Below are 72,089 nucleotides of genomic sequence, written 5' to 3'. Positions count from 1 at the left end.
GGCTGAGATCCTGGGTATACCGCCAGCTTGTGGCACATTAATTTGGGATCTATTCCTGGCATGTCTGTAGCCTTCCATTTAAAGAGGTCGGTGTTCTCTTTTAGGAACTGTACCAGAGACTCCTTCAGGTCTCTTTTCAAGGTTCCCCCAACATTTGTCATTTTATCCTGAGTATCGCCGATTTGTTCCTCTTCAATTTAGCCGTCAGGTTGTGGGCGGGATTCTTCGCGAGCTCAAACTCTCCCGAGTTCAATGGTGTTGACTTCCTCTCTTTTAGGGTGGCCTTTAAGGTTCAGACTTTCATTGTAACAGCGTCGCGTAATTTTTTGGTCTCCTTTTATCGTGGCAATCCCTTCCAGAGTTAGGAACTTCATACATAGATGTAAAGTTAAAACTACTGCTGCGAGCTGGTTCAATGTTGTCCGACCTATTAGGGCATTGTAGACTGAGCTCACGTCGACTACTATGTAGTCTATGTTGAGTGTCCTTTTCCGAAGGTTGTATGTATCGAGATATATCCAAGTGGTTGGATTGGAGTATCTCCCAGCCCGAATAAGCTATTTGGATATGCTCTGAGCTCTTTTTCTTGTAGGCCGAGTTTGTCGAAGACGAATTCGAACAAGATGTCCATGGAGCTTCCTTGATCTACTAGTGTCCTGTGAAGATTAGCGTTGGCCAATATGATAGTAATGACCATCGGATCATCATGTCCTGGGATGACACCTATTGCATCTTCTTTAGTAAAGGTAATTGTGGGGAGGTCGGTTGACCTCTCTCCTTCCCTGACATGATATACTTCTTTAAGGTGTCTTTCGCGAGATGATTTAGAGATTCCTCCTCCTGCGAATCCTCCATTTATCATGTGGACATGTCTCTCGAGAGTGTGAGGTGGTCTTTCAGTTCGTCCAACCTCTTCATCCCTTCTTCTTTTTCTTGGTTCCTCCGTCTTGTTAGCTAAGTACCGATCTAGTCGACCTTCTCTTGCTAATTTCTCTATGACATTCTTCAGGTCGAAGCATTCATTGGTTGGATGTCTGCAAATTCGGTGGTACTCACAGTACTCTGTCCGATTTCCCCCTCCTTTTTTGCTTTTGATTGGGCGAGGTGGAGGGATCTTTTCAGTGTTTTATATTTCTGGTAAACATCTACAAGGGACACCCGAAGTGGGGTGTAGTTGTGGTATTTTCTTGGCTTCCCACTGGGTTGATCTTCTTTCTTCTTGGACTCTTTGTCCTTGTCCCTAGATGGGTAGGAGAATCTAGATTTTGAGGTCTCTCCTAGTCGCGAGTTTTCCTCCATGTTAATGTACTTTTCTGCTCGCTCTTGTACCTCATTCAAGGACGTCAGATGCTTTCTTGATATGGAGGGGCTAAAGGGTCCTTCTCTTAGGCCATTGATGAGACCCATGATAGCTGCTTCTGTTCGCAAACTTTGTCTATCCAGACACACTTTGCTGAATCTTTCCATGTAGTTGCGGAGACTTTCCCATTCTCCTTGCTTGATCCCTAACAGGCTCGGGGCATGTTTGGCTTTGTCCTTCTAAATGGAGAATCTGGCAAGGAATTTTTTGGCTAAGTCGTCAAAACTTGTGATAGACCTGGGAGGTAAACTGTCGAACCACTTTATTATTGTTTTTGTCAGGGTTGTCGGGAAGGCTTTGCATCAAACGGCATCTGAGGCGTCGGTGAGATACATTCTACTCTTGAATTGCTGAGATGATGGCTGGGGTCCGAGGTACCTTCATATGACGCCATGTCGGGAGCTTTAAAATCTTTCGGAACTTTAGTTTTCATGATCTCTTTACTGAAGGGATCTTGGTCCTTATGGGAGTTATCCTTATGGTCAGAATGAGTAGTTCTGGTTTTGAGGTCGGCTTTGAGCTTTAGCAGCTTATCCTCTAAATTCCGTCGTCGCCTAGTTTCTCGGCGGAGGTCTCTTTCAGCTTCTCGCTGATGTTCAGCCTCTTGTCTGAGCTGTTTGAGGCGATCTTGTTGTTCTCGGATGGCTTACAAGATTTCTGTGTTTGTGTTGGAGGGTTGTTTGTCCCCCTTATTTTGAGGCACATCTTTTGATGTGGCATCCGTATTTTTAAGAGGAGTTCTTTCCTCCAAACCATAGTTGTGGTCGTTGTCATGGTCGTCCGCCATGGTGATGGGATGACTTCTAAGTTCCCCAGCAACGGCGCCAATGTTTCGACGGTTACCTGAAACTGTAGGTCGATCTCGGTCGAAATCTGCGGTGGTGGCTGAAGCTGTCATGTCCAACCTGCTGGACTTGATGGTGCTGCTGATCCTTCGTCACTGGAGGGTGGTAGTACTTGCAAGAGACTCCGATGCTTAAGTTATCATCGGCTTTGAGCAGGTTTATTGTGTAAAATCAGAGTATGAGTTATACCTAGGTACTCCAGTGTATTTATAGTAGTGTAGGTTGACCTCTCTAGATAAGATAAGTTAGATTGGGCTGTGTCCCTTTATTTGGGCCCGTTCGGGCCTCTCTTGTCGATTTGGCCGAACTCTTTTAAAGAAGAGGTCGGGGGTCCTGACCTGAAGAGGTCAGTTGTTTTGTCTTCGATCTCCCTAGGTCGGATAGCTCGAACCAAGGTATGAACACCTTCTCTACCCCAGCTTCATCACACAGCCTTTGGATGATGCTTGGGAAGGCTAATTGATGAATCCATATTTTATGGTGTTTATTTGCTCTATTTGGGTGGATTTCATTGACCTTTCTTGCACTTATCCATTGATATAGCATGCTTTTGTGTTTTCTCCCTAGATTGTTCCTAAATGTGAAAACATGCATTTTTGCGCTTAAATTAGTTATTTTAAGCCCACTTTTATGCCACTCGATGCCATGACATGTTTGATGAGTGATTTTAGGTCCTAAGGGCAAGTTTAGCAAGGCAAAAGTGGAAGGAAGCATGTACAAAGGGAGAAAACATGAACAAAACAAAGGAGAAGCACACATTAGATTGTGCGTGCGCACGACCTAGTGTGCGTACGCACAAAAGCCGCAAAACCATGTATGCGTACTAGTACACAAAATCGTGATCGCACACTTTTCACACAACTCCGTGCAGCTGACTAGCAAGTGCACTGGGTCGTCCAAGTAATAACTTACGTGAGTAAGGGTCGATCCCACGGAGATTGTCGGCTTGAAGCAAGCTATGGTCATCCTTGTAAATCTCAGTCAGGTGGATTCAAATGGTTTGGGATTTTGATAATTAAAACAAAAAATAAGATAGAAGTACTTATGTAATTCATTGGTGGGATTTCAGATAAGCATATGAAGATGCTTTGTTCCTTCTGAACCTCTGCTTTCCTATTGCCTTCATCCAATCATTCATACTCCTTTCCATGACAAGCTGTATGTTGGGGGATCACCGTTGTCAATGGCTACCGTCCGTCCTCTCAGTGAAAATGGTCCAAATGCGCTGTCACCGCACGGCTAATCATCTGTCGGTTCTCACTCATATTGGAATAGGATCCATTGATCCTTTTGCGTCTGTTACTACACCCAACACTCGCGAGTTTGAAGCTCGTCACAGTCATCCCATCCCAGATCCTACTCGGAATACCACAGACAAGGTTTAGACTTTTCGGATCTCAAGAATGTTGCCAATTGATTCTAGCTTATACCACGAAGACTCTGATCTCACGGAATGGAAGGCTCTGTTGTCAGGAGAGGCAACCATGCGTCATGAACCGGGAGGCTAAGAGATATGCATTCAAGCTCGTTTTCAGGTAGAACAGAAATGGTTGTCAGGCACCCGTTTATAAGTGAGAATGGTGATGAGTGTCACTTGATCATCACATTCATCATGTTGAAGTGTGAATGGATATCATAGAATAAAAATAAGCTTGAATTGAATGGAAAATAGTAGTAATTGCATTAATTCATGAAGAACAGCAGAGCTCCACACCTTAATTTATGAGGTGTAGAAATTCCACCGTTGAAAATACATAAGAACAAGGTCCAGGCATGGCCGAATGGCCAGCCCCCTAAACGTGATCAAGAGATCAAAAGTGATACAAAGATAGTCTCAAAAATGATCTAAAGATGAAAATACAATAGCAAGAGGTCCTATTTATAATGAACTAGTGACCTAGGGTTTACAAAAATAAGTAAATGATGCAGAAATCCATTTCCGGGGCCCACTTGGTGTGTGCTTGGGCTGAGCATTGAAGCTTTCATGTGCATAGGCTGTTCCTGGAGTTAAACGCCAGCTTTAGTGCTAGTTTGGGCATTTAACTCCAGCTTTTATGCCAGTTCTGGCGTTTTACGCCAGAAATTTTAGGCTGACTTTGAACGCCAGTTTGGGCCATCAAATCTCGGGCAAAGTATGAACTATTAAATATTTTTGGAGAGCTCAGGATGTCTACTTTCTAACGAAATTGAGAGCGCGCCAATTAGGCTTCTGTAGCTCCAAAAAATCCACTTCGAGTGCAGGGAGTTAAGAATCCAATAGCATCTGCAGTCCTTTTTCAGCCTCTGAATCAGATTTTTGCTCAGGTCCCTTAATTTTAGCTAGAAAATACCTGAAATCACAGAAAAACACACAAACTCATAGTAAAGTCCAGAAATGTGATTTTTGAATAAAAACTAATAAAATTATACTAAAAACTAACTAAATTATACTAAAAACTACCTAAAAACAATGCTAAAAAGCGTATAAATTTTCTGCTCATCACAACACCAAACTTAAATTGTTGCTTGTCCCCAAGCAACTGAAAACAAAATAGGATAAAAAGAAGAGAATATACAATTAATTCCAAACTTATCAATGAACTTAGTTCCAATTAGATGAGCGAGACTTGTAGCTTTTTTGCTTCTGAACAGTTTTGGCATCTCACTTTATCCTTTGAAGTTTAGAATGATTGGCATCTATAGGAACTCAGAATTCAGATAGTATTATTGATTCTCCTAGTTCAGTATGTTGATTCTTGAACACAGTTACTTTATGAGTCTTGGCCGTGACCCTAAGCATTTTGTTTTCCAGTATTACCACCGGATACATAAATGCCACAGACACATAACTGGGTGAACCATTTCAGATTGTGACTCAGCTTTGCTAGAGTCCCCAGTTAGAGGTGTCCAGAGCTCTTAAGCACACTCTTTTTGCTTTAGACCACGACTTTAACCGCTCAGTCTCAAACTTTTCACTTGACACCTTCACGCCACAAGCACATGGTTAGGGACAGCTTGGTTTAGCCACTTAGGCCAGGATTTTATTCCTGTGGGCCCTCCTATCCATTAATGCTTAAAGCGTTGGATCATTTTTATTTTACCCTTGCCTTTTGGTTTAAAGGGTTATTGGCTTTTTTTGCTTGCTTTTTCTTTTTTTTTTTTCATTTTTTTCGCCACTTTTTTCTTTCTACAAGCTTTTCACTGCTTTTTCTTGCTTCAAGAATCAATTTTTTTTTTTACTTTTCAGATTATCAATAATATTTCTCCTTTTTCTTTATTCTTTCAAGAGCCAACAATTTAACATTCATAAATAACAAATTAAAAAATATGCACTGTTCAAGCATTCATTCAGAAAACAAAAAGTATTGCCACCACATCAAAATATTTAAACTAATTTCAAGATAGAATTCAAAATCATGTACTTCTTGTTCTTTTGTAATTAAAAACATCTTTCATTTAAGAAAGGTGATAAATTCATAGGACATTCATAGCTTTAAGACATAGATACTAGACACTAATGATCATGTAATAAAGACACAAATATAAATAAAACATAAGACATAAGAAACGAAAAACAGAAAATAAAGAACTAGGAAATTAAAGAACGGGTCCACCTTCGTGATGGCGGCTAGTTCTTCCTCTTGAAGATCTGATGGAGTGCTTTAGCTCCTCAATGTCTCTTCCTTGCCTTTGTTGCTCTTCCCTCATGGCTATTTGATCTTTTCTAATTTCATGGAGAATAATGGAGTGCTCTTGGTGCTCCATTTTTAGTTGCTCCATATTGGAACTCAAATCTCCTAAGAAGGTGTTGATTTGCTCCCAATAGTTGTGTGGAGGAAAATGCATCCCTTTTGAGCATGAAAGGGACCTCAGGGATCACCTTCTTCATGGCCACAACTTCATAGAAGTGGTCTTGATGGACCTTTGAGATGAATCTCTCCATCTCCCATGACTCGGAGGTGGAAGCAATTGCCTTCCTTTTCCTATTTCTAGAGGTTTCTACGGCCTTAGGTGGCATAAATGGTTATGGAAAAACAAAAAGCGACGCTTTTACCACACCAAACTTAAAATGGTTGCTCGTCCTCGAGCAAAGGAAGAAAGAAGGGAGTGGAAGAAGAAGAAAATGGAGGAGATGGAGAGGTATGAGTGGTTCGGCCAAAAGGAGGAAAGAAGTGTTTATGATGTGTGAAAATGAAGGAAGGATGAGGTGTGTATATAGGAGTGGAGAGAGGGGTAGGGTTCGTGTATTAGGGTTTTGGTTTGGGAGGGAAAGGTTTTTGAATTGGAATTGTGAGCAGGTGATTGGTGAGGGGTATTTTAGGAGGGGTGTTATGGGAAGGTGTGAAGAAGAGAGAGAGAGAGAATTGAGGTAGGTGGGGATCCTGTGAGGTCCACAGATCCTGAGGTGTCAAGGATTTCTCATCCCTGCACCATTTTAGCGTGTAAACGCCCCTTGGAGTGCCAATCCTGGCGTTAAACGCCAGGTTGCTGCCCATTTCTGGTGTTTAACGCCAGCTTTTCTTCCCTTTCTGGCGTTAAAATGCCAGCTTTGTGCCCTTTTCTGGCGTTGAACGCCAGTCTGGTGCCCTTTTCTGGCGTTTAAACGCCAGTAAGATCATCCTCCAGGGTGTGCTATTTTCAATGCTGTTTTCCATTCTGTTTTTGAATTTTCAGTTGTTTTTTTGACTTCACATGATCATCAACCTAAAGAAAACATAAAATAATAGTAGAAAATAGAAATTTATCATAGATAAGTAAAGATTGGGTTGCCTCCCAACAAGCTCTTCTTTAATGTCAATAGCTTGACAGTGGGCTCTCATGGAGCCTCACAGATACTCAGAGCATGATGATGGCCTCCCAACACCAAACTTAGAGTTTGAATGTGGGGGCTCTGTTTGACCCTGCATTGAGCGAAGCTTTTCATGCTTCCTCTCCATGGTGACAGAGGGAGATCTTTGAGCTTTAAACACAAGGTAGTCCTCATTCACTTGAAGGATCAACTCTCCTCTGTCAACATGAATCATAGCTTTTGCTGTGGCTAGGAAGGGTCTGCTAAGGATGATGGATTCATCCATATTCTACCCAGTGTCCAGGATTATGAAGTCAGCAGGGATGTAAAGGCCTTCAACCTTTACCAAGACATCCTCTACAAGTCTATAAGCCTGTTTCCTTGAATTGTCTGCCATTTCTAGTGAGATTTTTACAGCTTGGAACTCAAAGATCCATAGTTTCTCCATTACAGAGAGTGGCATGAGGTTTATATTTGATCCCAGGTCACACAGAGCCTTCTCAAAGGTCATGGTGCCTATGGTACACGGTATTGAGAACTTTCCAGGATCCTGTCTCTTCTGAGGTAATTTCAGTTGAACCGGATCATTTAGTTCATTGATGAGCAATGGAGGTTCATCCTCCCAAGTCTCATTACCAAATAACTTGGCATTTAGCTTCATGATTGCTCCAAGGTACTTAGCAACTTGCTCTTCAGCAATATCTTCATCCTCTTCAGAGGAAGAATACTTATCAGAGCTCATGAATGGCAGAAGGAAGCTCAGTGGAATCTCTATGGTCTCTATACGAGCCTCAGATTTCTTTGGTTCCTCATTAGGAAACTCCTTGGAGGCCAGTGGACGTCCATTGAGGTCTTCCTCACAGGAAATCACTGTCTTTTCTTCCTCTCCAGGTTCGGCCGTGTGGGATATATTGATGGCCTTGCACTCTCTTTTTGGATTCTCTTCTGTATTGCTTGGGAGAGTACTAGGAGGGAGTTCAGTAATTTTCTTACTCAGCTGACCCACTTGTGCCTCAAAATTTCTAATAGAGGACCTTGCTTCAGTCATGAAACTAAGAGTGGTCTTAGATAGATCAGAGACTACAGTTGCTAAGTTAGAGTGGCTCTGCTTAGAATTCTCTATCTGTTGCTGAGAAGATGATGGAAAAGGTTTGCTATTGCCAAACCTGTTTCTTCCACCATTATTATTATTGAAGCCTTGATTAGGCTTCTGTTGATCCTTCCATGAGAGATTACAATGATTCCTCCATGAAGGATTGTAAGTGTTTCCATAAGAATCTCCCATGTAATTCACTTCTTCCATTCCAGGATTCTCAGGATCATAAGCTTCTCCTTCAGGGGAAGCTTCCTTAGTATTGCCTGATGTAGCTTGCATTCCAGACAGACTCTGAGAAATCATATTGACTTGCTGAGTCAATATTTTGTTCTGAGCCAGTATGGCATTCAGAGTATCAATCTCCAGAACTCCTTTCTTCTGTGTTGTCCCATTATTCACAGGATTTCTTTCAGAAGTGTACATAAACTAGTTATTTGTAACCATTTCAATGAGTTCCTGGGCTTCTTTAGGCGTCTTCTTTAGATAAAGAGATCCATCAGCAGAGTTGTCCAATGACATCTTGGACAGTTCAGACAGACCATCATAGAATATGCATATGATGCTCCATTCTGAAAGCATGCCAGAAGGACACCTTCTGATCAATTGCTTGTATCTTTCCCAAGCTTCATAGAGGGATTTGCCTTCCTTCTGTCTGAAGGTCTGGACTTCTACTCTAAGCTTACTCAATTTTTAAGGTGGAAAGAACTTTGCCAAGAAGGCATTGACCAGCTTTTCCCAAGAGTTCAGGCTTTCTTTAGGCTGTGAATCCAACCATGTTCTAGCTCTGTCTCTTACAACAAAAGGGGAAAAGCATATGTCTATAGACCTCAGGGTCAACCCCATGGGTCTTAACAGTGTCACAGATTTGCAAGAATTCAGCTAAAAACTGATGAGGATCTTCCAATGGATGTCCAAGATACTTGCAATTCTGTTGCATTAGAGAAACTAATTGAGGCTTAAGCTCAAAATTGTTTGCTCCAATTGCAGGAATTGAGATGCTCCTTCCACAGAAGTCAAAAGAGGGTGCAATAAAGTCACCAAGCATCTTCCTTGCATTGTTGGCATTGTTGTTATTCTCAGCTGCCATGTCTTCTTCTTTTTCGAAAATTTATGTCAGGTCCTCTCCAGAGAGTTGTGCTTTAGCTTCTCTTAGCTTCCTCTTCAAGGTCCTTTCAGGTTCAGGATTAGCTTCAACAAGAATGCCTTTGTCCTTGTTCCTGCTCATAAGAAAGAAAAGAGAACAAGAAAGTATGGAATTCTCTATGTCACAGTATAGAGATTCCTTGAGGTGTCAGAGGAAAACAAGAATAGAGAAATGAGGTAGGTAGATAAGAATTCAAACATATGAAGAAGGAGGGAGACTCCGAATTGCTAATTGAGAAGGAGTGTTAGTCCTTAAATAGAAGAAGGTGAGGAGGGGGGAAAATTTTTGAAAATTGGAGAGAGAAAAGTAGTAAGGTGGTTTTGAAAAAGATATGATTAAAATAGAAAACTTTTAAAATCAAACAAAAAGTTAAGTAGTTAATTGAAAAAGATTTGAAAATCAAATTTTAAAAAGATAAGAACTTAGAAAAAGATTTTGAAATTAAAATTTTAAAAAGATATGATTGAAATTTACTTTGAAAAAGATTTGAAAAGGAAATTAAAAAGATTTGATTTTGAAATTAAAGTTGATTACTTGACTAACAAGAAACTAAAAGATATGATTTTAGACTTTAAAGTTTGATCCTTTCTTAATAGGCAAGTAACAACTTGAAAAATTTTTTGAATCAAAATATTATATGCTAGCATTAATTTTGAAAATTATGAAATAAAAATAAGAAAAAGATTTTTAAAATCAAATTTTTAAAATTTTAGAAAAACAGGAAAGAAGAATGAAAAAGGTTTGATTTTTGAAAAAGATTTGAAAAATATTTGAATTAAAAACTAACTTACCTCCCTTGTGTTGTCCTGGCGTTAAACGCCCAGAATGGTATCCATTCTGGCGTTTAACGCCCAAAATACTACCCTTTTGGGCGTTTAACGCCCAGCCAGGTACCCTGGCTGGCGTTTAAACGCCAGATTGCCTTCCTCACTGGGTGTTTTGAACGTTCTGTAATTCCTCTGCTGAATGTTCTGAATCTTCAATTCTCTGTATTGTTGACTTGAAAAAGATATATTTTTGAATTTTTTTTTGAAATTTTAATGATGAGAGAGAACAACAACAAAATGAAACTAATCATGAAAAACTAAGATCAAATAAACAATGCATGCAAGACACCAAACTTAGAAATTTTCATATTAGAGACACTAATAAATTGAGAATGTACATGAGAAACAACAAAAGACACAAAACAAGAGAATTTAAAGATCAGACCCAAGAAAATCATCAAGAACAACTTGAAGATCAATGAAGAACAAAACTCTAATGCATGGATTTTCAAAAATTTAAAGAAAAAAATCAAAATATTCAATTGACACCAAACTTAAAATTTGACACTAGACTCAAACAGGAAACACAAAATTTTTGGTTTTTATGATTTTATTAATTTTTTTGGTTTTTTTCGAAAATTATTTTGGGAAGAACAAAAAAGAAGAATTTTTTTTTGTATTTTTCGAAAATAAGAAATAAAAAGCTTAAAATTAAAATAAAATTACCTAATCTGAGCAACAAGATGAACCGTCAGTTGTCCAAACTCGAACAATCCCCGGCAACGGCGCCAAAAACTTGGTACACGAAATCGTGATCGCACACTTTTCACACAAGTCCGTGCAGCTGACCAGCAAGTGCACTGGGTCGTCCAAGTAATTCCTTACGTGAGTAAGAGTCGATCCCATGGAGATTGTCGGCTTGAAGCAAGCTATGGTCATCCTTGTAAATCTCAGTCAGGCGAATTCAAATGGTTATGGGATTTTGATAATTAAAATAGAAAATAAGATAGAAGTACTTATGTAATTCATTGGTGGGATTTCAGATAAGCATATGAAGATGCTTTGTTCCTTCTGAACCTCTGCTTTCCTATTGTCTTCATCCAATCATTCATACTCCTTTCCATGGTAAGCTGTATGTTGGGGGATCACCGTTGTCAACGGCTACCATCCGTCTTCTCAGTGAAAATGGTCCAAATGCGCTGTCACCGCACGGCTAATCATCTGTCGGTTCTCACTCATGTTGGAATAGGATCTATTGATCCTTTTGCGTCTGTCACTACACCCGACACTCGCGAGTTTGAAGCTCGTCATAGTCATCCTATCTCAGATCCTACTCGGAATACCACAGACAAGGTTCAGACTTTCGGGATCTCAAGAATGCTGCCAATTGATTCTAGCTTATACCATAAAGATTCTGATCTCACGGAATGGAAGGCTCTGTTGTCAGGAGAGGCAACCTTGCGTCGTGAACCTGGAGGCTAAGAGATATGCATTCAAGCTCGTTTTCAGGTAGAACGGAAGTGGTTGTCAGGCACGCGTTCATAAGTGAGAATGGTGATGAGTGTCACTTGATCATGACATTCATCATGTTGAAGTGCGAATGGATATCTTAGAATAAGAATAAGCTTGAATTGAATGGAAAACAGTAGGAATTGCATTAATTCATGAAGAACAGTAGAGCTCCACACCTTAATATATGGGGTGTAGAAATTCCACCGTTGAAAATACATAAGAACAAGGTCCAGGCATGGCCGATTGGCCAGCCCCCTAGACGTGATCAAGAGATCAAAAGTGATACAAAGATAGTCTCAAAAATGATCTAAAGATGAAAATACAATAGCAAGAAGTCCTATTTATAATGAACTAGTGACCTAGGGTTTACAGAAATAAGTAAATGATGCAGAAATCCACTTTCGGGGCCCACTTGGTGTGTGCTTGGGCTGAGCATTGAAGCTTTCATGTGCATAGGCTGTTTCTGGAGTTAAACGCCAACTTTGGTGCCAGTTTGGGCGTTTAACTCCAGCTTTTATGCCAGTTCTGGCGTTTTACGCCAGAAATTTTAGGCTGACTTTGAACGCCGGTTTGGGCCACCAAATCTCAGGAAAAGTATAGACTATTATACATTGCTGGAAATCCCAGGACGTCTACTTTCCAATGCAATTGAGAGCGCGTCAATTGGGTTTCTTTAGCTCTAAAAAATCTACTTCGAGTGTAGGGAGGTCAGAATCCAACAGCATCTGCAGTCCTTTTTCAGCCTCTGAATCAGATTTTTGCTCAGGTCTCTCAATTTCAGCCAGAAAATACCTGAAATCACAGAAAAACACACAAACTCATAGTAAAGTCCAGAAATGTGAGTTTTGAATAAAAACTAGTAAAATTATACTAAAAACTAACTAAATCATACTAAAAACTACCTAAAAACAATGCTAAAAAGCGTATAAATTATCCACTCATCACGTACGCACGACCACCTGTGCGTATGCACAAGCGGAAAATCAGCATGTGTGTGGACGCAAACACCTGTGCGACCGCACACGTCCCAGTGTGTGATTCATTTAATGGAAATCGCTGGGGGTAATTTCTGGGCCTCCAAAGCCGAGTTTTTGGACTTTTTGATGCTGATTCTTCCTATATTAAGCAAGGCCTCACTCCATTTGAGGGGGGAGCAATTAGGGTATATTTTTATCACGTAGTTCATTTTCTAGAGAGAGAAGCTCCCCCTTCTCTCTAAAAATTAGTGTTCTTAGTTTACTTTCCTTGTAATTTGCCTTTTTAATTCTTGTTTTACTTTAGTTTCTTCTACCTTTCCTTGTTCTGTTGTCTTAATTTCATTATTTTATCCTGTCACTTTCTCCATTTTTGCCATTTTTATATATTTGCACTCTTGTTACTTTAATTTACATTTAATGCAATTTTATGTTTCATGCCTCTTTATTGCTTTCTTGAGTTGCTATCTTTATTTTCCTTGCAATTGGTAGTTGTAGCATTTATTATTTCTTGTCATTTACCATGCTTTCTTTTCATGTCCACCAAGTGTTTGATAAAATGCTTGGTTGGGTTTTTGCATAGTTCTTCTCACTCTTGGTTGAGAATTGGATACCTAGGTGACCTTGAGTCATAGATGTCCATTCGATATTGTGATTAAGATTGTTAGTTGGTTTGGTTTCTACTAATGCTAGTCTTTCACTAAGTTAATTAGTAAGTTGATTAGTATTTGTGGATTGAGATCAGTTATGCCCTTCTGACTTATCCTCGATGTTAGGATTGACTAATTGGGATTAATCCTTAGCAATTATCATGCTTGTGGTCTATGATTATGATAGGAACCCTTAATCCCCAATCCTTGCCAAGAGTCATTTTTGCCATTTGATTTCCCTTTTTGCTTTATTCTCTTTGAGCTTTAATTCCTTGCATGCTTCTTTACTTTCTTGCCCTCTAATTTTCTTGCTTCTTGCTATCACAAACCCCAATTCCCTCATAGCCAATAATATGACACTTAATTGCAATTCCTAGGAAGAATGACCCGGGAGTTTAAATACTCTTGGTTATTTGTTTTGTATTAACTTTATTATTTGATCTTGAGAATTCATTGTTGGTTTGGACTATGCTACTAACGAATTGATGCTTGTCTTGATCGATTCCGAACCGACATAAAATTCTCTTTATCACCAATCTTGTGCTGTCTTTGGTACTTTTTAGCACCCTATGAATGTTGTTGGCAATCATCTCCCCCACGTTGACATTTTCCCCTTTCATGATGCTGTATATGAGCACAGCTCTCTCCAAAGTGACCTCCGAAGTGTTGGAGGTGGGGTTGAGAGATCTCCTCACAAAGTCCAACCATCCTCTAGCTTGAGGGCATAAATCTCTTCTCCTCAATCGATTGGGCCTCCCATCCTTGTCATTAATCCATTGCACATTGAGAACACAGATTTCATTCAAAATTTCTTCAAATCCAGGGTCAACTTACTTCACCCTTTCTTCATAACTCTGGGTGGAGTTTGTGCTCTTCACCATCAGCATTTTGTCTATATTGGAGGGGCTGTAGTCAATGCTCTTCCCCCTCACATAGCTCTGATAATCATAAGGTTTCCCAGGCTGAGGCATTGCGTTGGCATAAAATTCTCTTACTAAGCTCTTCACCACCTTCTTTAGTGGATTGCACAAAAGTGCCCAGCCTCTGTTGTTAATATCTATGTTGATCTCTCTGTGCTCATTCCTTCCAAGTTTGAAGCCCACCTCCGGAATGATTTACCTCTCACTCATCCACCCATAAAACTGGTTTTGGTGGAAGAGTGAGAGGAACTTGAACTCATTGAAGCTTGATGAACCAGAGCCACTTTCCTTAGTTTTTCTTTTCTTTGATGAAGTAGCTTTTGGTGGTGCCATTTGGATGAGGAGAGAGGGTTGGACGGGTGATGAAGGAATAGAGAAAGAAGAAAAGAAAGAAAGCAAATCAAAGGTTTGCTTCAACACCAAACTTAAGACTTGATTGTCCCAATCAAGAATGGAAGAGTAAAGAAAGAAAGAAAGTAACGAAAACAAGAAAGTAGAGAGAGGGATAGTAGAGGTTTCAGAGTAGAGGAGTTTGAAGTGTGAATAAGAGGGTTGAGTGAGTACATTATATAGAGAAGGAGGGAAAAATCTAGAAGGTGTGAATTAAAGTTAGAAATTGAATGTTTCTGATGAGCGGATATTTTATACGCTTTTTGGGGGTAATTTCATGTAGTTTTTAGCATGTTTTAGTTATTTTTTAGTATATTTTTATTAGTTTCTAGGAAAAATTCATATTTCTGGACTTTACTATGAGTTTGTGTGATTTTCTGTGATTTCAGGTATTTTCTAGCTGAAATTGAGGGAGCTGAGCAAAAATCTAATTCAGGCTGAAAAAGGACTGCAGATGTTGTTGGATTCTAACCTCCTTGCACTCGAAATGGATTTTCTGAAGCTACAGGAGTCTAAATGGCGCGCTCTTAATTGCGTTGGAAAGTAGACATTCAGGGCTTTTCAGAAATATATAATAGTTCATACTTTGCTCAAGGATAAATGACGTAAACTGGCGTTCAACGCCAGTTCCATGTTGTATTCTGGCGTTAAACGCCAGAAACAGGTTACAAGTTGGAGTTAAATGCCAGAAATAGGTTACAACCTGGCGTTTGACTCTGGAAATAGCCTAAGCATGTGTAAAGCTCAAGTCTCAGCCCCAGCACACACCAAGTGGGCCTCAGAAGTGGATTTCTGCACTATCTATCTTAGTTTACTCAGTTTCTGTAAACCTAGGTTACTAGTTTAATATTTAAACAACTTTTAGAGATTTATTTTGCACCTCATGACATTTTTAGATCTGAACTTTGTACTCTCTGACGACATGAGTCTCTAAACTCCATTGTTGGGGGTGAGGAGCTCTGTTGTGTCTCGATGAATTAATGCAATTATTTCTGTTTTCTATTCAAAGACGCTTGTTTCTATATAAGATGTTCATTCGCACTTCAATATGATGAATGTGATGATCCGTGACACTCATCACCATTCTCAATCTATGAACGCGTGCCTGACAACCACTTCCATTCTACCTTCGATTGAATGAGTATCTCTTGGATTCCTTAATCAGAATCTTCGTGGTATAAGCTAGAATCCATTGGCAACATTCTTGAGAATCCGGAAAGTTGAAACCTTGTCTGTGGTATTCCGAGTAGGATTCAGGGATTGAATGACTGTGACGAGCTTTAAACTCACAAGGGTTGGGCGTAGTGACAGACGCAAAAGGATCAATGGATCCTATTCCAGCATGAGTGAGAACCGACAGATGATTAGCCGTGCGGTGACAGTGCACCTGGACCATTTTCACTAAGAGGACAGATGGTAGCCATTGACAACGGTGATCCACCAACACACAGCTTGCCATAGGAGGAACCTTGCGTGTGTGAAGAAGAAGACAGGGGGAAAGCAGAGATTCAGAAGACAAAGCATCTCCAAAACTCCAACATATTCTCCATTACTGCATAACAAGTATTTATTTCATGCTCTTTTATTTTTCGAAATTCAAACTGATAATCATAATTAATCTCCTGACTAAGATTTATAAGGTAACCATAGATTGCCTCAAGCCAACAATCTCTGTGGGATCGACCCTTACCCACGTAAGGTATTACTTGGACGACCCAGTGCACTTGCTGGTTAGTTGTGCGGAGTTGTGAAAAGTGTGAATCACAATTTTGTGCACCAAGTTTTTGGTACCGTTGCCAGGGATTGTTTGAGTTTGGACAACTGACGGTTTATTTTGTTGCTTAGATTAGGAAAAATTTTTCTTTTTTTGGTTTAGAGTCTTCTATCATTGTTTTTGGTTGAATTTTTTTTAAATTCTTATTTTATCTTTTTAAATTTTTCGAAAATTTTTACAAACTAATAATTGAGTTTTTCTGTTTGAGTTTAGTTTCATATTTTAAGTTTGGTGTCAATTGCATGTTTTTATTTTCTTTTAAATTTTCGAATTTATATTCATTGTTCTTTCTTAATCTTCAAGTTGTTCTTGTTTATTTTCCTTGTTTGATCTTTAGTTTTTCTTGTTTTGTGATTTTTCTTGTTTTTCTTGTGCTTTTTCAAAATATCAGTTTTTAAAAAAATTTTATACATTAAATACCTTATTAAAACACTTTAAATTTATAACTCAATTGGCTAGAGCGTTGTGTTTATGTTCCTGGTAATTAGGAATTTTCCTTTTAAAACTTTTTCAAAAATAATTTTTCTTTGATTAAATCTGGTGCCAAACTTTTAAGTTTGGTGTTCTCTTTTTATTTTTCTTTAATTTTCGAAAAGTTATTCTTAGTTTTCTAAAATTTTTAAGTTTGGTGTTCCCTTTTATGTTCTTGAATCTTTGAATCTTGTTCTTGTTGTTCTTATGAGTCTTCAAGGTGTTCTTGAGTCTTCTTTGTATTTTGATCTTAAAATTTTTAAGTTTGGTGTTCATTGGTGTTTTCCCTCCAAAATTTTCGAAAATAAGGAGCATTGGATCTAAAAATTTCAAGTTTTGTGTCTTTTTATTGTTTTTCTCTTTCCTCATTGAATTCAAAAATATCTTTTCCCTTTATTTTAATTGATTTTTCGAAATTTACCTTTAAAAATTCAGATTTTTATTTTAAAAATCAAATCTTTTCAAAATTCAAAATCTTATTCAAAAATCATATTCAAAAATTTTCAAATCTTTTCAAATAATTAGCCAATTCAACATTCAAATTTCTTTTTATTTTCTTTTTATTTTAATTTTTGAAATCTATATTTTATTTTCTAATTATTTTACTTTATATTATTTCATTTTTTTCGATTATTTTTAATTAAACAAAACAAAAAAACAAAAAAAAATAAAAATATATTTTACTTGCAATTCACATCATCTCCCTTTCTCCGTCATGGATCTAAGTGGAAATGAGCAGTCCAGAAGGACTCTGGAGTCATATGCTAACCCCACTACTACTGCATATGGGAGTAGTATCTGTATACCCTTCATCAAAGTAGGCAGTTTTGAGCTAAATCCTCAGCTCATTGTCATGGTGCAGCAAAACTGCTAGTATTTTGGTCTTTCACAGGAAGAACCTACTGAGTTTCTGGCACAATTCTTACAAATTGCTGACACAGTATGTGACAAGGAGGTAGATTAGGATGTATACAGATTGTTACTGTTTCCGTTTTCTATAAAAGATCAAGCTAAAAGGTGGTTAAATAACCAACCCACAGCAAGCATAAGGACATGGAAACAGTTATCAGACAAATTCCTGAATCAATATTTCCCTCCAAAAAGGATGACACAGCTAAGGCTGGATATCCAAGGCTTTAAACAAGAGGATGATGAATCCCTTTATAATGCCTGAGAAAGGTACAGAGGGATGCTAAGGAAATGCCCCTCTGAAATGTTTTTAGAGTGGGTGCAGTTAGACATCTTCTACTATGGGCTTACAGAAGGAGCTTAGATGTCCCTAGACCACTCAGCTGGTGGATCTATACACATAAGGAAAACTATTGAAGAGGCTCAAGAGCTTATTCATATAGTTGCCAGAAACCAGCATCTGTACATAAGTAATGTGTCCTCCAGAACAAGTTGCTGAACTCAATCAACAATTATGCTTTCTAACAAAATAACTAGCAGAATTCAAGGAGATGCTACAAGACACTAAAAATGCTAATAAAAATATGCAGGCAAAATTGAATCAGACAAAACAGCAGTTATCAAAGCAGATAACAGAAGAGTGCCAGGCAGTTCAATTAAAAAGTGGAAAAATATTAAATACCTCACTTCAGAGCAGCAGAAAGCCAAGAAAAGAACAACTGACAGAGGATGAGCAAAATATCATCCAAAATCCCTCTGAGGACAGTAAGAGCCCAGAGAGGAATGATTCTGGCGCTCAAACGCCAGAAAAGGATGGAGATCTGGTGTTAAACGCCCAACCCATGCTAAGTTCTGGCATTCAAACGCCACAAACAAGCAAGGACTTGGCGTTAAACACCCAAAGGAAGTTCAGTTCTAGCGTTCAAACGCCAGGAATAGGTAAGGAGTTGGCGTCCAACGCCAATCCAGCTTTCACCCCTAGCATTCAAACGCCAGTGAGGGATCAGACACACACAAGTGCTGATAACAAGCCCTCTAAAAAGGCTTCTCCAACCACCTCTGTAGGAAATAAACCTGTAGCAACCAAGGTTGAAGAATACAAAGCCAAAATGCCTTATCCTAAAAAACTCCGCCAAGAGGAGCAGGATAGGCAATTTTCTCGCTTTGCAGACTATCTTAGGACTCTTGAAATAAAGATTCTGTTTGCAGAGGCACTTGAGCAAATACCTTTTTATGCCAAGTTCATGAAAGAGATCTTGAGTCATAAGAAGGATTGGAGAGAAACTGAAAGAGTTCTCCTCACTGAAGAATGCAGTGCAGTCATTCTAAAAAGCTTCCCAAAAAAGCTTAAAGATCCCGGGAGCTTCATGATACCATACACATTAGAGGGTAATTGCACCAAGACAGCTTTATGTGATCTTGGGACAAGTATCAATCTAATACCTGCATCCACTATCAGAAAGCTTGGTTTAACTGAAGAAGTCAAACCAACCCAGATATGTCTCCAACTTGCTGATGGCTCCATTAAATACCCATCAGGCGTGATTGAAGACATGATTGTCAGGGTTGGGCCATTCGCCTTCCCCACTGACTTTGTAGTGCTGGAAATGGAGGAGCACAAGAGTGCTACTCTTATTCTAGGAAGACCTTTCCTAGCAACTGGACGAACTCTCATTGATGTCCAAAAGGGGGAAGTAACCTTGAGAGTCAATGAGGATGAGTTTAAGTTGAATGCTGTCAAAGCCATGTAGCATCCAGACACACCAAAAGACTGCATGAAAGTTGATCTTATTGACCCTTTAGTAGAGGAGATCAACATGGCTGCGAGTCTCGAATCAGAGCTGGAAGACATCTTTAAGGATGTTCAACCTGATCTGGAGGATTCAGAGGAATTGAAAGAGCCTCTGAAAATTCCTCAGGAAGAGGAAAAACCTCCTAAACCCGAGCTCAAACCATTACCTCCATCCCTGAAATATGCATTTCTGGGAGAAGGTGACACTTTTCCAGTGATCATAAGCTCTGCTTTGAATTCACAGGAAGAGGAAGCACTACTTCAAGTGCTAAGGACACACAAGACAGCTCTTGGGTGGTCTATAAGTGACCTTAAGGGCATAAGCCCAACTAGATGCATGCACAAGATCCTATTGGAGGATGATGCTAAGCCAGTGGTTCAACCACATAGGTGGTTAAATCCAGCCATGAAGGAAGTAGTGCAGAAAGAGGTCACCAAGTTACTGGAGGCTGGGATTATTTATCCTATTTCTGATAGCCCCTGGGTGAGCCCTGTTCAAGTTGTCCCCAAAAAAAGAAGCACGACAGTGGTTCATAATGAAAAAAATGAACTAGTTCCTACAAGAACAGTTACAGGGTGGCGCATGTGTATTGACTACAGAAGGCTCAATACAGCCACCAGAAAGGATCATTTTCCTTTACCATTCATAGACCAGATGCTAGAGAGACTAGCAGGTCATTATTTTTACTGCTTTTTGGATGGCTATTCAGGTTATAACCAAATTGCAGTAGATCCCCAGGATCAAGAGAAAACTGCATTTACATGTCCATCTGGAGTATTTACCTACAGAAGGATGCCATTTGGGCTGTGTAATGCACCTGCAACCTTTCAGAGATGCATGCTCTCGATCTTCTCTGATATGGTGGAAAATTTTCTGGAAGTCTTCATGGATGACTTCTCAGTATATAGAGACTCATTCAGCTCTTGTCTTGATCACCTAACACTAGTTCTGAAAAGATGCCAAGAGACTAACCTGGTTTTGAACTGGGAAAAATGTCACTTTATAGTGACTGAAGGGATTGTCCTTGGGCATAAAATTTCAAAAAAAGGAATAGAGGTAGATCAAGCTAAAGTGGAAGTAATTGAAAAATTACCACCACCTGCCAATGTTAAGGCAATCAGAAGCTTTTTGGGGCATGCAGGATTCTATAGGAGGTTTATAAAGAATTTTTCAAAAATCGCAAAACCTCTGAGCAATCTGCTAGCTGCTGACACGCCATTTGTGTTTGACACAGAGTGTTTGCAGGCGTTTGAAACCCTGAAAGCTAAGCTGGTCACAGCACCTGTTATTTCCGCACCAGACTGGACATTATCATTCGAATTAATGTGTGATGCCAGTGACCAAGCCATTGGTGCAGTATTGGGGCAGAGGCACGACAAGCTCCTGCATGTCATTTATTATGCTAGCCGTGTTTTAAATGATGCCCAGAAAAATTACACAACCACGGAAAAGGAATTGCTTGCAGTGGTTTATGCCATTGACAAGTTTAGATCATACTTAGTAGGATCAAAAGTGATTGTGTACACTGACCATGCTGCTCTTAAATATCTACTTACAAAGCAGGATTCAAAACCCAGGCTCATAAGATGGGTGTTTGACGTTAAGATTTTTGCCAGTAAAGAATTTCATAAAAACAGTTGCGTTGTAGATATAGTCTCTAAACCAACCAAAATCCCTTCGTACAAACGTTTTGGTTGTCACAAGTAACAAATCCCTTAAAAATTGTTAACCGAGTATTCAAACCTCGGGTCGTCTTCTCAAGGAACTGCAAGGAAGTATGTTCTTATTATTGGCTATAAAGGTTGTAATCGGGGTTTAGAAGGTGAGAAGCTAGTGATTTAAATGACAAGTAAAGTAAATGGCAATTAAAATAAATAAAACTATAAAGCAAACTTTTGGCAAGGTAAGAGAAATTGGAAGTCCAACTTAATTATCTCTCTCAACAATAATGAAAGTTGAATCTAAATTCCACTTAGTTAACCTTTACTAAAGTAAAGGAAAGTCAAGGGACTAATTAGTTTGACCTTCGAATCCTATTTATTTCCTAAGAAAAAGTTGGGATTATTGAAGTTCAGTTCAATTAGCAAGATAACGATTATCAATTATGCTGAGTTTAATAATGTTGAGTTACTTATTTCTTAACCAAGACCAAAAAGGGAAAAAGTAAAATTGTTGGAATAAAAATGTCCTTAGATGGGATGCAATAATAACTTAAATTAAAGAGAACAATAATAAACTGAAATACCTCAAATAATCATTAATTCAAATAATAATCTGTAACATAGAATAATTCATAAGCCAATTGGGCAACATCTGTAGATACGAATAAAAGCATTAAAGTAAAAGTAGCATAGAAACATAAATTAAAGTAAATATTAAACTTGGATCGAGAGTCACTCTTAAAAACTAAGAGAAGTCCTAAATCCTAATCCTAAGAGAGAGAGGAGAGAACCTCTCTCAAACTAAATCTAAATCATGGAAAGTAATAAAAATGCGAGCTCTCCCTGAATGGATGCATTCCCTCACTTTATAGCCTCTAATCTGTGTTTTTTGGGCCAAAAACTGGGTCAAAAATAGTCCAGAAATCGCCCCCTGCGTATTCTGGTACGTTCAGGTCGCGGACAAGTGACGCGGAGGCATCGTCCATGCGGCCGCACGGATTGAAGTTCGCAGATGCGACGCGTTCGCGTAGATCACGCGTTTGCGTCGCCTAGCCTCAGGGAAACTATGACATATTATATATCAAATAGAAGCCCCGAACGTTAGGTTTCCAATGCAACTGGAACCGCATCATTTGGACCTCTGTAGCTAAAGTTATGGCCGTTTGAGTGCGAAGAGGTCAGGCTGGACAGCTTAGCAATTTCTCCAACTTATTGTATTCCTTCCACTTTTGCATGCTTCCTTTCCATCCTCTGAGCCATTCCTACCCTGTAATCTCTGAAAACACTTAACACACATATCAAGGCATCTAATGGTAATAAGATAGGATTAATATTAGCAAAGATAAGTCCAAAGAAACATGTTTTCAGTTATAGCACATAATTAGGAAGGCAAATGTAAAACCATGCAAATAGTATGAATAAGTGGGTAAAGAGTAGATAAAACCCACTCAATTGAGCACAAGATAAACCATAAAATAGTGGTTTATCAGTGTTGCTTCTGCAAGAGTTTGATATAGAAATAAGAGACAGAAAAGGGATAGAAAACCAAGTGGCTGATCATCTGTCCCGGATAGAGCCAGTAGAAGGGGCGTCCTTTCCCTCTGTTGAAATCTCTAAAACCTTTCCGGATGAGTATTTATTTGCCATTCAGGAAACACCATGGTTTGGAGACATTGCAAACTATAAAGCTGCAAGGTTCATACCCAAGGAGTACAGCAGACAATAAAAGAAAAAATTAATTACTGTTGCAAAGTATTACTTGTGGGATGAACCCTATCTCTTTAAGAGGTGTGCAGACGGAATAATCAGAAGGTGTGTTCCTATAGAAGAAGCACAAAAGTTCTTATGGCATTGCCATGGGTCACAATATGGAGGACATTTCAGAAGTGAGTGAACAGCCACCAAGGTCCTCCAATGTGGCTTCTACTGGCCTACCCTCTATAGAGATTCTCGAGAGTTTGTACGTAATTGTGACAGTTACCAGAGAGCTGGTAATCTGCCTCATGGTTATGCCATGCCTCAACAAGAAATCTTGGAGATAGAGTTATTTGATGTATGGGGTATTGACTTCATGGGGCCTTTCCCACCATCATACTCAAACACTTATATTCTGGTTGCAGTCAATTATGTATCTAAATGGGTAGAGGCCATTACCACACCCACTAATGATACTAAGACAGTGCTGAAGTTCCTCCAAAAACATATCTTCAGCAGGTTTGGTTTCCCTAGAGTACTAATCAGTGATGGGGGCACTCACTTCTGCAACAAACAGCTTTACTCTGCATGGTCCGATATGGAATTAGCCACAAAGTGGCAACTCCATATCATCCACAGACAAATGGGCAAGCTGAAGTCTCTAACAGAGAACTAAAAAGAATCCTAGAACGGACTGTAAGTACCCGTAGAAAGGCTTGGGCAAGAAGCTTGGATGATGCTCTGTGAGCTTACAGAACAGCATTCAAGACTCCTATAGGGACCTCTCCATACCAGCTTGTGTATGGTAAGGCCTGTCATCTGCCCGTGGAACTGGAATACAAAGCCTACTGGGCAACCAGATTCCTAAACTTTGATGCCAAATTAGCTGGAGAAAAAAGATTGCTCCAGCTGAATGAGCTAGAGGAATTCAGACTCACTGCTTTCGAAAATGCCAAGCTTTACAAAGAGAAAACAAAAAGGTGGCATGACAGAAAGCTGTCATCTAGAGTCTTTGAACCAGGATAGAAGGTTCTGCTGTTTAACTCTAGGCTCAGGCTATTCCCCGGGAAACTAAAATCCCGGTGGAAGGGACCATATGTGATTACAAGTGTGTCACCATATGGCTATGTGGAGCTTCAAGACATTGATTCTAATAAGAAGTTCATTGTTAATGGACAGAAAATCAAACATTATCTTGAAGGTAATGTTGAGCAAGAATGCTCAAGGCTGAGGCTAGATTAAAAAGCTCAGCAAGGTCCAGCTAAAGACAATAAAGAAGCGCTTGCTGGGAGGCAACCCAGCCATTAGCAAAACTCTTTCTGTTATTTTATTTTATTCTATTCTTTATTTTATTTATTTTTAAAGCATATAAGTTCAATATTAACAAGGTAAAGAATCAATTGCATAAGTTCACAGGGCTACAGAAGGATTCAGAGCACAAAACAGGAAAAAAGAGCTCACTGGCAAGAAAGCGCCAGTAAGAGGCACAATTGGGCGTTAAACACCCAAAAGGAGCATCTACTGGGCGTTTAACGCCGGTAGAGATAGCCATTTGGGCGTTAAACGCTAGAAAGAAGCAGCTTCTGGGCGTTTAACGCCAGATTTACAGCATCCTGGGCATTCAGAAAAACGCCCAGTGACAAAGGAGTTTCTGGCGTTTAACGCCAGCTAGAAGCAACAGCTGGGCGTTAAACGCCCAGACCAAGCACCAGTTGTGCGTTAAACACCCAAAACATGCAGCAGTTGGGTGTTTAATGCCAGGATTGTGGGGAGTAGGCAATTTCATTTTCAATTCAAATTTTTTTCCATTTTTTATGTTTCAATGCATGATTTCTTGCACAAACATGTTACAAATCCTAATTTTTCAAATCCTTTTTCAAAAGATATCAAATGTATCTTAATTCATAAACCCCTTTTTTTATCCTCTTCAAATTATTTTCAAACCCTTTTCAAAACAAATCTATCTCTTTTCCTTCTACAATCTTTTCAACTCATCAATATCTTTTTCAAATCTTCACAACATCTTTTTCAAAACAAAGCTATCTTTTTCAAATATCTTCCATATTATTCATATCTTTTAAATTTTAAAGTGCATCCTTTTCCTATCATAGTTATCTTTTACAAATCATATCTTTTATCATATCTTCTTCAAAATTTTTGAAAAACCAACCCCCTTCCCTTTAAATCCTAGTTCGGCCTCCCTCCCCACCTCCACAATTCGGACTTAGCTCTCCTCATATCCCTCTCCTTTCTTTTCTTTTTCTTGAGGACAAGCAAACCTCTATGTTTGGTGTGTTTATCCGTGATCACTAAGCCAATACCCACCAAGATCATGACTCCTAAGGGAAAACAAACCAACTCAAGAGGCAAGAAAGAGAATATTCCAAAACCACTTTGGAATCAAGGGAAGTTCTTAACCAAAGAACATTCAGACCATTACTACAAAATAATGGGTCTAAGTTCAGTGATCCCGGAAGTTAAATTCGATCTGAAAGAAGACGAATATCCGGAGATCCAAGAGCAAATTCAAAACAGGAGCTGGAAAGTCCTAGCTAATCCTGAAACAAAGGTGAGAAGAAACATGGTTCAGGAATTCTACGCAAATCTGTGGCAGACGGACAGGCAGAGAATAGCGGGAACCGCATTCTATAACTGTAGAACTCTGGTTAGAGGGAAGATTGTTCACACGCACCCTGATAAAATAAGGGAGATCTTCAAGCTGCCTCAACTGCAAGATGACCCAGACTCCTTTAATAGGAGAATGATGAGATCAAACCTGAACTTGGACAAGATCCTAGAGGACATATGTCTCCCTGGAGCTAAATGGACAACCAACACAAAGGGTGCCCCAAACCAAATCAAAAGAGGAGATCTCAAACCAGTCGCCAGAGGCATGCTGGACTTCATTGGGCGCTCTATATTGCCCACTAGCAACCACTCTGAGGTCACCATCAGAAGAGCCATGATGATTCATTGCATTATGCTGGAAAAAGAAGTGGAAGTTCATCAGCTGATTGCTTGTGAGCTTTACAAGATTGCAAACAAGAACTCCAAAGATGCCAGATTGGCTTATCCAAGCTTGGTCTCTCTGTTATGTAAAGATGCTGGGATAAAAATGGGAGTAGATGAGTACATCCTAGTTGAGCCACCAATCACCAAAAAGTCTATGGAAGGACAACAAGTGCAGGACGAACCCATCAAGAGGAGAGCACAGGAGATCCTCCCGGAAATCCCTCAAATTGAATACTGGGAGCACCTAGAAGCATCTATCACCAACTTGCAAGAAGCTGTGGATCAATTGAAGGAAGAACAGCGAAATCAAAACAGCGTGCTCTATAAACTGCTTAGAGAACAAGAAGAGCAAGGGCGTGAACTGAAGGAACTGAAGCGCCAGAAGCTATCTCTTGAAGGGCCAAGCACTCCACAGACTAAAGAGGCATCCACCTCCCAAATTCAAGGTTGTTAAGTTCTAATCTTAGCCTTAACTCTGTGATAATTGTTCTTATTAGAAATTCACCTTAGAAGTTATATATGAGTAGTAGTAATTAGTATCTCTATTTTGATTTTATCTCCAATTAAGCTATAATTTATTTTTCTCATCATCATCAAACATGAATAAAATAGCAGATTTTTAGAATAAGGAGGCAATATTTTTTCGAGTTCTTAATAAGGAAAATTCTAATTATCTATATGTGGTGGCAATACTTTTTGTCTTCTGAATGAATGCCTGAATAGTGCATGTTTTTTATATTGAATTTTATGAATGTTAAAATTGTTGGCTCCTGAAAGAATGATGAACAAGAGAAACGTTATTGATGATCTGAAAAATCATGAAATTGATTCTTGAAGCAAGAAAAAGCAGCAAAAAAAAAAGAAAGAGAAAGAAGAAGAAGGAGCACTAGAAAAAGCCAGTAGCCCTTAAAACCAAAAGGCAAGGGTAAAAAGGATCCAAGGCTTTGAGCATTAATGGATAGGAGGGTCTAAAAGGAATAAAATCCTAGCCTAAGCGGCTAAACTAAGCTATCCCTAACCACGTGCTTGTGGCGTGAAGGTGTTCAGAAGCAAAAAGTGAGATGCCAAAACTGTTCAGAAGCAAAAAGCTACTAGTCCCACTCATCTAATTAAAATCTGAGCTTTACTTAAAACTCTGAGATATTATTGCTTTTCGATTTATCCTATTTTATTTGTCTAGTTTCTTGGGGACAAGCAACAGTTTAAGTTTGGTGTTGTGATGAGCGGATATTTTATACGCTTTTTGGGGGTAATTTCAGGTAGTTTTTAGCATGTTTTAGTTAGTTTTTAGTATATTTTTATTAGTTTCTAGGCAAAATTCATATTTCTAGACTTTACTATGAGTTTGTGTGTTTTTCTGTGATTTCAGGTATTTTTTGGCTGAAATTGAGGGAGCTGAGCAAAAATCTGATTCAGGTTGAAAAAGGACTGTAGATGTTGTTGGATTCTGACCTACTTGCACTCGAATCAGATTTTCTAGAGCTACAAGAGTTCAAATGGCGCGCTCTCAATTCCGTTGGAAATTAGACATCCAGGGCTTTCCAGCAATATATAATAGTTCATACTTTGCTCAAGGATAAATGACGTAAACGGGCGTTCAACGCCAGTTTCATGTTGCATTCTGGCGTTAAACGCCAGAAACAGGTTACAAGTTGGAGTTAAACGCCAGAAACACGTTACAAACTGGCGTTTGACTCTAGAAACAGCCTAAGCACGTGTAAAGCTCAAGTCTCAACCCCAGCACACACCAAGTGGGCCCCAGAAGTGGATTTCTGCACTATCTATCTTAGTTTACTCATTTTCTGTAAACCTAGGTTACTAGTTTAATATTTAAACAACTTTTAGAGATTTATTTTGCACCTCATGATGTTTTTAGATCTGAACTTTGTACTCTTTGACGGCATGAGTCTCTAAACTCCATTTTTGGGGGTGAAGAGCTCTGCTGTGTCTCGATGAATTATTGCAATTATTTCTGTTTTCTATTCAAACACGCTTGTTTCTATCTAAGATGTTCCTTCGCACTTCAATATGATGAATGTGATGATCCATGACACTCATCACCATTCTCAATCTATGAACGCGTGCCAGACAACCACTTCTATTCTACCTTCGATTGAATGAGTATCTCTTGGATTCCTTAATCAGAATCTTCGTGGTATAAGCTAGAATCCATTGGCAGCATTCTTGAGAATCCGGAAAGTCTAAACCTTGTCTGTGGTATTCCGAGTAGGATTCAGGAATTGAATGACTGTGACGAGCTTCAAACTCACAAGGGTTGGGCGTAGTGACAGACGCAAAAGGATCAATGGATCCTATTCCAGCATGAATGAGAACCGACAGATGATTAGCCGTGCGGTGACAGCGCACCTGGACCATTTTCACTGAGAGGACGGATGGTAGCCATTGACAACGGTGATCCACCAACACACAGCTTTCCATAGGAGGAACCTTGCGTGCGTGAAAAAGAAGACAGGGGGAAAGCAGAGATTCAGAAGACAAAGCATCTCCAAAACTCCAACATATTCTCCATTACTGCATAACAAGTATTTATTTCATGCTCTTTTATTTTTCGCAATTCAAACTAATAATCATAATTAATCTCCTGACTAAGATTTACAAGGTAACCATAGATTGCTTCAAGCCAACAATCTCCGTGGGATCGACCCTTACTCACAATTTCATGCACCAGTTTCCCACTTGGGAGTGGCGCCTAGCGTGTGGTGAGGTGCCAACCCCTATCTCTTCAGCTTCTTCTGAATTTTGAGTTCCAAAGTGTAAGTACACTTTGACTCCCTGATAATCCCCAATTTTGTGGTTTATATTGTGTAGAATTTGAGGGGTTTTGTCAATATTTCTCACACTTATTCACAAGAATTGCATGATTTTGTGTTTTCTTCCTAATATTACTTTATGATGGAAAACATGCTTCTTTTGCCCTAGAATTGCTACATTTCGATCCTCTTTTATTACCATTCGATGCTGTAACGTGTTTGTTGAGTGATTTCAGAATTTATAGGGCAAGAATGGCCTAGAAAAGAGAAAGAAAGCATGCACAAGTGGGTGCGGACAGCTGGAAGCGGTGTGCAAAGATCGGCGCATCCGCGCGGATTATAGAAATTAACACCGACGCACGTGCGCACATGGCACGCACGCGTCGATCGCAAAATCAATAAGCGCGCACGCGTGCATGGCGCGTACGCGCGACAAGCTGCACGTGAACTCATTAAAGGAAATCGTGCCTGGCGATTTCTGAGGCTCAAGAGGCCCAAATTCAAGCTGGTTCTGCATGGAAAGGACCCAAGGATGCTAGGGGAAAGGGGAGGATCATTCCTTCACACTGAGACATAATTTTTAGCTAGTTTTTTGTTTTTGTTCTTCTAGAGAAAGAAACCCTTGTTCTTCTCTAGATCTAGTTTGATTTGATCTTTCCTTATTGAATTCTGAATTGGATCTTGTTAATTACTAGTTTTAATTGCTTAATTTGAATTCCTTAGTATAATTTTGTTTAGATCTTGTGTTAGATTTATGTTTTCTTGTTACTTGTCATTTTCTACCCATTTTGTGAATCCTATGGATCTTGAATTGTTAATGTTACATTGATGATTTTCATGATTAATTGTGTTATTTGAGTGAATTTACATTGATAATTGTTAGTGGGTACTTGTTAATTTCAATTTAATTGCAATTTGAATATGTCTTTTAGTAATGCTTATCATGTGTTTGATGAAATGTTTCCTTTGATTATGGAGTAGTTCTCTTTACTCTTGGCCTAGGCTAAGGGAATTGGGTAAACTTGAGTCATTGGGTCTAATGGATTTGATGATTTGGGAACCCTTAGTGGTCAATTTGATAACCATTGACACTAGCCTACTATTAAGTCAATTAGTGGCTAGGTTGGACCTTATGGGTTGATGTTGACCAAACCATTTAATATACTTCAAGTATAGAAGTAAACTTAATGAGTTTGATTCCTTATAATTGTCAAGATACGGTTATTAGACAAGGATGGTGACCCCAATTCCCATGCTTAGCCAAGAGTTGCTTTTATTATTCTTATTTGAAAATCTAAAAATCCTAATTGCTTTGTGATAAACCCCAATTTTGTGGTCTATCTTGTGCTTAATTTGGGGGATTTTATCACCTTTTCCCACATTTATTCAATGAAATAGCATGGTTTTGCAATTCTCCCTTGATTTGTGCTTACATGTGAAAACATGTTTTTTAGCCCTTAAAATAGCTAAATTTAATTCACTTTAATTCCATTCGATGCCTTGATGTATTTGTTGAGTGATTTCAGGTTCATAGGGCAAGTATTGGATGGAAGAAGTGAGGAGAAAAGCATACAAAGTGGGAGAACTCAGGAAGAAATGAAGGAACCGTAAAGCTGTCAAGTCCGACCTCTTTGCACTCAATTGACCATAACTTGAGCTACAGAGGTCCAAATGAGGTGGTTCTAGTTGCGTTGGAAAGATAACATCCGGGGCTTCGAAATGATATAAAATTTTTCATATGTTACTTCGCCCTCAGGGGCGCTCACGCGCCATGTACACGTGCGCACCGATGTTGTCCGTGGCCCACTAAAGTGAAATCGCCCCCATCGATTTCTGAAACACTTTAGGCCCAACCCAACTCATTTCTAATGCTATTTCATGCAGAATTCAAGCTTGGGCAAAGGGGGAGCAATTGTTTGTAGCATTAGCATCATGTAGCTTAGTTTCTAGAGAGAGAAGCTCCCTCTTCTCTCTAGAATTAGGATTAGAATTTCTTAGATCTAGGTTTAATTCATGCTTTGATTTACTTTCCCTTTACAATTCCTTGTTCCTCTACTCTTCTTCTCTCTAATTTTGTATTTCATTCTTATGATTCTCTACTTTTATGCTCATGCACTTTTGTTTCTTCTATTTTCATTTCAATGCAATTTATGTTTTCATGTTCCTTTATTGTTCATTTGATTTGTTGTTGTTTAATTTCTTGCAATTGAATACTGTAGATTTAATTTCCTTGCACTTTTTACTATGCTTTGCTTTTATTCCTTCTAAGTGTTTGATAAAATTCTTAGTTGGATTTTAGAGTAGAATTTTGTGCTCTTGGCTTGGGAAGGTAACTTAGGAACTCTTGAGTTACTAATGTCCAAGTGATTGACAATTGGGAGCCATTAACGCTAGATCTCACCAATTGATTAGGTGTAGAACTAGGACTTATGGACTTGGATTGACATAGCTCATTTGACTTTCTTTTATTAGTTAGAGGATGACTTAATGGGGTTGATCCTTGCCAAGACATTTGTAGCTATTAGTTTACTTCCTTGTCATTTATCTTTCATGTCTCTTATCAAAAATCCCAAAACATACCTCATAACCAATAACAAGACACTTTATTGTAATTCCTAGGGAGAATGACCTGAGGTTTAAATACTTCGGTTTACAAATTTAGTGGTTTGTACTAGTGACAAACACAATTTTTGTATGAAAGGACTATTGTTGGTTTAGAAACTATACTTTACAACGAGAAGTCATTAGTGGAATTCTAGACCACACAAAAGTTCGTTCATCACTTTGTCTTAGTTATAGTTATTTGTTTAGTTTTAGAGTAGAACTATATTTGATGTTATCTTATTAGTTTGGAATTGCTCACATCTTGCTTTAGTCACTTGAATTAGTTCCTTGCATTTTAGGATTACTTGCTTCTTAGGATTCTTAGTTTAATTTCTTGCTCATGACTTGCAACCCTGGAATTCTAACCAATGTTGATGCATATGTTTGCCCATTTCTTGTCAGACGACCTGAGGTTTGAATACTTCGATTATTTTTATTGGGGTTGAACTTGTGACAACCAATTCCATTGAAATTTGATCGAGAGTTATTAGTTGGTTTGGAACTATACTTACAACGAAGTTCTATTTCTATTAAGAGAGATTCTAGACCGCCAATAACCATCGCCATCACTCCCTGACTTGATGAGTGATGAGTCCATATTTTTCGATGTATTTTGGCTTGATTTGAATGGATTCTAGCACATGAACTCACACTTAATCACCAAAATAGCATACTTTTGTGTTTGGTCCCTAATTTGATTCTAAATGTGAAATCATGCATTTTAATGCTTAGATTAGTGATTTTTAATTCCACTTTTAAGTCATTTGATGTCGTGATATGGTTTATGAGTGATTTCAGGCCTTAGAGACAAGAATGGATGGCTAAAAATGGAAGAAAGCATGTACAAGGGAAAAAACATGAAGAAAATAAGGAAAAACACACACGGTGAAGTGTGCGTTCGCATAGCCCTACGTGCGTGCGCACAAGCGAATATTTCTATGTGTGCGTGCGTATAAGTACCTGTGTGTACGCACAGGTCAACTTTCAGCCGAGTGTGCGTATGCACACGGCACACGTCTGTGCATCCGCACAGGTCCCTGCACGTGATTGCATTAATGAAACACATGCTGCACGAATTTAGAGGCCTTTGGCTCATTTTTGGAAAGCTGAAATGCTGAATGGCAGTGCTATATAAAGGGGAATTCAACACTTATGACGGGAGCTCACTTTTAAGTAGGTTTTTGTTAAGTTTTTCATAGTATTAGGAGTAGGAGTACTGTAGAGTAGAAAGCTCTCCTAGGGTTTAATTTCCATCTCCATTGTAGCATTTTATAGCAAGCTTTTCTTTTGGATTTTGCTTCTTCAATTGTAAGTACTCTTGATCTTGTCTTTAATTACATTACTTTTGTCTTTATTTTCTTATGGTTCAAGTTACTTTGTTCATACTTGCAATTTTATGTTTTTTTGAAATTTTGATCAATGAATTTAATGTTTCATGCTTTCTTTATACTTGATTACTTGTTCATATTTGGTTTTGTTGATAGTTGGTTATAGATCTCTATTTTTCCTTGCAATTTCCATGTTTTATTTTTATGCACGCAAGGTGTTTGTGAAAATGCCAACTTTAGATTTTGAGTAGATTTTCACACCTTGACTTGAGATTTGAGTTCCTAGGATACTAGAGCGTAATATCCGACATTTAGTGGTAACTCTAGGGTAGTTAGTTGACTCTTGTTTCTATTGACGCTAGCCTTTTATCAACTAGTTTGGTAAGTTGGTTAGGACTTATGGATTGAGGTCAATTATGCTTGCTTGACTTACTCCTCGATGGTTGGGGTTAACTAGGTGAGATTGACTCATCATACTTATCATAGTTGTGGTTATGGCAATGATAGAATTCCTTGGACCCTCAATTCCCAAATCAAGGCTTCTTTTATGCATTTTCACTAGTTTTGATCTTACCTCCTCTTTATTTGCATTAATTATAATTTTGAGCATCTCTTAGTTCTTTTATTACTTAGTTTCTTTAATCCTTCATTCTTTAATTCAAAACCCCTTTTGTCCTCTTAACAACCGAAGGAGAAACATTTCGATTGTGTCCAAGGGAGAACGACCCGAGGTTGAAGTACTCTTGATCTCAGTTATTTGATTTGAATTTAAACATTAGATTGATGGTCAATTGTTGGGTTTGGACTATACTTACAATGGACAAATTCTACTTTTAGTGTGAAAATTCAAACCCGTACCATTGGCCTTCGTCAATGAGCTATCAATGTCATGTGGGCCCCTCTTTTTTCTGAAAACCCAAATTGAAACCCCCATCAGTAATCAGAATGAAATTGCTTCATATTCTTCTAGCTAAATGGCATTTAGTAGGTGTCCTTTGGACACCAAACTTAGATTCACGGCATGTGGTAATTGGTTTCATAATTAGACTTTATTGTGTGCATTATGAATGGAATAATTTTAATTCATATTCTTCCACTTCCAATTCATACGTACACAATAAAGTACTCATTTATGCACCCACCAATTGCCTTCGAACATGAATGAATTGGGCTATATGTAAGAAGTTATTATGATGGTGGCCACACCAAACTTAATTTTTGGCTTACTCCCAAGGTTAATCCAATTAGTTTGATGTAAGCTCAAATTAAGTGGGTTAGTGGCCACATCAAACTTAGCTCTTTAGCTAGTTTTTCAACCCAATAAACCAACCTCAAATAGTGTAACATGAAACTTTACAATCCTAGTTAACTAGAAAACTATGAGCAAAAACAAATCAAAGGACTATCAACTAATTAACAACTGAAATTGAAAATCAAACAATCCAAGTGGCTAAACATGTACTAGAAGGCATGAAATCGAAAGGATATGAGTGTTGGGGTGCCTCCCAACTAGCACTTCTTTAATATCATTAGCATGACGATTCTCCCTCTTCAGCTGAGGGTGTAGTTCACTCTTTGTTCATCCAATTAGTCTCCCAAATAGTGCTTAAGCCTGTGGCCATTGACAGTGAAGGTTCTTTGTGTCTTCTCCTCCATAAGATCTACATGACCATCGGAAGAGGCTTTGAGGATTGTGAAGGGTCTAGACCATCTTGACTTTAGCTTCCTTGGGAAGAACCTGAGCCTTGAGTTGTATAATAACACCTTTTGGCCTTCTACAAACTCTCTTCTTGCTAGCTTTTGATCATGCCATTTCTTTGTATTCTCCTTGTAAATTTTGGCATTTTTATAAGTTTGAGATCTGAATTCTTCTAGCTCATTGAATTGTAGTAATCTTCTTTTTCCAGCAGTTTGATTATCAAAGTTTAACATCTTTAGAGCCCAAAATGCTCTATGTTCAAGCTCCACTGGTAGATAACAAGCTTTTCCAAACACCAATTAGTATGGAGACATACCAATAGGTGTCTCGAAAGCTATTCTATAGGCCCATAATGCATCATCTAGCTTCTTGGACCAATCTTTTCTTGAGTTTCCAACAGTCTTCTCAAGGATTCTCTTGAGCTCTCTATTTGAAATTTCAGCTTGATCATTGGTTTGTGGATGGCATGGAGTTGCTACCTTGTGCTTGACACCATATTTTAGGAGGAGTGTCTCAAGTTGCTTGTTGCAAAAGTGAGTTCTCCCATCACTTATAAGAGCTCTAGGAACTCCAAACCGGCTGAATATATTCCTCCTCAATAAGTTGATCACCACTTTGTTGTCATTTGTTGATGTAGCTATGGCCTCTACCCACTTTGACACATAATCTACAGCCACTAGTATGTAATTGTTTGAGTATGAAGGTGGGAATGGTCCCATGAAATCAATTCCCCAAATATCAAACAACTCCAACTCCATAATGAATCTCTGTGGTATTTCATTCTTTTTGGGTAGGTTCTGAGCTCTTTGACACTCATTACACCTTATCACAAACTCTTTAGCATCCTTGAATATTGTAGGCCAAAAGAATCCATATTGCAACACCTTGGCGGCAGTCCTTTCTCCACTAAAATGTCCTCCATAACTAGATCCATGGCAATGCCAAAGGACCTCTTATCCTTCCTCATGGGAGGTGCATCTTTTTAGAATACCGTCAGCACTTTTCTTGAATAAGTAAGGATCATCAGAAATGTAGTGCTTGGCATCATTGATGAGCTTTCTTCTCATGTGCTTGTTGATGTTAGATGGTAGCTACCCAATAGCCTTGAAATTGGCTATATCCGCAAACTAGGGAGCTTCTTGGATCATCATCAACTGTTCACCCGAAAAGCTCTCATTCATTGCAAGGTTGTGTGCTCTATCTTCCTCATTTAGGATTCTTGATAAGTGATCAGCCACTTTGTTCTCTTCCCACTTCTATCCTTAATCTCAATATTGAATTCTTGAAGTAGCAAGACCCATCTTATCAGTCTAGGCTTAGATTCTTGCTTGGTTAACATGTACTTAAGAGCTGCATAATCAGTAAACACAATGACTTTAGAACCAATAAGATATGATCTAAACTTATCAAATGCAAAAACAGTGACAAGAAGTTCTTTCTCTGTGGTGGTGTAGTTCATTTGATTCTCATTAAGAACCTTGCTAGCATAATAGATGACATGCACTAGTTTATCTCTCCTTTGTCCTAAAACAGCACCAATAGCAAAATCTGATGCATCACACATCAACTCAAAAGATAAATCCCAGCTAGGTGGTGCTATAATAGGTGCAAAAGAAAGCCTACTTTTTAACTCCTTAAAGGCTAGCATACATTCTCTATAAAAAACAAAAGGTACATTAGAGACAAGTAAGTTACTTAAAGGTTTGGCAATCTTTGAAAAGTCTCTAATGAACCTTCTATAAAACCCAGCATATCCTAAGAAACTTCTAATTGCTTTGACATTACAAGGTGGGGGTAATTTCTCAATCACTTCCACCTTAGCCTTGTCCACCTCTATGCCTTTCTTAGAGATTTTGTGACCAAAGACCACCCTTCGGTGACCATAAAATGATACTTTTCCCAGTTTAAGACTAGGTTGGTCTCTTGGCATCTCTTTAGCACCACGGTAAGATGGTGTAAGCACTTAGAAAATGAATCACCAAACACAGAGAAATCATCCATGAAAACCTTAATAAACCTTTCAATCATGTCAGAGAATATAGAGAGCATGCACCTTTGAAATGTGGTAGGTGCATTGTACAATCCAAAGGGTATTCTCCTATATGTAAAGACACCATAAGGACAAGTAAAGGAAGTCTTCTCTTGGTCTTTGGAGTCTACTACAATCTGATTATAGCCTGAGTATCCATCTAAGAAATAGTAATATTCATGTCCAGCTAGCCTTTCCAACATTTGATCCATGAAAGGTAGGGGAAAATGATCCTTTCTTGTGGCTTCATTGAGCTTCCTATAATCTATGCACATGCGCCATCCAGTCACTGTTCTTGTTGGTATTAATTCATTTCTTTCATTTGGCACAATAGTGACTCCTCCCTTCTTAGGAACTACTTGCACTGGGCTCACCCAAGGGTTATCTGAGATTGGGTATATCACCTCTACTTGCCACAACTTCAGCACTTCATTTTGCACCACTTCATTCATTGTTGGATTTAGTCTTCTTTGTGGTTGTCTTGAAGGCATAGCACCTTCCTCAAGAAGGATTTTATGCATGCACATTGAAGGACTAATCCCCTTTAGATCTGAAAGTGTCCATCCTATGGCATCCTTGTGTTGTCTCAACACATTGATAAGCTCCTCTTCTTGCTCTTTACTCAAGCTTGAGTTGATGATAACTGGATATGTGTTGTTGTCACCCAAGTAGGCATACTTCAAGCTTGAAGGCAAGGTCTTCAACTCCAATTTTGGTGCTTCCACTTCCTTATTGCTTGCCTTGTCTAACATGATTGAACCTTCTATGATTTCCTGTGGTATTTCACCACATGATGCTTGTTGATCTTGCTCCATTGATTCCCCACATTGTTCTTCTTCTAGAACTCCTTGAACTAGCTTCTCCATTGTGTCCACCATCATGCATTCACCAATGGACTCTGATAAACCCATATTTCATGAGTTCTTTTGTGCTTAATTAGAGTGATTTATTCAACTCTTCACCTACTTATTCACATTAATTGCATGGTTTTACTTTCCCTTCCTTATTATGTCATATTGTGAAAAACATGTTTCCTAAGCTTTAAAATCAATTAATTTAATTACCTTTATTTCCATTCGATACCATGATTAGTGTGTTGAGTAGTTTCAGATTTTCTAAGGCAGAATGACTTAAAGGATGAAAAAGGAAACATACTAAAATGGAAGGAGGAAGCAAAACGGAGCTTTAAGGAAACTGGTATCGACGCGATCGCATGGATGACGCGATCGCGTGCCAAGCATGAATCAGAAGCGACGCGGCCGCATGACTGACGCGACCGCATGCCTTAAGCAGAACACATATGACGCGGTCGCATGACTGACGCGACCGCGTGGCAGGGAAAGGCTCCAAATGACGCGACTGCGTGACCCACGCGGACGCGTGACAGGCCCACATATCAGAATTTACAGAATGCGCCCCCAGCGAATTCTGAAGCCCTTTTTGGCCCAAATCCAAGTACAGACAGCATAGACCAGAGGTTATAAAGTGTGGGAATGCATCCATTCAAAGGGAGCTCGCATATTTTACCTTTCAATGATTTAGATTTAGTTGAGAGGGAGATCTTCTCTCTCTCTCTTTTAGGATTTAGGATTTCTTCTTGTTTTAAGAGTAACTCTGGATCCCAGGTTTAATGTTCTTTTATTTTAGTTTTACTTTTATCTATTTATTCCAACATTTGAATTGATTATTATAATTTGATCTAAGAATTCTTCCATGTTACAGACAGTTATTTGAATTAATGATATTTGAGGTATTTTCAGTTTATGATTGCTCCCTTTGATTTAAGTTACCATTAATTCCCATCTAAGGATATTTTTATTATTCCAGCAATTTTACTTTTTCCCCTTTTGGTTCTGGTTAAGAATTTAGTAACTCAACAGTTATTAAACTCAACATAATTGATAATCGTTATCTTGCTAATTGAGCTGAACCTAAGTAATCCTAACCTTTTCTTAGGAAATAAATAGGATTCAAAGGTCAATTCAATTAGTCCCTTGACTTTCCTTGCCCTGGTACAGGTTGACCAAGTGGAATTAAGATACAACTTTCATTATTGTTGAGAGGGATAGCTAAGTTGGACTTCTAATTTCCCTTATCTTGCCAAAAGTTGTTTTACAGTTATTATTTATTTTTAATCGCCATTTAATTCACTCGTCAGTTAAATTACTTGCTTCTCACCTTCTAAACCCCGATTATAACCTTTATAACCAATAATAAGAACATACTTCCTCGCAGCTCCTTGAGAAGACGACCCGAGGTTTGAATACTCGGTTAACAATTTCTAAGGGGTTTGTTACTTGTGACACCCAAAACGTTTGTTCGAAGGGATTTTTGTCGGTTTAGAGACTATATCTACAACGCGACTATTTTTATGACATTCTTTACCAGCAGAAATCCTAACGTCAAAATGGCGCCGTTGCCGGGGAACTGCTAACGTGTGCCTTATTATTGGTTATTGTAAATATTTTTCTTTTGCTTGTTTATTTATTTTTGTTTTTCCTTTTTATCTTTATTTGCTACTATGAACTCTCACCCCTCTCGCTTTGAGTTTGGTTCTAATATTGTTAAAGGAAATAGAAGTTACAGCAGGAATGTGCATCAAGGTCAGACCAATCAAGGATGGATGGAACCAAGAGGATCTAATCAACCCTTTTGGCAGCAACACCCTCCGAGTTATCCTGGACAAAGACCATTCTACCGTGCATACCCAGCTGAAAGACATGGTGGACAACCTTGTAACTACCAACAAGCCCCACCCCGTGCATATGAACCATCCTTTTAACATAACCTCGAACCACCACACTCACAAGCTTCTCTTCACCATTCGCCATCATATGATCCTTCCTTACCCCAATACCAATCCAATTGTTCCCAATCATCACCACTTTCCTTTGTATCATGTCCAAGTCTGGCAAACCGCGAAGTAAAGGATCGCCTAAAAGAAACAGTAATTAAATTTAAAACAACCATTCAACAACTGGAGCAAACACTAATTCAATGGGTCACTAGACGCTCAAATATACAAGGATCGACCACAGCTCCATGTGGACAGCCCGATGAAGAGCGTAGCATGAAAGAAATACTAGAGACTCCAGTGGACAAGACAGAGAATGAATTCGTACTAGAACAAGTGGAAGAAGCTGTCATTGTTCAAGAAGAAGAGTTGGTTGATGATCTAGGAGATGCTGAACTTCCTTGGGAATCCAGAATTGAGGAAAACTCCGTCCAAGATGCTACAGTTGATGCTAAGGAGGAATACCGTACAATCTCCAAGGCAAGTCGTTTACGAAGAATCAGACGGAATAATCCAAGAAGCAAATTTCCTTGATGATGATAGTCACAAGTCTAGTTCTCCTAGTGATGAACTTGCGTCCGCAAGTGAATTCTCTGAGATCGAAAGATTTTTCCCAAGTGAATATGAAGATGATGCGGAGGTAGATTTCTCTCAACCTCCAATCTATGACTCGAGTGATGAGGAAGACATAGAAGACTTTGACCAGGATACAGATACAATTGAAGATCTTTGCAAGGAAGTGGAAGAATTCATAGAAGAGCACAAGGAAATGGAACTTGCAGAACCACCAAAAACACCTATCCCAAGGCCATTACCACCTAATACAAGCTTCAAGTGGGTACAATCCTTAACTTATAATTTTACTTATTCACTTGAATATGGTTTGCTTGAAACAGATGGCCAACTTAGAGCTCTCTGCGGCTTTAAGAGTAAGAGGGAATTGGCTCGTACTCAGAGCTGGTGCACCAGGTTCAATAAGGTTCCACGCTTCACCTCGAAGTACACGGATTGGTATCATGCTCAATTGCATGGATCACGGAGAACGTTTGGTCACCACGGTGAGATTCTACTTTTTAACCCGCCCGAATGGAAACTTACAATTCAAAACGGAGGCGGATCTAAAAATACAGCTTGGGATCATGGATTATATTCTGACATTCGTCATCCCGGGAGGCTGAATATCTGTTTGAAGCTGCTCAGAAGCTTTAGATGCCTAGTTTGGGACCCCGGAGGCTATTGACATTCCAAGCACTGGTGGAAATTTTTGGACGAATTTAAACATAAGCCACCATAACAGGATACTCTTCCAATGTCCAACTTAAGGACTTTAACTAAAAGTGCTAGGTGGGAGACAACCCACCATGGTATGGTCGTTTCTTTCTTAATCTATTTCTTGTTTATTGTTTTCAATTTACCTTTTTTTATTTTATTTTAACATTAACCTGGAATCATGCATAGCATTCATGTTAATCACTGCATCCTGCATTTTTCAGTTTAAAAAAAAAAAAAGAGGTTGCACAACGCGACCGCATACCTCATGCGATCGCGTCATATCGCGGAAAACACCACCCATGCGACCGCGTGACCCACGCGGCCGCGTGATATATATATCGGCGTAAGGATCCAATGAACAGAAAGTTAGGCTGGAATCGTGCGGCCCCTGTGCGTTTCGCACAAATTGGCCCACGCGATCGCATGCCCCATGCGACCGCGTCACTTGCACAATTACCAATCCCACGCGACCGCGTGAGCGATGCGATCGCGTCGCATGGATTGCACATCACCCCAAAAGGAGACAGAGAGTTGCGCTAAAACGGCGCTGGAGTCGTGCGTTCAGCACAAATTCCAGCGACGCGATCGCGCGACCCACGCGATCGCGTCACCCTTCTTCCCCCCTCTCATGCGATCGCGCACCCCACGCAATCGCGTCCCCCCCATTTTCACCCCAACCACGCGGCCGCGTGGATTCGAAAATATAACCCCCCAGCCCGCGAACCCTATCAGTCGCGAGCCCCCATATTTCATGAGTTCTTTTGTGCTTAATTAGAGTGATTTATTCAACTCTTCACCTACTTATTCACATTAATTGCATGGTTTTACTTTCCCTTCCTTATTATGTCATATTGTGAAAAACATGTTTTCTAAGCTTTAAAATCAATTAATTTAATTACCTTTATTTCCATTCGATGCCGTGATTAGTGTGTTGAGTAGTTTCAGATTTTCTAAGCCAGAATGACTTAAAGGATGAAAAAGGAAACATACTAAAATGGAAGGAGGAAGCAAAACGGAGCTTTAAGGAAACTGATATCGACGCGATCGCATGGATGACGCGATCGCGTGCCAAGCACGAATCAGCAGCGACGCGGCCACATGACTGACGCGACCGCGCGCCTTAAGCAGAACGCATATGACGCGGTCGCATGACTGACGCGACCGCGTGGCAAGGAAAGGCTCCAAATGATGCGACCGCGTGACCCATGCGGACGCGTGACAGGGGCTGATGTGCATAAACTTGATATGCTACGATTTAGGAAATTGCACGATCGGCAAAATTCCTTCCGGCAAGTGCACCGGTTATCGTCAAGTAAAAACTCACAATAGAGTGAGGTCGAATCCCACAAGGATTGGTTGAGTGAGCAATTCGGATTAGAAGTATGTTCTAGTTGAGCGGAATCAAGATTTAGATGAGAATTACGGAATGTAAAATTGCATGAATTAAAGAGCGAGAAGCTAAATTGCTGAAATTAAAAGGGATGGGGGTGATTGCATGAATTTAATTGCAGAATGTAAAGAGAAAGTGGTAAATCAGAAATGGGGAGTTCATTGGGTGTTAGGAGATATTGAGATCTCCGAATCAAAACAACTTTTATCCCTTCCTCAACCAATGCATTCATTGAATTTTGCTTGGCAATCTTATATGATTGGATCCCAATCCCTTGGCTCACCAATTCTCTCTAAAAACAAACAAATTCCCAATCCCTTGGTTTAAATGTTCATAAGAAGAGATGATGCTCGATCACTGATTATACCACACAGTTTCATGAACCACAATTTGGTAGGATTACATGTCACAATATCCATCCAAACCCCAATCCAATTCACTGTGGGAAAGCTTTTCTAGCATGAATCCTCCATTCCTTTCCCAAGGTTCCGAAGGATTCCAATTATGGGTAGTTTCTTTCCCAAGACAACTACCCAATGGAATTAGATCGAGAAGCTTTCTAACAAAATTCAAGAGAAAAGATTGAAGAAGAAGATAAAACTATTATTGATTCATTGAATTACAATAGAGCTCCCTAACCCAATGAAAGGGGTTTAGTGAGTCATAGCTCTGAATTCAATTACAAAACTAAAAAAAAATGATCCAAAGTTCCCCGTGTCCCAAAAAGTCCCCAATTAACTTAAATTCTATCCTATTTATACACTTTCTAAATTGAGCTTCTGTTGTGTTTCTTGGGCTTTGAGGCCTTTCCCTGATTTCCTTTTGCTTTGGGTTTATGGTCCATAATCCTGATGAGGCTGTGATCCAATTCTGTGACATTCATTGAGCAAACTTAGTGATAAACAAGTAATGACACAAGACTCAACAAATTGAAGCTCCAGACTCATCAATTCTTCAGGCCCAATCCCATAAACCATGATATTCAATTGGGTTTCATATCATAATACGTTTAAGTTAATGTTTGTGCTCAAATGCTAACTTAAACTTCAATATATTTGGCCTAGAAATCCTTTCAAAAAGTGGCGTTTAAGTTGAAGTTTAAGTTTTAGTTTAAGGTTAAACTGAAACTTAAACGTGGAAATGGAAGAAAGCAACCCAGGAGTGTGAAATGTCGAACACGTTTAAGCTTCAGTTTAACCTTAAACGTGGAAATGAAGAAAGCAACCCTGGAGGAGCAATTGGGTCGAACACGTTTAAGCTTCAGTTTAAGGTTAAACTGAAGCTTAAACGTGGAAATGAGAAAGCAACCCTGGAGGAGAGAAATAGTCGAACACGTTTAAGCTCCAGTTTAACCTTAAACTGGAGCTTAAACGTGGAAATGCTCCTGGTGCCTTTCTTACTTCTGGCGTTTAACTTCCAGTTTAAGGTTAAACTGAAGGTTAAACGCCAGTTCCAGCATTTCTTAGCCTTCATGATTCTGGCGTTTAAGCTCCAGTTTAGGCTTAAACTGGAACTTAAACGCCATTTCCAGCATTATATGGTTTGGTAGTTTAAGTTCCAGTTTAAGCTTAAACTGGAACTTAAACTCCACATGTGATATTCAAGCTTCCTTTATTGATTTTGTTGCTTCCTTGCCTAGCCTCTTCTTCCCTGAAATCATCCAAACAATTGCATCAAAGTCTTGCAAAATTTCATGAGAAATCTTCCATTCATAGCATTCAAGTAATATAACTAAAAACTCATGGAATTTGCATCAAAATCATACTGTTTGGATGGTTCATTGCTTTGTTATTCATTTAACCATTCTTGGTTACTTTAAGCTCAAGAAAATGCATAAAACAACTAAAACTAACAGAAAAATGCTAGTGAAACTAGCCTAAGATGCCTTGGCATCACAACACCAAACTTAATACTTGCTTGTCCCTAAGCAAGTCCTGAGTTATTTGAGGAGAAAGTATGAAACAGAAAGCAATTACATTGGCTATATTAGCAAGCATTTGAAGTTCATCAAAAGGGTTTTATGCAGAAAGTTGCAGCATCACTTTTTCATTCTTATCAGGTGAGATTATCACTTTTTCATTGCATCCATCAAACACTGCTATGGCCTCTTGTTATTCTTATGTCCTTGGCACTTTTCTCTTCTTTGTTTTTCTTTTCTTTTCTTAGAGCTCCTTTGCTCCTTGTTTGCTTAGTGTCATGTGTTGCACAAGCCTTTGGCATTTTCTTTTTCTTATCAGTGCACTACACATATCCACTCCAGGCATTTTAGTTCACATTTCTTCTTGAGACATTGGTGCCCAGCACCTCTTTGTGTGACTAAATATTTTGTATTTAGGTTGCTCTTGATAATGGACTTTTGGTTGATAATCCCGGGTTAGTTAACCCAAGTTACCAAGTGTTGAAACACTCCTCAGAACCTATTCATCCAAGCATATCCTTAATACATAAACACCACAGGCATTTGTCTCAGAAGTTCAAACCATTGGTGCCTAGCTTATTTTCTCAATTTTTTTGCTTTTTGGTTGCCCTTTTTCAGTGGCTTTTTCTTCTTCTTTTTCTTTCTTTTTCATGGCCAAAGACATTTATTCATCAAGATCCATAGACAGTTTTCAATTTCTACACAAAAATGATAATTCTACACTCTATTTCCAGTGATCTGACTAAACAATCAAGCATGCATACCACCACTTAATTCTACTTGATTTGTCACTAATTGAGCCAAGTTACTTTTGTTCAAACTTTTCTTTTATTTTTGGAAACAGAACAAGCATGGCAAGCATTTGTTTAAGAAGGTGAAGTTATATCCAAACATCTAGGCATTCACTTTATTCAAAGCAATAAACAGACAAACATACTAGAAACTTCACATTCCAGAAAGATTCAACAATTACAGTTTAAACCAGAACAAGCATGCTTTTGTTTGCCCTTTTTAAAGAATTGTCAAGGAACAACACCACCTTGTGAAATTCCTTGTTTTCTCTTTGTTGCCAGGAAACAATTTGATTTCTCCTTCTTCTCCTAGTTGTTGCTTCATGCTTTAAGATCCTTGTTTCCTTTCCTGCAAAGAGTGATGAAGTTGCTTGCTTCTCAAGCACTTGAGTGGTTAGCTCAACTATGTATGGGTAAGTGTCTGAGTCTTAAGTTGGTGTGTGAACACCAAACTTAGTCTCCTACTTACTTCTCTGTTCTTTAAATCCTTGAGTTCTCCTTGGAATGAAGTTGCTGCTAAGGATTTTAAGCATTTCTGTGATTGCTTAGAATGGTTGTTCCTTTCATATAATTCAAAGGTTGTTGTGTTCAGTTTATCTTTATGGTGGAACACTAAACTTAGAGTCACACATTCCCCTTTGAATTATTGATCCACGAATTCATTGTTTGGTGTGAAACACCAAACTTAATTCTTTGCAATGCACAGAAACTACTTCACCTTTTTATTGAAACAAATAAAAGAAACAGCAAGGGAGTATTACCTCAGGTTGGGTTGCCTCCCAACAAGCGCTTCTTTAACGTCATTAGCTTGACGGTTGCCCCTTGTTAGGGTGGATTGTAGTGCTTGATGTCCTCTCCTTTCACTATGAAAACGTCCCCATTTGATTCCTTCATGATTTCCAAATGTTCCATAGAAAGAACTTTCCTGATTGTGAACACTTAAGGGAGCTGGGAAGGAATGGTTTTTAGGCCAGGTGGGATTGGCAGATAATGACTTGATATCACTTTATCTCCCGGAGAGAAACCTTCAGTGGGAATTTTCTTGTTTCTCCACCCTCTTGGCAATTTCTTTACAATTCTTCCCTTTCTCTTGAGGATTTCTTCATTGACCCTTATGCCAGGAGGATCCTTCTGATCTGTTTCTATTGATTCTTGTGGCTTTAACTCTTGTAATTCTTGTTTGCCTTCCAAGGACTGTTTCAGAGTTTCAGCTGCTGGATTGCTTTCCTCCAAACACAGATGGCTACTATCATCCTTAGGCTTTTCAGGTTCTGGTTCAGGCTCAGATGCAGGTTTGAAAACATTGAAAATGAGCTGTTCATCATGTATTCTCAAGATTAGCTCTCCTTGTTCTACATCTATGAGCGCTCTAGCAGTGGCTAGAAATGGCCTTCCCAGAATGATACGGTGTAGGTAGCTTTCCTCCATGTCCAAAATGACAAAGTCTGTGGGGAAGAAATAATTTCCCACTTTCACCAGCACATTTTCAACTACCCCTTCAGCTTGCTTCTGAGTTTTGTCAGCCAGTTGTATGATTACATCAGTGTATCTCACCTCATTCAGTTGTAGCCTCTTCATAAGAGTCAGAGGCATCACATTTATGCTAGCTCCTAGATCACAGAATCCTCTGTCAATTTTTGTTTCCCCTATGATGCAGGGGATATGAAAACTTCCTGGGTCTGTTTTCTTAGAGACTATGTCCTTCTTGATGAGGGCACTGCATTCTTTGTTCATTATTACAGTTTGTCCTCCCTTCAAAACTCTTTTCTTGCTCAGCAATTCCTTTAAATACTTGATATATGTAGGCATCTGCTGGAGAATCTCAAGAAAGGGAATATTGATATGGAGAGACTTAAATGTCTCTAAAAACCTTGAATAGGTTTTCCCTTTTTCACCTCCTCCTAACCTCTGAGGAAATGGTGCTTTTGGTTAGTATGTTTCCAGCATGCCTTTTTGCAGTTCCTTGGCTTGCTCAGTTTCACTTTCCTGCTTAGCTTCTTCCACACCTTCCTTCAAGATTTCTGGCTCCTGTTCTGAGGGTCTGATTCCTTCTTCTTCTGAGACTTCCTTCAATATGGTGATGGCCTTGCATTCTTCCCATCTCACTCCCTTTTGTTCCCCTTTAGGATTCTTTTCTGTGTCACTAGGGAACACTGCAGTTGACTTGGGGGCCTGTTGAGATAGCTCTCCTACTTGAGACTCCATCCTCTTGAGTTTTTCACCATGGTTCCTTAAGGTAGATCTCACATCATCCCTAAAGCTTTTCAACTCACTTATGTCCTGACCCATGTTTGTCAGCACTCCTTCTATCCTGTTTAATTGATCTTGAAATTGTTGGTTCGGATTAGGTTGGGTAGGTTGATTATTTTGGCCATGATATGATGGTTGGGAGTAAGTGTTTTGTGTGGCTTGGTATGATCTTTGGTTGGAGTTTTGGTATGTGGACTTGTTATGTTGGTTTTGCTGGTTTTCCCACCCAAAGTTTGGATGGTTTTTCCAGCCTGGGTTGTAAGTGTTGCAATGTGGATCATATGGTTGCCTTTGTTGATTTCCTATATAATTGGCCTCTTCCCAATCACCTCCTTCAGTGCTTACTTCCTCTTGATCTTGTGTGTGTATTGCAGCCACTTGCTTTGTTTCTAATTTCCTGGTGAGCTCTGCTAGTTGCTTGGCAAACACCTTGTTTTGGGCTAAAATTGTATCAACATGGTTCAGCTCCATGACTCCCTTAGTGTTGTGTCTCTCTGAAGCATAGTAGTACTCATTCTCAGCCACTGTCTCAATCACTTCAATGGCTTCTTCCACAGTCTTTTTCCTGTTCAATGAACCTCCTGATGAATGGTCTACAGCCTTCCTTGATTCATAAGAAAGTCCATCATAGAAAATATGCAATTGCACCCAGTCATGGAACATGTCTGGTGGGCATTTCCTTGTCAAATCCTTGAATCTCTCCCATGCCTCGTAGAGAGTTTCACCATCTTGTTGTCTAAAAGTCTGAACCTCAGATCGAAGCCTATTGACCTTTTGTGGGGGGGTAGAAACGTGCCAGAAACTTGCTTTCCACCTCATCCCAGGTTGTTAGGCTCCCCCTTGGGAATGATTCCAGCCACTTAGCTGCCTTGTCCCTAAGTGAAAATGGGAACAAGAGCAGTTTATAGGTATCTTCCTGGACTCCATTGGACTTCACAGTGTCGCAAATTCTCAGGAATTTTGTGAGATGTTGGTTTGGATCTTCATTAGCACTCCCACCAAATGAACAATGATCCTCCACAAGTGATATTAGCTGTGGTTTGAGTTCAAAATTGTTGGCCTGAATGGGTGGTTTCTGAATGCTGCTACCACAATTCCCAGAGGTTGGGTTTATGTATGAACCAAGAACCCTCCTCTCAGGAATGGCATTGTTTCCATCAGCCCTCTCATGGTTGTGAACTTCTCTATCCATGTTGAGATCTAAAGCTTCCTCAAAATTGTCCTCAGATTCTCCTTCAGATTCCTCTTCTCTCAGTACTCTCTTCCCTCTTGCTTCCCTTCTAAGTCTATGAAGGGTCCTCTCTGATTCGGTATATGGAGGAGTTAATGTCTCTCCTCTCCTACCTGTCATACAAGAACACAGCATAGGCACCAGACAAGTGAAATACTCTTGGTTAATGGAAGAGTATGGTTAGAGCAGTTGAGGAATTAATTCAAATAGTTAGTGAGTCAGTGAGTTAGTTGCTTGAATTTAAAGGCATAAAGAAAGAAAACAAGTAACAGAGTGCAGAAGTTAAAATTCAACAAGTAACTTGAACTAAATTATCAAAACAAAAAAAAATGCTCAATCTAGTTAACTTCCAATTTGAGAATTGTCAATCGAAAACCAATCCCCGGCAACGGCGCCATAAACTTGATGTGCATAAACTTGATATGCTACGATTTAGGAAATTGCACGATCGGCAAAATTCCTTCCGGCAAGTGCACCGGTTATCGTCAAGTAAAAACTCACAATAGAGTGAGGTCGAATCCCACAAGGATTGGTTGAGTGAGCAATTCGGATTAGAAGTATGTTCTAGTTGAGCGGAATCAAGATTTAGATGAGAATTACGGAATGTAAAATTGCATGAATTAAAGAGCGAGAAGCTAAATTGCTAAAATTAAAAGGGATGGGGGTGATTGCATGAATTTAATTGCAGAATGTAAAGAGAAAGTGGTAAATCAGAAATGGGGAGTTCATTGGGTGTTAGGAGATATTGAGATCTCCGAATCAAAACAACTTTTATCCCTTCCTCAACCAATGCATTCATTGAATTTTGCTTGGCAATCTTATATGATTGGATCCCAATCCCTTGGCTCACCAATTCTCTCTAAAAACAAACAAATTCCCAATCCCTTGGTTTAAATGTTCATAAGAAGAGATGATGCTCGATCACTGATTATACCACACAGTTTCATGAACCACAATTTGGTAGGATTACATGTCACAATATCCATCCAAACCCCAATCCAATTCACTGTGGGAAAGCTTCTCTAGCATGAATCCTCCATTCCTTTCCCAAGGTTCCGAAGGATTCCAATTATGGGTAGTTTCTTTCCCAAGACAACTACCCAATGGAATTAGATCGAGAAGCTTTCTAACAAAATTCAAGAGAAAAGATTGAAGAAGAAGATAAAACTATTATTGATTCATTGAATTACAATAGAGCTCCCTAACCCAATGAAAGGGGTTTAGTGAGTCATAGCTCTGAATTCAATTACAAAACTAAAAGAAAATGATCCAAAGTTCCCCGTGTCCCAAAAAGTCCCCAACCAACTTAAATTCTATCCTATTTATACACTTTCTAAATTGAGCTTCTGTTGTGTTTCTTGGGCTTTGAGGCCTTTCCCTGATTTCCTTTTGCTTTGGGTTTATGGTCCATAATCCTGATGAGGCTGTGATCCAATTCTGTAACATTCATTGAGCAAACTTAGTGATAAACAAGTAATGACACAAGACTCAACAAATTGAAGCTCCAGACTCATCAATTCTTCAGGCCCAATCCCATAAACCATGATATTCAATTGGGTTTCATATCATAATACGTTTAAGTTAATGTTTGTGCTCAAACGCTAACTTAAACTTCAATATATTTGGCCCAGAAATCCTTTCAAAAAGTGGCGTTTAAGTTGAAGTTTAAGTTTTAGTTTAAGGTTAAACTGAAACTTAAACGTGGAAATGGAAGAAAGCAACCCAGGAGTGTGAAATGTCGAACACGTTTAAGCTTCAGTTTAAGGTTAAACTGAAGCTTAAACGTGGAAATGAAGAAAGCAACCCTGGAGGAGCAATTGGGTCGAACACGTTTAAGCTTCAGTTTAAGGTTAAACTGAAGCTTAAACGTGGAAATGAGAAAGCAACCCTGGAGGAGAGAAATAGTCGAACACGTTTAAGCTCCAGTTTAACCTTAAACTGGAGCTTAAACGTGGAAATGCTCCTGGTGCCTTTCTTACTTCTGGCGTTTAACTTCCAGTTTAAGGTTAAACTGGAGGTTAAACGCCAGTTCCAGCATTTCTTAGCCTTCATGATTCTGGCGTTTAAGCTCCAGTTTAGGCTTAAACTGGAACTTAAACGCCATTTCCAGCATTATATGGTTTGGTAGTTTAAGTTCCAGTTTAAGCTTAAACTGGAACTTAAACTCCACATGTGATATTCAAGCTTCCTTTATTGATTTTGTTGCTTCCTTGCCTAGCCTCTTCTTCCCTGAAATCATCCGAACAATTGCATCAAAGTCTTGCAAAATTTCATGAGAAATCTTCCATTCATAGCATTCAAGTAATATAACTAAAAACTCATGGAATTTGCATCAAAATCATACTGTTTGGATGGTTCATTGCTTTGTTATTCATTTAACCATTCTTGGTTACTTTAAGCTCAAGAAAATGCATAAAACAACTAAAACTAACAGAAAAATGCTAGTGAAACTAGCCTAAGATGCCTTGGCATCAGGGGCCACGTATCAGAATTTACAGAATGTGCCCCCAGCGAATTCTGAAGCCCTTTTTGGCCCAAATCCAAGTACAGACAGCATAGACCAGAGGTTATAAAGTGTGGGAATGCATCCATTCAAAGGGAGCTCGCATATTTTACCTTTCAATGATTTAGATTTAGTTGAGAGGGAGATCTTCTCTCTCTCTCTTTTAGGATTTAGGATTTCTTCTTGTTTTAAGAGTAACTCTGGATCCCAGGTTTAATGTTCTTTTATTTTAGTTTTACTTTTATCTATTTATTCCAACATTTGAATTGATTATTATAATTTGATCTAAGAATTCTTCCATGTTACAGACAGTTATTTGAATTAATGATATTTGAGGTATTTTCAGTTTATGATTGTTCCCTTTGATTTAAGTTACCATTGCTTCCCATCTAAGGATATTTTTATTATTCCAGCAATTTTACTTTTTCCCCTTTTGGTTCTGGTTAAGAATTTAGTAACTCAACAGTTATTAAACTCAACATAATTGATAATCGTTATCTTGCTAATTGAGCTGAACCTAAGTAATCCCAACCTTTTCTTAGGAAATAAATAGGATTCAAAGGTCAATTCAATTAGTCCCTTGACTTTCCTTGCCCTGGTATAGGTTGACCAAGTGGAATTAAGATACAACTTTCATTATTGTTGAGAGGGATAGCTAAGTTGGACTTCTAATTTCCCTTATCTTGCCAAAAGTTGTTTTACAGTTATTATTTATTTTTAATTGCCATTTAATTCACTCGTCATTTAAATTACTTGCTTCTCACCTTCTAAACCCCGATTATAACCTTTATAACCAATAATAAGAACATACTTCCTCGCAGTTCCTTGAGAAGACGACCCGATGTTTGAATACTCGGTTAAAAATTTCTAAGGGGTTTGTTACTTGTGACACCCAAAACGTTTGTACGAAGGGATTTTTGTCAGTTTAGAGACTATATCTACAACGCGACTGTTTTTATGACATTCTTTACCGGCAGAAATCCTAACGTCAGACTCCTTTGGGTAACTCATTGCTTTGAAAACATTAAATACCATCTTCTCTTCATGCAGTCTCAAGACTAACTCTCCCTTTTATACATCAATTATGGCCCCTGTTGTAGCTAAGAATGGTTGATGCCAGGGCATCTTGGCTAGTTTTACTAGCCATTTTTTGTATGCTTTTGGTTGGTTTCATACATTTTCTTAGGAAATAAGAAAGTATTTGGTTGAAAATGCATTCATACCATTATTCAAGTAAAAATTGTGAATTTTGAATGATTTCATGAGAATTATGCATGAATTGAATGATAAAATAGATGATGCATGATCTCATGAGTAAGAGCAAGACTTTGATGCACTTTATTTGATAAATTTCAGGTAACAAGAAGAAGAGAAGAGCCACGTTAGTGGCTACGTTAGTGCCACTAACGTGGCCATTAACGTGGAAGGAAGGAAAGTTTAATTTGCAATATTAGTGGTAAAGTTAACACCACTAACGTCTTCGAAGGTCATCTCAGCCCACGTTAGTTGCCCCGTTAGTGCCACTAACGTGGAAGAAGAGGAGAAGCCTCAACATTAGTGAGAAAGTTTATGGTATTAACGTGGAAGAAAGGAGGCAGTTGTGAAAGTTAGTGGAAAAAGTGAACGCCACTAACATTTGCGAAGCCAAGAGCACCCACGTTAGTGCCACTAACGTGGGCATTAACGTGGAACAAATGAGGCAGCTGTAAAAGTTAGTGAAAAAAGTAAACGCCACTAACATTTGCGAATCAAAGAAGGCCACGATAGTGCCACTAACATGGACACTAACGTGGGCAAAATCTCACCCGGCAGCCTGACCATGCCTTCTTCAAACAAAAATAACTTGAGCCACAAAACTCAAAATGAAGTGATTCCAGTGGCATTGGAAAGTAGGAATCCAGAGCTTTCCAAGCATATATGGCACTACATGGTGGATGCTAAATTTGAGGGTGAAAACCTACCCCGAAAGTGCAAAGATGAACATGGTATCAACCTGTAGTAAGGCCAGCTAACCTCTTCACCTTCCAAGAAGTGTAACTCGAGCTGTAGAGCTCCAAATGATACGCTTCCAAACACGTTGGAAAGTAGACATCCAGGGCTTTCCAGCAATATATCATAGTATGGGGGTGCACATTAAGTTTGAGCTCCAGAACCTGGCAATATTAATCCCCTGAACGCGGACGTTATTGGCACTCACTTTTTCCAATAACGCCAGCGACTATGCCAACGACCTTGTCCACATCAAAGGAGCATAACTTGAGTTACAGAGATCCAATTGAGGTGATTTCAGTTGTGTTAGAAAGTTGACATTCAGAGCTTTCCAACGATATATAATACTCTATTGTGGGCATGAAATTGGAGCACAAACTAGAGGCATCTTTTAAGCCCAAAAAACACCAACTGGGTAGCAAGTGTGACGTTAGCCACACTAACTTCAGCACTAACGCCACACTTGTAGCGTTCGTGTGGCTAACGGTAGCACTAACGATTAGCACCTGGACCTCAACTTGATTCACTTCTCTTTCAAGGACTACCCAACCACAAGGAAGCAACCCCACAAGTGTCAACCAATCAAGGTCACAAGAAGCATCTAGAATAGGAATTTTCATTTAATTGTAATTTACTTTTAGTTTCATTTCATTTTGTAATTTAGGAGAGCCTATATAAAGGCCTTAGTTTTAACATTCAATTCATCCGGGGATTGGAGGGGGGATTCTATATTGGGGTCTTCGGACTCCCTCCCCTCACACATTTTTCTTTATCTTTCCTTAGTAGTAGTTCATTTTATAGTTTGTAATTTTCCAATTATGAATGTTAAAGTCTCAATTTCAGTTTTAATCTTCATCTTTATTTTTTTGCATTTCTTTTCTTTTCTGTTTTGGTAGAGCAATGAACAACTAACTCTTTTCATTGGGTTAGAGAGCTCTGTTACAATTCAATGGATTAATTTGTTTTTATCATTCATCTTCCTCTTTCTTTTCTCTTGATTTTACTAGAAAGCTTTCGATCTTAAATCAATTGGTTAGTTGTCTTGGAAAAGAAACTCTCTATAATTGGATCTCCTCTGAGCCTTGGAAAAGGGATGAGGAGATCATGCTAGAATTGCTTTCTCATGTTGGACCAAATTGGGGTTTGGATGGATATAGTGACATATAATCCTACCAACACTTTGATTTGGAAATACATGTGGTATAATCAGTGACCATACTTCATCTCTTCCCTTGAGCAATTAAATCAAGGAATTAGGCAATTGTTCAAGCTTAGAGAGATTGGGTTGCCAAGGAATTGGGATCCAATCACTTAAGATTGCCAAGGAGATCAATGAATGCATTGATTGAGGAAGAGATGAAAGCAATTGATCTGGAGATTACAATATCTCTCTATCCCAATGCTTTCTTTTCTTTTTATTTTTAGTTATTACTTTCTTGTTATTTTACATTCCTGTCATTCTTCTTCCTGCACTTTATTGCTTTTCTTTTCTTTTCTGTCAATTTACAATTCCTGCTGTTTATCACTCCAATATGATTTGTCTAACTAGGATAATCAATTAACCATTGATTGCTTAGTCCGTTAATCCCTGTGGATTCAACCTCACTCTATTATGAGTTTTTACTTGACGACAATTCGGTATACTTGCCAATGGGAGATTTGCTGAGAGACAAGTTTCCGTGCATCAAGTTTATGGCGCTGTTGCCGGGGATTAATTGTGATTAACAAACTATCGGTTGATTGATTTACTAGATTAGATACTTTTCTTTTGTCTTTGTTTTCTTTTGTTTCTTATTTTCTTTTGCTAACTAATTGTTTGTGATATTGCCTCACTAAGAATCCCTCATTTATTACAATGGAGATCCCAATTTCTTTTGGTGATTATTGTTTGAGACAGAGCTTTTTGCAGGAAAGAAAGGAGCATCCATCATATTTTAGTCAATCAAATTTCATGGGAAACTCTCCACCACCACAGAATGATTCACACTACTATGCTCATGGTGGGTGGGAGTATCAAGAACATGAAATGGGGTACTTTCCAGAGCCACAAAATGGTCCATATTTTGGTAAAATTGATCACTACTCAAGTTGTGGCTGGGAAGATCAAAATCAAAGATATTTCACTCATTCATACCCCATTCATCAAGAGCCGTCACCTCTCAATTATCCAACCTCACCTCCAAGTTTTACATGCCTAAATTCTTCATCACTTGAGTATACCTCAGCACAAAATTCTGTCCCAAATCCATACAATTCATTTCACCATCCACAAAACTCAATCCATTACCCACAAGAGTCATACCACTTTCAAAACACACAACCACAAAACAACCAATTCCATTCACAAGCCAATCCAGACCAACCATTACAACCTACCCAACTCCTTTAGATAGACTTGCTAGGATGGAACTCATCATTGAAGAACTCAAAAAAAGTAGAGAAGAAGAGAGACTCGCTAGGATAGAACTCCTCCTTGAAGAAATGATAAAGACAAACGAAGAGGAGAAAATAGCAAAAAGAGACCATGAAGAAAAATTGAGACAGAATGCACAACTCTATTCTAAAGAACAATTCATTGAAGAGCTGAAATTACAAAGAGAAACCACTTCACTCTCTCCAGAAATAGAGGAGTTCATTCAAAGGTCAAGAACAAGGGAAGAATCAGAAGAACAAGAAAAAGAGGCAGCCATACCAAGTGAGATTCATATGAAGAAGGAGGAGGTTGTGAGAATATATAAGCCCAAAGCTCCATACCCACAGAGGCTACTAAGGGTGACAAAGGAACATGCAAACTCACTCCCAAAAGGCTCAATGCAACATCATGCAGAAGAAAGGGAGGAAGTCAATCAAGGGAGTCCACACTACTCCAATAAAATAGAGAGTTGCATAAAGGATGAGTTCATTGAACCACCAATTCAAGAAGCTCTTGATGAAGATGATGCTCCAACCATCATAAAACACCCAAGTACTGAAATCAAGATGGTGAAGGCAATCAACATGAGCACTAAAATGAGGATGGTGACCAAGAAAAGAAGGACAATATCCATGAAGAAGAAAAGGTCAACCAAAAGCCATCCCACCCCTACCCCAACAAGCAAGTTTACTCAGGCTAACAACAAAAGAAAGCTTGCTGGGGAGAGGCACTCAAAACAAGGAGCATTAACTGGCTCCTCTTTCCTCTTGAGGTCATTCCTCTTAACAAACTGGAAGAAGAGGAAGAAATTCATGAACAACAGGTCAAGCTAATGACATTAAAAGAGCGCTTGTTGGGAGGCAACCCAACCATAGGTAACATTTTCTTTCCTTGCTTAGTTTACTTTCAATAATTTGACATATGATTGCATTCTAAGTTTGGTGTTTCCATGCAACAATTTGATTTTCAATCTTCATTGGGTACTTGCAACATTCTAAATTGAGAGTGTCACACTAAGTTTGGTGTTGCCACTTATCTTTCATGCAAGGTACCAAGCACACCACTTATTAATGCAATCAAAATGTCTCTGTTTGTATCTCTTATGCCTTTATTGTATCCTTATTCTTGGTTGCTGAAACACATGCATACTCACACTTCATTCTAAGACATTCATGATCCATCATAGACCCCATCACTACTGTTTTAATTGTTGCTTGAGTATAAGCAATCATTCTAAGTCTGCTATGGGAAGGGGAAGAATAGGAGGAAAATGACAACAACAATGAAGATGAACTACAAGGTGGTAAAGTTCCTTTTTTCCTCTTACTTATTTCCAGCACTTTAAATTGCATGATTGTCTTCTATTTTCTTTGTATGCATGTGTGATTACTCCTTGTGAATAAGCATAATTTGATATTTGATTTGTAACATGTTGCTATGATATCATGATTATCATCTTGAATTTTACTTGCACCCAATATCTTTAAGAATGCAACAAAGAAATCATTCTTTTGGAAGGAAAATGTTGAAGAATTTTATAAATCTTGGGGCAAGCAAAAGATTAAGAGGAGTGGAGGTTCTGATTGTATGATTGTGTATTGAGGTTGCATGTTTGTGAAAACTTGCATGGGAGCTCATAGACAGGAATTAAAATTTAGAGAAGTATTATGGAATTTCTCAAACATCTATTGATCCAAGAAGCAGCAACAAAAGAAAAAAAAAGAAAAAGAAAAACAAAGAACAAGCCCAAGGCTCTGAGCATCAATTACTAGGAAGAAAAAGAAAGAAACAAGAACTCAAAGAGTTATTGTCCTAGTTAAATGCTTGTGGTGGATTTGTGTCAAAGAGAGAGGCTTGAGCAAGTATATCCTAAGGGGTGCTTCAACACCTAATACCTTAGACCACCTGGTTTGGGAGTATTGCTTGAAAGCTTATCTTAAAAAGCCACTTTGAGACATGATACCTAGAGTCGAGGCCAAGATACAAAAAGAAAAGAAAAATGCTAGAAAATAAGTGCTGCTTCAAAGGTGACAATCTATAAAGAGGATTCCATAATATCATTTGAATGAAAGTCCTAAGATCTAAGACTTTCAAAATGTAAGGACTAATGAGCACTGGAATCCTTGCATAAGCATACAAATTAGAGTTAACCCCACTGTCACTTATTCACTTCACCCACTAAGGCATCATAAGCAATTCTTCAATACATTCCAATTAAGAGAATTCTTTGTGCATAGTTCTTTTCTTGCTTGGGGCAAGCAAGATTTAAGTTTGGTGTTGTGATGGCAAGGCATCTTGGCTAGTTTTACTAGCCATTTTTTGTATGCTTTAGGTTGGTTTCATGCATTTTTTTAGGAAATAAGAAAGTATTTGGTTGAAAATGCATTCATACCATGATTCAAGCAAACATTGTGAATTTTGAATGATTTCATGAGAATTATGCATGAATTGAATGATAAAATGGATGATGCATGATCTCATTAGTAAGAGCAAGACTTTGATGCACTTTGTTTGATTGATTTCAGGTAATAAGAAGAAGAGAAGAGCCACGTTAGTGGCTACGTTAGTGCCACTAACGTGGCCATTAACGGGGATGGAAGGAAAGTTTGCAATGTTAGTGGTAAAGTTAACACCACTAACGTCTTCGAAGGTCATCTCAGTCCACGTTAGTTGCCCCGTTAGCGCCACTAATGTGGGCACTAACATGGAAGAAGAGGAGAAGCCTCAACGTTAGTGAGAAAGTTAATGGTATTAACATGGAAGAAAGGAGGCAGCTGTAAAAGTTAGTGGAAAAAGTGAACGCCACTAACGTTTGCGAAGCCAAGAACACCCATGTTAGTGCCACTAACGTGGGCATTAACGTGGAAAAAGTGAACGCCACTGACGTTTACGAAGCAAAGAAGGCCACATTAGTGCCACTAACGTGGACACTAACGTGGGCAAAATCTCACTCGGCAGCCTGACCATGCCTTCTTCAAATAAGAATAACTTGAGCCAAAAAACTCCAAATGAAGTGATTCCAGTGGAATTGGAAAGTAGGAATCCAGAGCTTTCCAAGCATATATGGCACTACATGGTGGACACTAAATTTGAGGGAGAAAACCTGCGTCGAAGGTGCAAAGATGAACATGGTATCAACTTGTAGTAAGGCCAGCTGACCTCTTCACCTTCCATGAAGTGTAACTCGAGCTGTCGAGCTCCAAATGATGTGCTTTTAAAAGCGTTGGAAAGTAGACATCCAGGGCTTTCCAACAATATATCATAGTATGGGGTGCACATTAAGGTTGAGCTCCAGAACCTGGCAATATTAATCCCCTTAATGTAGACGTTATTGGCACTCACTTTTTCCAATAACGCCAGCGACTATGCCAACGACCTTGTCCACATCAAAGGAGCATAACTTGAGTTACAGAGATCCAATTGAGGTGATTTCAGTTGTGTTAGAAAGCTGACATTCAGAACTTTCCAACGATATATAATACGCTATAGTGGGCATGAAATTGGAGCACAAACTAGAGGCATCATTTAAGCCCTAAAAACACCAACTGGGTAGCAAGTGTGACGTTAGCCACACTAACTTCAGCACTAACGCCACACTTGTAGCGTTAGTGTGGCTAAAGGTAGCACTAACGATTAGCACCTGGACCTCAACTTGATTCACTTCTCTTTCATGGACCACCCAACCATAAGGAAGCAAGCTCACAAGTGTCAACCAATCAAGGTCACAAGAAGCATCTAGAATAGGAATTTTTATTTCATTGTAATTTACTTTTAGTTTCATTTCATTTTGTAATTTAGGAGAGCCTATATAAAGGCCTTAGTTTTAACATTCAATTCATCTGGGGATTGGAGGGGGGATTCTTTATTGGGGACTTCGGACTCCCTTTCCTCACACACTTTTCTTTATTTTTCTTTCCTTAGTAGTAGTTCATTTTATAGTTTGTAATTTTCCAATTATGAATGTTGAAGTCTCAATTTCAGTTTTAATCTTCATCTTTATTTTTTTGCACTTCTTTTTTTTTCTATTTTGGTAGAGCAATGAACAACTAACTCTTTTTATTGGGTTAGAGAGCTCTGTTACAATTCAATGGATTAATTTGTTTTTATCATTCATCTTCCTCTTTCTTTTCTCTTGATTTTACTAGAAAGCTTTCGATCTTAAATCAATTGGTTCGTTGTCTTGGAAAAGAGACTCTCCATAATTGGATCTCCTCTGAGCCTTGGAAAAGGGATGAGGAGATCATGCTAGAATTTCTTTCGCATGTTGGACCAAATTGGGGTTTGGATGGATATAGTGACATATAATCTTACCAACACTTTGATTTGGAAATACATGTGTTATAATTAGTGACCATACTTCATCTCTTCCCATGAGCAATTAAATCAAGGAATTGGGTAATTGTTCAAGCTTAGAGAGATTGGGTTGCCAAGGAATTGGGATCCAATCACTTAAGATTGCCAAGGAGATCAATGAATGCATTGATTGAGGAAGAGATGAAAGTAATTGATCTGGAGATTACAATATCTCTCTATCCCAATGCTTTCTTTTCTTTTTACTTTTAGTTATTACTTTCTTGTTATTTTACATTCCTGTCATTCTTCTTCCTACACTTTATTGCTTTTTTTTTCTTTTCTATCAATTTACAATTCATGCTATTTATCACTCCAATTTGATTTGTCTAACTAGGATAATCAATTAACCATTGATTGCTTAATCCGTTAAGGGAGATTTATTGGATTCAACCTCACTCTATTGTGAATTTTTACTTGACGACAATTCGGTATACTTGCCGAAGGGAGATTTATTGAGATGCAAGTTTTCGTGCATCAATGGTCTTCCCAATATGATTGATGCATTGGACTCTTCCTCCATGTCAAGCACAACAAAGTCTTCTGGGAATATAAATTCTCCCACTTTCACCAATAAGTCCTCCACTACCCCATGAGAAAATTTTAATGTTCTATTAGCTAATTGAAGAGCCATTCTTGTTGGTTTGGCCTCTTCAATTCTCATTCTCTTCATCATGGTTAAGGACATAAGGTTGATGCTAGCTCCCAGATCACATAATGCCTTTTCAATGTTGATATCTCCTATAATGCAGGGAAGCTCCCAGGGTCCTTCATCTTTTGGGGTAGCTTCTTTTGTATGATAGCATTACATTCCTCTGTAAGCACTACAGTTTCCTTTTCTCCCCAATTTCTTTTCCTTGTCATGAGCTCCTTTAGAAACTTGGCATAGAGTGGCATTTGCTCTAATGCCTCAGCAAAAGTTATGTTGATTTGAAGCTTCATAAAGATCTCCAAGAATCTAGAAAATTGGCTGTCCTTCCCATCTTTTCTCAGCCTTTGTGGGTAGGGTACTTTCGATACATATGACTTTAAGACTTATTTTGTTGGATTTAGTTCGGGTGTCTCTTCTTCCTTCATTCTTCCTAGATCAATTGTAGCTTTTTCTCCTTGCAATTTGTGGTTTGAGGGAGCCTCTTCCACCACCTTTCCACTTCTTAGTTTGATAGCTTTGCATTCCCCTCTTGGGTTGGCCATAGTATCGCTTGGAAATATGTGTGTGGGCATTGGTATCTGTTTGGATAAACTCCCTAGTTGTGCTTCCAGTTTTGGAATTGCTGCCCTTTAGTTCCTTATGTTGGATCTGGCCTCCTCTTAGATTGAGTCTATCTTTTTCTCAGCTTGCAATTACCTCTTTGCAATAGTGGCAATACTCCCTGTCAATTGTGCCATAGCAGCTTCTAATCTTGCAAAGTTGTTGCTGATATCACATGGTTATGGGGCTGAGGATGCTACATCTCATGAGTGGTTATTGTATGGTTGTTGGGTTGGGTGGTAGGATGCATTTTGTGAGTTGTGGTAGGGTCTATTATTGCTTGATTGGTGGTTGGAATTGTGATTGTATTGGTTAGAGTGGTATAGTTTGTGATCATGGTTGTGGTTTTGTTGGTTTTTCCACCCAAAATTTGGGTGGTTCTTCCAACCTGGGTTATATGTTTGGGCATTGGGGTCATATGGTGGCCTGGAGGAATTGTTCACATAGTTGGCTTGCTCCTATTCACATTCAACTTCTGGGGTATCTTCTTCTTGTGGAGGTGCTTGAGCTTGGACAGCTAAGACTTGGTTCTTCTTCATCTGCTTGGTTAGAGCTGCTAGTTGAGCTGTGATCACCTTGTTTTGAGCCAGTAGAGCATCCATGGAGTTGAGCTCCATCGCTCCCCTTCTTGGGTTTCTATCAGAGGCATAGAAGTACTCATTGTTGACCACAGTTTCTATGATGTCTATGGCCTCCTCAATTGTATTCTTCTTGTTGAATGAGCCTCCTGAAGAGTAATCTAAAGCCTTCTTGGATTCTTGTGTCAACCCTTCATAGAAGATATGCAATTGTACCCATTGAACATGTCCGTAGGATATTTTCTTGTTAAGTCCTTAAATCTCTCCCATGCCTCATAGAAAGTTTTTCCATCTTGTTGTCTAAAGGTTTACACCTCAGCTCTCAATCTATTAACTCTTTAGGGGGTAGAATCTTGCCAAGAACTTGTTTACTACTTCTTCCCAAGTTGTCAAACTCTCCTTAGGAAATGATTCTAACCACTTCGATGCCATATCCCTGAGAGAAAAGGGAAACAATAACAGCTTATATGTATCCGGACACCATTAGCCTTCACTACATCACAGATCCTCAAGAATGTGGTTAAATGTTGGTTGGGATCTTTCTGTGCACTTCCTCCAAATGAGCAATTGTTTTGAACAAGGGTGATGAATTGAGGTTTTAACTTGAAATTGTTAGCATGAATGGTTGGTTTTAGGATGCTACTTCCACAGTTTCCTAGATTTGGGGTAATGTAAGAGTCTAGAACTCTTCTCTCCTGCCCAACATGGTTACAAGCACCTTCCCTAACATGATTATGTATTTCCTCCTCCGTAGTAACATCCAGATCTTCTTTTACTACTTCCTCTCCAACTATTCCCTTGCCTCTTGCTTCCCTCCTTAGTCTAATGAAGGTCCTCTCAAGTTCACTATCAAAAGAGGATGAAGTTTCTCCTCTTCTACCTGTCATACATTCAGCAACAAACAAGCAAAAGACAAGTGAAGGAATCACTCTTGTTAAGATTTATGGTTAAATTGATTGGTGCAATTAATCGAACACATAGTGGATTAGTACGTTAGGATGGAAATATATACAGTGAACAATGAAAATTAAAATGCTAAAGGAAAAGAAAATAGGAAACTAAGTTTAGAGGAATTCACAAGGTAAACAAAAATGCTTAATCTAACTACCTATCAATTTAGTCATTGTCAAATTCAAACCATTCCCCGGCAATGGTGCCATAAAACTTGATGACCGGAATTCACTCCCCATATAAAATGAATCCGTTCTTTGGCAAGTGCACCAAATATCGTCAAATAATAACCCACTAGGAGTGGGGTTGAATCCCACAGAGATTGGTAGATTTGAGCAATTTTAATCAATGGGTGAATTAGTCAAGCTAAACAATAGAGATTGTAAGTGCAGAATTCTACATAAACAGAAATGTAAATGACTTAAAGGTAAAGAAAAGCAATAAAGTGCAGAAAGGTAAATGACAAGAATGTAAAGTGCTAAAACATAAATGACTGAATAGTAAATGGGGAATGGAGAATAGCAGAAATTAAAGAAAGCTATAAAGAATAGGGAAGATAAGGATAGGGGAAATTCATTGGGATTAGGAGATGTTGCTCTCTTTGGATTAAATCTAAATCATCTCATATTCAATCATGCAACTCATTGACCTCTTGGCAATCATGATTTATTGAACCCCAATCCCTCGGTGATTCAATCTCTCAAATCTTGATAATCAGCCAATTCCTTGGTCTAATTACTCATGAAGAGAGATATGCTTGGTCCCTGATTATATCACACATTCTCATAGATCCAAATAGTGGGTGGATTATATATCACCATATCCAATCCCGAAACCCAGATCTACTCAAGTGTGAGAAGGGATTTCAAGCATGGTTTCATGTTTCCTTTTCCAAGGTTTCCATGAAACCCATTTTGCATTCAACCTCTTTCCTAAGATGATTGAACACTAGCATGAAGAACAAAATTCCTTCTAGAAAATCAAAGGGAAGATGAAGAGAAGAAGAAATTCACTATCATTAATCCATTAAGTACAACAGAGCTCCCTCTCCCAATGAGAGGGAGTTTAGCTACTCATAGCTTAGAGAAAAGTACAAGAAATGGAGAAGATGAAGTGTAGAAGTAAAAGTAAAGCTAACTATCAATCCAACTTTCTAATCCACTTGCCAACCCCCCTTTTCAGTACTTCTAAGGGTTATTTATACTACTCCTATTACTAGAATTAAGAAAATACAAAAGAGAAAAGAAAACTACAACTGAAAGGAAAAGGAAAACTCATAAAATGAACCATGTTCCTGGCATGTGATTGCCGTTTGAGTGGCGTGCCACGCCTAGCTTCTTAGCTTGGCTTAGCGTGCCACACCCGGCTTCCTAAGTGGTACGCTTGATGCGTGATATTTTGTCAGTATAGAATTTTACCAATAAATTCCGGTCGTGAGTATAGTCTAAACCAACAAGCTATAATGCATCAAACGTAGAAAATGTGTGTTGGTACACGAAATCGTGATTCACACTTTTCACACAACTCCGTGCAGCTGACCAGCAAGTGCACTGGGTCGTCCAAGTAATACCTTACGTGAGTAAGGGTCGATCCCACGGAGATTGTCGGCTTGAAGCAAGATATGGTCATCTTGTAAATCTCAGTCAGGCGAATTAAAATGGTTTTGAGATATTGATAATTAAAATATAATTAAAACAGAAAATAAGATAGAAATACTTATGTAATTCATTGATAGGATTTCAGATAAGCGTATGGAGATGCTTGTTACTTCTAAATCTCTGCTTTCCTATTGCCTTCATCCAATCATTCATACTCCTTTCTATGGCAAGCTGTGTGTTGGGGGATCACCGTTGTCAATGGTTACCGTCCGTCCTCTTAGTGAAAATAGTCCGGCTGCGCTGTCACCGCAGGGCTAATCATCTGTCGGTTCTCACTCATGTTGGAATAGGATCCATTGATCCTTTTGCGTCTATCAGTACGCCCAACACTCGCGAGTTTGAAGCTCGTCATAGTCATGCCATCCCAGATCCTACTCGGAATACCACAGACAAGGTTTAGACTTTCCGGATCTCAAGAATGCTGCCAATTGATTCTAGCTTATACCACAAAGACTCTGATCTCATGGAATGGAGGGCTCTGTTGTCAGGAGAGGCAACCATGCGTCGTGAACTAGGAGGTTAAGAGATACACACTCAAGCTATTGCAGATAGAACGGAAGTGGTTGTCAGGCACGCGTTCATAAGTGAGAATGATGATGAGTGTCACGGATCATCACATTCATCAGGTTGAAGTGCGAGTGAATATCATAGAGAAGAAGTAGGCATGAATTGAATAGAAAAATAGTAGTAATTGCATTAATTCATGAAGAACAGTAGAGCTCCACACCTTAATCTATGGGGTGTAGAAACTCCACCGTTGAAAATACAAAAGTGATGAAGGTCCAGGCATGGCCGAATGGCCAGCCCCCTAAACGTGATCAAGAGATCAAAAGTGATACAAAGATAGTCTCAAAAATGATCCCCAGATGAAAATATAATAGCAAAAGGTCCTATTTATAGAAAACTAGTAACCTAGGGTTTACAAAAATGAGTAAGTGATGCAGAAATCCACTTCTGGGCCCACTTGGTATGTGCTTGGGTTGAGCATTGAAGCTTTCACATGTAGAGACTTTTCTTGGAGTTAAATGCCAACTCTGGTGCCAGTTTGGGTGTTTAACTCCAGCTTTTATGCCAGTTCTGGCGTTTAACGCCAGAATAGGGTAGAAAGTTGCATTTAAACGCCATTTTGCATTATCAAAACTCGGGCAAAGTATGGACTATTATATATTGCTGGAAAGCTCAGGATGTCTACTTTCCAACACAATTGAGAGCGTGCCAATTGGGCTTCTGTAGCTCTAGAAAATCCACTTCGAGTGCAGGGAGGTCAGAATCCAACAGCATCTGCAGTCCTTTTTCAGCCTCTGAATCAGATTTTTGCTCAGGTCCCTCAATTTCAGCCAGAAAATACCTAAAATCATAGAAAAATACACAAACTCATAGTAAAGTCCAGAAATGTGATTTTTATTTAAAAACTAATAAAAATATAATAAAAAATAACTAAAACAAATTAAAAACTACCTAAAAACAATGCCAAAAAGCGTATAAATTATCCGCTCATCATGTGTCCACTATTCAAAATCAATAATTGAGAGTATTAGTCCCGAGTCATTCTCCTTAGGAGTTGCCTTAAGATGCACATCTTTGGTTAGGAGTTCTCTTGGTGTTTTGAGATTGGATACGAGAAATGCAAATAGACTTGAATTAAAACAATGAACAAGTAACAATGAGACTAAGGGACACAAGTGAGAATTGGCTAGGGGTGAGAATTGGAATTCCTATCCTCGTTGCCTCCATCAATTGTGATAAGAATTGGTTATTGCTCCACTTAGTTAACCTCTAACTATGAAGGAAAGTCAAGCGGAGGTAATCAATTTGAGTCCACAAGTCCTAGTTAAATCCTAAGGAAAGACTAGAGTTAGTGTCATTCAAATCAATTAGCAATTTCCAATTATTAATCAACAAAACGCTTTGACAATTCAAGTGTTTCCAATTACCCAACCCCCAAGCCAAGAGTGAAGATCTACTCTATAACTATAGTAGACATTTTCTCAAGCAATGATAAACCCCATTTTTAGGGTTTATCTTGTGTTGAATTTAGAGGGTTTTGTCAACTTGTGTTGACTTTCCTTCATAGTTAGAGGTTAACTAAGTCGGAGCAGTAAACAATTCTCATGTCACAATTGATGACGATAATTAGGATAGGACTTCTAATTCTCATACCTTCCCAAGAGCTTCCTTAATTGTTAGTTTACTTCTTTTGCCATTTACATTTCTTGTTTCATATCTCAAAAACCCCAAAAGATACTTCATAGCCAATAATTGAACACTTCATTACAATTTCTAGGTAGAACGACCCGAGGTTTGAATACTTCGATTATTTTTATAGGGGTTTGTACTTGTGACAACCAAATGTTTGATGTGAGGAATTGTTTGTTGGTTTAGAACTATGCTTACAACGAGATTTCTTTAAGAAATTATTTACCAACGACAATTTCTCTCTCATCAAGCACTTAGTGAGCAATAATGCAAGACATTGTGAAATTGAGAAGAGGATTCAAAATTAGAGCTATGTACTACAAGCAATCAACAACCATAAAGCAATTAACAACAATGAACATGAAATTCCTCAATGCATTAATAGAAATCAAAGTAACAAGATCCAAATCCAAGATCTACAATGCTAGAGTAACAAGAACACTAAAATGAGAGTAGAAGAATGAGATCTACAAATTAGAACAATGTAAAATTGAATTAAAATCATATATAACCAAAGGATCCAAGTGAAATTGAAAATGAGAAAGCCAAAACCAAGAGAGAAGTTGGAGTTTCTCTCTCTAAAAACATAAACTCCAAAAACTAGCTAAGAAAGTGTGTAATGTGTGAATCCCCTTCATGTCTTAGTCCCTTAGGTCTTTTTCCCTCTAGAATTCAACTCAAACTGGGCCTGGAGCTCCCCTAAAATTTTCAGCCACAATTTCATTAAAGAAGTCATGTGCCGAGCGTCACGCGTACGCATGGGTCACGAGTACGCGTCATCTGGGTTTTTGCGATCCACGCGTACGCGTCAAACGTGTGTATGCATCGATGAGATTTCTGCCCAGCCACGCGAAGGCGTCACTTTCGCGTGCCAATCCCAGGTCCAAGCTCTGATGCCAGGGCATTTTGGCCAGTTTAACTGACCTTTTCTTTACTGTTTTTAAGGTAGTTTCATGCATTTTCTTAAAAAATAAGCTAGTTTTGGGTAGATATTAACTTACATCTTGATTCAAGCATACATTGTGCACTTTACATGATTTCATGAGAATTTTGCATGAATTATATGATAAATTGGATGATGCATGATCCCATGATTAAGAGCAAGACTTTGATGCACTTTGTTTGATTGATTTCAGGCCAAAAGAAGAAGAGAAGAGCCACGTTAGTAGCTACGTTAGTTACACTAACGTGGGCACTAACGTGGAAGGAAGGAAAGCCACAACGTTAGTGAGAGAAAAGTTAGTGGCATTAACTTTGAAGAAAGGAAATGGAGCCAATGTTAGTGACACTTAACATTATCACTAACGTTGGACCAAGCTCATAAGTGGCCACGTTAGTTGCCACGTTAACTTAGTTAACGTGGCCTCTAACGTTAAGAAGTAAAGGGGAAGCCAGCGTTAGTGACATTCAACTTTATCACTAACGTTGGCCAAGTCACAATAAGCCACGTTAACTCCCACGTTAACCTAGTTAACGTGGAAGCTAACGTGAAGAAACAAGGTGGTCGACAACGTTAGTGACACCAAACATTGTCACTAACGTTGGAAGGAACCCACACAAGCCCCAATAAGCCACGTTAACTCCCACGTTAACCTAGTTAACGTGGAAGCTAACGTGAAGAAGGGAGGTGATCGCCAACGTTAGTGACACCCAACATTGTCACTAACGTTGGAATGAGCCAAACAAGCCACTATGAGCCACGTTAACTCCCACGTTAACTTAGTTAACGTGGAAGTTAACGTGGGCAAAAGTCCCACCTGACAGCCTGACCATGCCTTCTTCAAACACGCATAACTTGAGCCACAAAGCTCCAAATGAGGTGATTCCAGTGGCATTGGAAAGTAGGATTCCAGAGCTTTCCAAGCATATATGGCGCTACATGGTTGACACTAAATTTGAGGGAGAAAACCTGCCCCGAAAGTGCAATGATGAACATGGTATCAACCTGTATTAAGGCCAACTGACCTCTTCACCTTCCAAGAAGTATAACTCGAGTTGTAGAGCTCCAAATGATGCGCTTCCAAAGGCATTGGAAAGTAGACACCCAGGATTTCCAACAATATATAATAGTATGGGGTGGACACTAAGTTTGAGCTTCAGAAACTGGCAATAATAAAGCCTTGATCGCTAGCGTTAATGGCACTCAAGTTTTCCATTAACGCTAGCAACTATGCCAGCAACCATGTCCACTTCAAAGGGGCATAACTTGAGCTACAGAGGTCCAATTGAGGTGATTTCAGTTGCGTTAGAAAGCTGACATTCAGAGCTTTCCAACGATATATAATACTCTATATTAGGCATGAAATTGGAGCACAAACAAGAGGCATATTTTAAGCCCCAAAAACACCAACTGGGCAGCAAGTGCAACGTTAGCCACAATAACTTTAACACTAACGCCACACTTGTAACGTTAGAGTGGCTAACTTTAGCACTAACTTTAGCACCTGGACCTCAACTTGACTCACTCTCTCTCAAGTCCACTTCAAAGCTCAAGCAAGTAAGCCCATAATTGTCAACCAATCAAGTCCATAAGAAGCATCTAGAATAGGAATTTTCATTTAATTGTAATTTGCTTTTAATTTCATTTTGTAATTTAGGAGAGCCTATATAAAGGCCTTAGTTTTTACATTGAAAGGAAGCTTGAAAAGGGGGGACTGAATTCTGGAATGGGGGATTGAAGAGGGGTCTTCGGACTCCCTCCCCTCACACACTTTTCCTTCTCTTTCTTTTAGTTGTAATTTTCATTTATGAATGTTGAATTTTCAATTTCAGTTTTTATCTTCATCTTTACTTTTCTGCACTTTCTTTCTTTTCTATTTTTGTAGAGCAATGATCAACTAACTCTTTATATTGGGTTAGAGAGCTCTATTGTGATTCAATGGATTAAGTGTAGTTCTTATTCTTCTTCTTCTTTCTTTCCTCTTGATTTTACTAGAGAGCTTTCGATCTTCATCCAATTGGGTAGTTATCTTGAAAAAGAAACTATTTATACTTGGATCTCTTCTGAACCTTGGAAAAGGAATGAAGAGATCATGCTAGAAATGCTTTTTCATGCTGGACCAAATTGGGTGTGGATGGATATGTGACTATAATCCTTCCAACACTTGATTTGGGAAATGCATGTGGTATAATCAGTGACCATACTTCATCTCTTCTCATGAGCAATTGACCAAGGAATTGGCTATTGATCAAGATTTGAGAGATTGAATTCCAAGAAATTAGAATTCGATCAATTAAGATTTCCAAGGAGATCAATGAATGCATTGATTGAGGAAGAGATGAGAATGAACTTGATCCGGAGGATTGCAATATCTCTTGATCCCAATGTTCATTTTATTTTTTTTAGTTCTTACATTTTATTTTCTTGCCATTTTACTTCTCTGCACTTTATCGCTTTCTTTACTTTCATGCAATTTACATTTCCTTGCTGCTTATCACTCCAATATGATTCGTCTAACTAGAATAATCAATTAACCATTGATTGCTAAATCCGTTAATCTCTGTGGGATTCGACCTCACTCTATTTTGAGTTTTTACTTGATGACAAATTCGGTACACTTACCGAAGGGAGATTTGTTGAGAGACAAGTTTTCCGTGCATCATGTTTATGGCGCCGTTTCCGGGGATTAATTATGATTAACAAACTACCGGTTGATTGATTTACTAGATTAGACACTTTTCTTTTGTCTTTATTTTCTTTTGCTTCTTTATTTTCTTTTGCTAACTAACTGTTTGTGATATTGCCTCACTGGGAATTTCCTAATCTGTGACAATGGAGATTCCAATTTCTTTTGGTGATTATTGTTTGAGACAGAGCTTTCTGCAGGAAAGAAAGGAGCATCCATCATATTTTAGTCAATCAAATTTCATGGGAAACTCTCCACCACCACAGAATGATTCATTTTACTATGCTCATGGTGGGTGGGAGTATCAAGAACATGAAATGGGGTACTTTCCAGAGCCACAAAATGGTCCATATTTTGGTGAAATTGATCACTACTCAAGTTGTGGCTGGGAATATCAAAATCAAAGAGATTTCACTCATTCATACCCCAGTCATCAAGAGCCATCACCTCTCAATTATACAATCTCACCTCCAAGTTTTACATGCCTGAATTCTTCATCATTTGAGTATACCTCAGCACAAAAGTCTATCCCAAATCCATACAATTCATTTCACCATCCACAAAACTCAATCCACTACCCACAAGAGTCATACCACTTTCAGAACACACAACCACAAAACAACCAATTCCATTCACAAAGTAGCCACCCTCAACCTCCAAATTTCACCCCAGCTGCACACCCTCCCCTCGAGGATAAGCTATCAAAGATAGAGAACCTACTGGCAATGCTCTTGAAAGAATCTAAGGACACAAGGATTTTCCAAGAGGAAGTAAAAACCATTATGCAGAACCGGTGGGTTGCCATTAAGAAGCTTGAGGCACAAGTTGGATATCTATCAAAGCAAATTACTACCCACAATTCTCTCAGTGATACCATGGCAAACCCAAGGGAGGAATCAGAAGAACAAGAGAAAGAGACACCCATACCAAGTGAGATTTCTATGAAGAAGGAGGAGGTTATGAGAGTATATAAGCCTAAGGCTCCATACCCACAGAGGTTACTAGTGGTGACAAAGGAACATGCAAACTCATTCCCAAAAGACTCAATGCAACATCATGTAGAAGAAAGGGAGGAAGTCAATCAAGGGAGTCCACACTCTAAGGAAACAGAGAGTTGCATAGAGGGTGAGTTCATTGAACCACCAATTCAAGAAGTTCTTGATGAAGAGGATGCTCCAACCATCATACAATACCCAAGTCCTGAAATCAAGGTGGTAAAGGCAATCAACATGAACACTAACAAAAGGATGGTGATCAAGAAAAGAAGGACAATATTCATGAAGAAGAAAAGGTCAACCAAAAGCCATCCCACCCCTACCCCCAACAAGCAAGTTTACTCAAGCTAACAACAGAAGAAGGCTTGCTGGGGAGAGGCACTCAAAACAAGGGGCATTAACTGGCTCCTCTTTCCTCTTGAGGTCATTCCTCTTAACAAACTGGAAGAAGAGGAAGAAAGTCGTGAATAACATGTCAAGCTAATGACATTAAAAGAGCGCTTGTTGGGAGGCAACCCAACCGTAGGTAACATTTCCTTGCTTTGCTTAGTTTACTTTCAATAATTTGGCATATGATTGCACTCTAAGTTTGGTGTTGCCATGCAACAATTTGAATTTCAATCTTCATTGGGTACTTGCAACATTCTAGATTGACAGTGGCACACTAAGTTTGGTGTTGCCACTTAACTTTCATGCAAAGTACCATGCCAACACCACTTATTAATGCAATCAAAATTGTTTCTGTTTTACTTCTTGTGCTTTTGTTGTGATCCATAATCTTGCTTGCTGAAACACATGCATACTCACACTTTATTTTAAGACATTCATGATCCATCATAAACCCCGTCACCACTGTTTTAATTGTTGCTTGAGTATAAGCAATCATTCTATGTCTGGTGTGGGAAGGGGAAGAATAGGAGGAAAAAAGCAACAACAATGAAGATAAAATACAAGGTGGTAAAGTTCCTTTCTCCTCTTACTTATTTCCAGCACTTTAATTTGCATGATTGTCTTCTATGTTCTTTGTATGTATGTGTGCTTTCTCCTTGTGAATAAGCATGTCAATTCTGTCTTTTAAACTTTCTATTGATTAAGGCTGTGTTTTCTAGTCTGAATGTCATTACTGCATCCTTACTTTGCTTACTAGTATGCTTGTCCCTTTTGAATCAAATGAAAAGAGAATGAGTGTTTTATAAACGACCAGAGTGGAGTTCATACTATTGAGTAAGTTCCTGAGTTTGTGGTGTGGTCATAAGTTAGCTAAGTTGGTTCAACCACAAGGTGGGAAGACAACTATCTGTCCTGAATCATATGCTTTGAACACACCCCATGAGACTAGCTAAATAAGAAGATCCTAATAAGAAAAAGGGAAAGAACAATAAAGGTTGAAAAAGAAAAGAAAAAGAGTAAGCAATAAGGCTGGGCACCAATGGTTTTAATCTCGAGGCATGTGTCTGTGGTGCTCCTGTGTGAGGGATCTACTTGGATGAATAAGCTCTTAGGAGTGCCTTATCACTTGGTAACTTGGGTTAACTAACTCGGGATTATCAGCTGAAAGTCCACTATCAAGAGTAACCCTCAATACAGAGCATTTAGTAACCCAAAGAGGTGCTGGACACCAAGGTCTCAAGAAAAGAAAATAAATAAACTATGTGCCTGTGGTGTGTATGTATGGGGGAGAGACTTGAGCAAGTAAGTCCTTAGGGGTGCTTCAACACCTAGCACCTTGAACCAACTGGTTCGGGAGTGTTGGCTGAAAG

General features: G+C 38.9%; 1 protein-coding gene and 2 non-coding genes across 3 annotated transcripts; 2 read left to right on the top strand and 1 right to left on the bottom strand.

The window, feature by feature from the left end:
- Positions 1 to 35,353: 35,353 nt before the first annotated feature.
- Positions 35,354 to 37,083, bottom strand: LOC148580171 (uncharacterized). Its single transcript, XM_088491746.1, has 3 exons — positions 36,587 to 37,083; positions 36,161 to 36,241; positions 35,354 to 35,798 (listed from the first exon to the last, which is right to left on the bottom strand). Exons 1-3 carry the CDS (start codon positions 37,081 to 37,083, stop codon positions 35,354 to 35,356), a joined length of 1,023 nt encoding a protein of 340 aa, XP_088347872.1.
- Positions 37,084 to 47,248: 10,165 nt separating this feature from the next.
- LOC148580170 (small nucleolar RNA R71) lies at positions 47,249 to 47,352 on the top strand. The gene has a single exon (XR_015895644.1). It is a non-coding gene; the product is annotated as a small nucleolar RNA R71 (small nucleolar RNA).
- Positions 47,353 to 61,126: 13,774 nt separating this feature from the next.
- Positions 61,127 to 61,232, top strand: LOC148580169 (small nucleolar RNA R71). Its single transcript, XR_015898400.1, has one exon. It is a non-coding gene; the product is annotated as a small nucleolar RNA R71 (small nucleolar RNA).
- The last annotated feature ends 10,857 nt before the right edge of the window (positions 61,233 to 72,089 follow it).

Source organism: Arachis ipaensis, chromosome B10 (assembly GCF_059453495.1).
Source record: "Arachis ipaensis isolate K30076 ecotype BB chromosome B10, ASM5945349v1, whole genome shotgun sequence".
In the NCBI taxonomy this organism is placed as follows: Eukaryota; Viridiplantae; Streptophyta; class Magnoliopsida; order Fabales; family Fabaceae; genus Arachis; species Arachis ipaensis.
This window is presented reverse-complemented; position numbering and strand designations above follow the sequence as displayed.

What these genes read in the sequence shown, in the direction of transcription:
- LOC148580171 (XM_088491746.1), bottom strand. Translation starts at nt 37,083, where the DNA reads ATGGGTTTATCAGAGTCCATTGGTGAATGCATGATGGTGGACACAATG. An exon ending in AATGAAGTGCTGAAGTTGTG is followed by an intron (nt 36,242 to 36,586) that starts GCAAGTAGAGGT and finishes CTTTACATATAG; the next exon opens with GAGAATACCCTTTGGATTGT. An exon ending in TTCTCTGACATGATTGAAAG is followed by an intron (nt 35,799 to 36,160) that starts GTTTATTAAGGT and finishes TGTTTTTTATAG; the next exon opens with AGAATGTATGCTAGCCTTTA.